Consider the following 72,089-nt stretch of genomic DNA (forward strand, 5'->3'; position numbering starts at 1 on the left):
GTTCCACATGCATTTAGCAAGTGGGGACTCCAATTCATGCACAGGCCATCAGCTGATCATGAGCATTACCTACAAAAGTCAAGCTGCTGCCTATGCAAAAGAGATGTATTTTCCACATCTACCAGAGAGGAGAGAGAGAGAGAGAGAGAGAGAGAGAGAGAGAGACAGAGACAGAGACAGAGAGAAAGTAAGAAAGGAAGCGAGAAAGAGCCAAGCGCTTTTGTGTATGATCTGTGGGTGGAGTGTGGTCTCTGGGAATTATAATGGTTGGCTATATTGTTTACTAATCCATACTGACACACAGTAATTGCACATGGCAGTAGGCATTTATGGCTGTGGATTGTCTACAACAGCCTCTACAGTGTTTGACAACTGTTGGCTTTGTAATGTAGACATTGGAGCATGTAGGTCCTCAATATAATAATGTAGCAAAACACACACCGCAATGGATCCTGTCATTACACAATCACCCCAACACCCATACAAGATACTGATAACACACACACGCACACACTTACCAGTACTGAGTTTCAAACCCCTACCTGGCTATGTATTGTTATTACAGTGTTACACAGTTATTGCATGTGCCACGTAGCTTATATGTTTGAGAGCTGTCCAAAGGTATCTTTGAAGGTGAGTGACATCAGCAGCAGTGATAAAGGATGGGTAAGGGAAGTGTAGTAAGTGTGAATGTCCACAAAATCAGGTGTTAACAAAGACACACACACACTCTCTGACAGAAACACACACATTATCATGGTTGCCAGGACCAGTATTAGAATTCCTACTTTACTAGTTTGCTACTAGTTTGCTACACAGTTATTGGAAGTGCCACAGAGCTTATAGGGCTGAAACATGGCCAAAAGGTTATTTCAAGGGGAATGACATCAGCAGACATGCTAAAGTATGGCAGTGGGAGGTGTAGTGAGTGTGAACGGCCTCAAAATCATTCATCCCCACAAACACACACATACACACACACATACACACACACACACACACACACACACACACACACACACACACACACACACACACACACACACACACACACACACTTGCCAGTACTGAGATCCATAGGTTCATTGCTTCACAGTTGTGTAGTAGGTGAATGGGCCTAAAGGCTCTCCAACTCTAGGCCAAGGGAATACCTTGGCGTCAGGACACATGACAGTAGTCCCCAGTGTGGCTCAGGGGTGTAGTCCCTGGAGTGGTCCCCAGGGGTGGGTATTGCATTCACCATCCACTTATCTTGGTTTCTTTTGTGGGTGGCCAATGATGTGCACTGCTTCTCATGTTGTGATCTATATTCCATAACATGGACAGTGTCTGGGCTGTGCACATGTCCCACACGCATGCTCTTTGACGTGTGGAAGTGTACTTGAGGTCTGTGGGGCATGTTGCGTGGACAGATTATTATCATCTGATGTAGCATTCCTAACCTCATTTGGTGAGACCTGCCTATGTAACTGAGGTTGTGATTGCATCTACATTGACAGTATGATACGGGTATTCAGTGGAGTTAGTGGTGTCTGTCCATACAGGGCATGTGTATAAGGCATGGTATTCCCTTTGTGGGCTACGTTTACAGACTCTACAATTGTTGCAGGCATCCAGTGGGGAACATGGCAAAAGGGCCACTGTACACATTTATTTGGCTACTGAGGGGATGGAACAGGGTGCCATGTCCTTTTACTTGCTGGATAACACACACTCAGGTAGGAGATGTAACACATCAAAGTACTTTCTGATGTCAGTGGCACTGTTGTGGTCAACAGGCATGTAGTCCACTGCTATCACACCGTGGTTACTATCGCGGAGGCAATATGCAGGGAACTACCAATATAGTGGTTGTTACCTAACCAAGTGTGTTTGTCTATGATACATGGGTGGAGAGTGTTCTCTGAGTAATAGAAGGGTTGCCTATATTGTTCACCAATCCATACTGTCACTTTTAGGGCTGTGGATTGTCTACACCAACCTCTCTGGTGTTTGACATCTGTTGGCCTTGTAATGTGGACATTGTGACAAATACTAGGTCCTCAACATAATAATTTAGCAAAACCCGCCCCACAATGGATCCTGTTATTACACAATCACAGCAACCCCCACAGAGGATACTGACAGACACACACACACACACACACACACACACACACACACACACACACACACACACACACACACACACACACACACACACACACACACACACACACACACACACACACACTTGCCAGTACTGAGATTCAACCCCCTACCTAGCTATGTATTGTTACTAGAGTATACCACATTTATCGCATGCATTGTGGAGCTTATAGGATGGAAGTTGTCCGAAGGTACTTCTAAGGTGTGGAACATCACCAGCCCTTGTAAATACTGGCTTTGGGTGATGTGGTGGGTGAGAGATCCCAAAAAATAATTTTACCTTACACACACTTTTATATTTGCCAGGGGTGAGGTTCAAACCTCTAGCTAACAATCTTTTCGGACTATTATATTAGGCATTTACCACATGCACCATTATCTTTACATGGTTTAGGGTTGGCAACAGGTACTTCTTAGGTGGATGATATCTGCAGGACTGCTAAAGTCAGGGACTGAGATTTGCACTGGGTGTAAATGGGGCCAAAATCATTGAGGTACGGACATACATATGTACACAAACATTTGCCATGGATAGGATTCAACCACATACCTATGTAGTTATTGCTACTACATTGTTCTGCATTTATGGCACATGACATGGAGCTTACATGTTGGAGAGCTGTACCAAGGTATCTTTGAAGGTGAGTAACATCAGTAGCAGTGATAAAGGATGGGGTAAGGGAAGAGTAGTAAGTGTGAATGTCCATAAAATGAAGTATCATCAGAAACACACAGACTCTCTCACACAAACACAGTTTCCATGTCTGGGATTAGAACTCCTACTTAACTAGTATGCTACACTATAGTATTACCCAGTTATCACAAGTGTCACAGAGCTTATATGTTGGAGAGCTGTCCAAAGGTATCTTTGAAGGTGACTAACATCAGCAGCAGTGCTAATGGAGGGGTAAGGGGAGAGTAGTAAGTGTGAATGTCCATAAAATCAGGTATCATCAAAGACACACACACACTCTCTTACACAAATACACACAGTTTCATAGTTGCCATGTCTGGGACTAGAACTCCTACCTAACTAGGTATGCGACATTATAGTATTACACAGTTATCACAAGTGCCACAGAGCTTACATGCTCAACAAGGTCACAGGAAATTAACTTTCTTGAGTGGCGTAAGCCAGGGAACCTTGTTGGCTAGACCTACTTAGGCCCTTGGTCTGATAGCATAGTACCTACCTATAAACCTATGAAAAGCTGTCCAAAGGTATCTTTGAAGGTGAGTAACATCAGCAGCAGCGCTAAAGGAGGGGTATGGGGAGAGTAGTAAGTGTGAATGTCCATAAAATCGGGTATCATTAAAGACATACATACTTTCTCACACTATTTCATAGTTGCCATGTCTGGGATTAGAACTCCTACTTAACTAATATGCTACACTATAGTATTTATGCAGTTATTGCAAGTGCCAAGGAGCTTATAGGGCTTGCACTTGGCCAAAGGGTTATTTCAAGGTGACTGATATCAGCAGACATGCTAAAGTAGGGCAGTGGGAGGCATAGTGAGTGTGAATGGCCTCAAAATCACTCATCTCCACACAGACACAGACACACACACACACACACACACACACACACACACACACACACACACACACACACACACACACACACACACATACACACATACACACACACACACAGAGTTTCACAGTTGCCATGGCTGGGATTAGAACTCCTATTTAACTAGTTTTATAAACTACAGTATTACACACATATTGCAAGTGCTACATAGCTTATAGGACTGAGTCTTGGCCAAAGGGTTATTTCAAGGTTACTGACATCAGCAGGAGTGCTAACATGGGCAATGGGAAGTGCAGTGTGTGTGAAAGGGCCATAAATCATTCCTCTAAAAACACACACACACAGTCACACACAACTTTACATTTGACAGGACTGGGTATACAAATGCTAGATGAATACTGATTTGTACTATCATGTTACACAGTTATCACAAGCACCACAGACACTATAGGGCTGAGGGCAACCAAAAGGAATGTCTACAGTGATTGACAGCAGGACATCATGTGATATTGGCCAATTAGATGGTTGGTGGATGGGACAGGCCTCATAATGGAAATCTCTCTGTCACTGTCTGTCTCTCTCTTCCCCACATCTCTGTGTGTGTATGTTTGACATATTATAGTGTGTTGGCCTTGAATATGTGTGAGTATTCCTATCCAATGTGTGTGCAAAACATGAATGGTGTACAATGTGGCGTGCGTGCACAGACATCTGCGAATGACAAATATGTACAGTCCACTGTGTTGTCAGACATGGGCTTCATTTCTCTAAGTGTAGAAGCATGCTCAGAATGACCTTCTGCATTGAGTGTGTGAATCCATTCCAGGTAGGGTTTTACTCCAGTCCAGGGTTTGGTGTTCTTCACCTACAACTAGCAACCTCTTTCTGCAGGATATCTGTAGATAGGTTGACAATATGGAGTCACAATGGACGACAGATAGTGGGATACTGTAACTATTGCTGTGTGTGCTGCTTGTGTTACATGGCTGGTGTTAGCAGAGATATTCAGACATATGTACTGTTTTACACTGTGATGTATTATGTCATCAACTACTGACAGATATACTTATTTGCTGACAGTTATTTCCTGAGAAATACAAGATGAATGAAGCTGTGTCCAGTATTGTGATCCACAGCCTAAATATTCTTGAACACTCATGCCATTCTGAAGGGGTAGCTGCAAACACTTGCTGATCGGTCTGTGTAAATGGTCCAGCACCTTAGTACTATGGTGGCTGAGAATCCCTTTCTTGCACATATACCTGTTCGGCATATACTTCCTGGAGGTACAGGCAAGCACAGTAGGACTATGGCTGACCAAGTTTGCAGACAACTGCAAACTAGGGGCTATAACTGACTCTCCGGCTGACACAGATATCCTCCAAAAGGGTCTCACTGCAACAGATACCTGGTATCAAAACCATGGCCTCAAGCTAAATGTCAAAAAGTGCATAGTCATCCGCTTTGGAAAAAACAAAGTACCCACAAACTACCACATAGGTGGTAGCCCCCTAAATATGGAAGATACAATAAGGGATCTGGGGACCCAAGTAGATAGTAACCTCTCCTTTGATAATCACATTGCCAAAGTGGTTAGAAAATCCTTCTATGTGGCCCACCTAATCATAAAAGGGTTTGCATCCAGATTGAAAGAGGTCATTGGGCCCCTCTATGCATCCCTCAGACCCATCATAGAGTACAATGCCCCATTTGGGATGTACCTTACAAGACACCTGCAATAACTGGAAAGACCACAGAAGTATCTCACCAAGAGGATCACTGGCCTCAAGCAGATGCCCTATGCAGATTGACTGAAGAAACTCCAGCTGTACTTGGTTGCATACCACCTACTCAGAGGTGATCTCTGCCTGACATACAAGGCCATGTCCAACCCAGAATTGATGGACATGCTCCACCTAAAGAAAACCATATCCCCTCGAGCCACATGCTCCAGGGATCTAAACCTCACCACAACAATAAATAGGACGTGCTGGAGGGATAGATTCCTGTCCCAGAGACTTCCCATGCTCTGGAACAAGATTCCAATCTACATTAGGCAGAGCTCCTTGCTAACCCTCTTCAAGAGAAACCTTGACGAGTGGATGGGAAACAGAAAGTTTACCCCAGGGATCACTTCAATGGCTCTGCTGGACAGAGGCACAGGGAACTAATCTAAGGGGGTGGCGAAAGCCAACACATTCTGGCTAGGCTTATAAATGCCTTTGGGCAGATAGCCTAGTACCTACCTATGAACCTATGAACCTAAGAATGGCCATATCCTGCTGTGGCCATACCTCTCAGCTGTACAGATTCACCCAGGTTACCCAGAGTCAGGGCTCATATATCTGGTCAGTTCCCCTCCACATTGTGGTTTACAAGCAGGTTTGCAGCCAACCATTACTGGGTTTGCAGGCAGGGGTAGTATGGGCACACACCAGAGTTTCAGACTTCACACACTCCATGACGTCCATGCTTTTACACCCCACACTCTGTTATTCTATCCTCTTCCTAACATTATGTGAGTGATATCTGAGAAGTATCCCTATAGTTGGACTTCATCCCAACAGTATTTAGAGGTTGGTCCACAGTTCATGCAGTAGGACATGGTGGGCATGCTACTGGGATTTGTCAACATGGCCTTGCATTTGTGTTCTGTTAACTGTGTTATGTTGCTAGTTAGGACCCCATGAGATACCATACATTGGCACTAAGGGTGAGGCACAGGCCTTTGACAGAGGACTGTAGGCCATTTGGTAGTGATGCATGCCATATGTAGCAGGCCAGTGCATTCTGTCCCTCCTACATTTTCAGGCTGCAAGCCAGTCATTTCCCCTGGGGTGACAGGGTAAGTGAGCGAGGTGTTAATGGCAATAGTTCTTGTCCATATTAATCCATTGGTCTGGATGCAGGCAGGGTGCTGCTTACAGCTAGGGACATACCTGCATGGGACACCTCTTCAGCTTGCTGCATTCTGTGCGTATTCCCATACAGAAGTGGGGTCATACTGTACTCATTCCCAACAGCAAGGATATGACCTGTGATAAACCTGTGGCTGATGGTGGGGTGAGCTGAGTGCATGTGTGATATGGAAGCTACTTGCAGCTAACTCACAGATCTACATGGGACATTCTCCTTATGCTGCCTTGTGTGGGGACATAGGCAGTCTCTCATTACTTCATAACTGTGCCTTTTGTGGTCTGCCAGTGATTGGCCAGACTACATCAGTATACCATACTACATGGACAACTAATGTCCTGCTAACCTGTATGTACAATTCCAAAGGTGTGTGCAGTTGACAGTTACATTTTATGTACTCTGTCTAGGGTACTTCCTCCTGTGTACTGTGTGTATGTATGGGTCCACATTCATGGCATGTCCATCTTTCAGACGGTGACAGATATTGACATCTGGACAGTGAGTATGGACAACTGCTGACATGGGTATTGCTGAGAAGCATTGTGATTGGCACTGCAGTTGTTGGAACATGGCCCTGTCATTCTCAGTATTGCCCATAGGCCACTGACACACAACCCTTCATGCCTACATGCTGACCACTTCCAGACAATATCAAACACACAACAACCTAACACACAAACCCCTGCATATTGTACACATGCAACAATCTATCCTGTAGATTGGGCCAGCTCAGGTAATCTGTGTTCCACTGTTATTACACCTCACATTTACATGTTACTGCATTTCTACATAGGATTGTGGGGGGGGGGGGGCACACCTGACAACTTTAAGCATTTTATACACAGCTGCAACAAGAGAGTTCAATAATCCACTGGCTGGGTGATATAACGAAATGTACTAAATACTGAATAGAACCAAATTTATTAAAAACATAAAACGTTTTTTAAAAACATATATCGGTTAAGCGCTTTCATCTATAACCATTTAGACTTCATCAGAACTATACAAAAATAAATCCACACTCTTAAATAAGAGTACCTAACAATTGAAAAGTTAATTCCACCAATCCCATTATATTGTCTCCTCCACCAATGTAAAAGTCCTGTAAGTATTGTCAAAATACAAGTTTTTCCACTAGAAATCACATGAATGTTCCTCACTGCTATAATAAATAAAACATATCATGTCTTATAAATAAACACATAAATATCTTACAATATTTTTTGATATATTATCATATTAACTATAAATAATACTACAACTAAAACTAAAATTCATACTTTAGCTTGCAATATAGGTTTAATAGAGATGTATTCATTAATGCCAGGTGGAGACGTCGCGTTCAACATTATCGGCCACCTAGCTTCTTTCTCCCCCAAAATGTATTTGGTACAGCCACCTCTCTGACTTACATGTACCAACTCCAATATAGCAAACTTAAAAGTTCTGCACCCAATACTGTCCCTTACATGCCTATGCAATGCATTGTTGTCATCCTTCCTTTTTATAGCATATAAATGCTCATATATTCTATCTTCTAATCGTCTCCCTGTTTGTCCCACATAAAAACATGTGCATGTGCCCCCATATATGCCAACATGGTTCTATTGGATTGGGAGCATGAAGTTATTTTTAATAGTAGATTCATGCAGCGGATTAAACGATATGTCCATTTTTTGGATGATGTCTTTATAATATGGGATGGGGACATCAATGATATCCCACAGTTTATTCAGTATCTGAATACTTCTACTTCTTATTTGAGATTTACATATCAATACAGCTTGGAGGGTATAGCATATTTAGATACTTACATTATCTTGACCTCGACTGGATTTAAATCTAACATTTTTAGAAAGAAGACCTTTAGTAATGCCTATTTGGAATATAACAGTTGTCACCCAGTTAGATTAAAGAACAATATTGTGAAGGGTCAATGTATCCGTGCAGCTCGGATGACATTGGAGCATAGTGAAATGTTACAGGAATTGAATATTATAGGCACTATGTTTAGGGAAAGGGGATACCCTGAGTATGTTATAAAAGATGCAATAGATTATGTGAGTAAACATTGGGGCACTAGATATAAACCATTATTAGGTATGCCGTCCAATAATAATGACAGTAAAATTTTAAATAATGAGGAATGTGAATACAACAGGGCATGTGTCCTACCATACAGTAGATACACAGAAGATATAAAAAATATTATTAAAAATAATTGGAATATCTTAAGGAGTGATGATACATTATTCTCTATTGTAGGGAAGGAACCAAGGTTTGTTAACAGTGTAGGGACTAATCTGAAGAGAACATTTGAAAGGAACAGCTTGAGTACCAAGGTACGTCCAAGTGGTACAAGGAAATGTGGTCATTGTAACCAATGTGAGGCAATACTAGAGGATGCTCACATACAGGTAGATAATATTAGTAAAAGTGTAGTGCACTTTTGTAAAGGTAACTGTTATAGCCAAAATCTCATATATTTCGCCCTCTGTACATCATGTCCCAGTTTTTATGTGGGACAAACAGGGAGACGATTAAAAGATAGAATATATGAGCATTTATATGCTATAAAAAGGAAGGATGACAACAATGCATTGCATAGGCATGTAAGGGACAGTATTGGGTGAAGAACTTTTAAGTTTGCTATATTGGAGTTGGTACATGTAAGTCAGAGAGGTGGCTGTACCAAATACATTTTGGGGGAGAAAGAAGCTAGGTGGCAGATAATGTTGAATGCGACTTCTCCACCTGGCATTAATGAATACATCTCTATTAAACCTATATTGCAAGCTAAAGTATGAATTTTAGTTTTAGTTGTAGTATTATTTATAGTTAATATGATAATATATCAAAAAATATTGTAAGATATTTATGTGTTTATTTATAAGACATGATATGTTTTATTTATTATAGCAGTGAGGAACATTCATGTGATTTCTAGTGGAAAAACTTGTATTTTGACAATACTTACAGGACTTTTACATTGGTGGAGGAGACAATATAATGGGATTGGTGGAATTAACTTTTCAATTGTTAGGTACTCTTATTTAAGAGTGTGGATTTATTTTTGTATGGTTCTGATGAAGTCTAAATGGTAATAGATGAAAGCACTTAACCGATATATGTTTTTAAAAAACGTTTTATGTTTTTAATAAATTTGGTTCTATTCAGTATTTAGTACGTTTAGTTATATCACCCAGCCAGTGGATTATTGAACTCTCTTGTTGCAGCTGTGCATATTGATGGACTGAGTTCGGACTTTTTTTGTGTTCATAACTTTAAGCATTTGCTATGACTGTACTGGTATTTCAGGTAGTCTGTTGGCTTCCATTTCATTTTGTATTCTGACCTATCATGCAGACTGAAGGCATATCAGTAGTGTACAGATCTTAGGTTTTATTGACCTAAATTTCAGTTTCAGACTTCTTACCCTTCAGAACTAACATACAAGTGCCAGACCTGTTGTAGTCTGTCTGTGTATATCTGGAGGGGGGCTGTTCTCCATTGCCATCAATTGGAGGACTTAGCCCGGCCTTTCTTTATGGTCATCTACACCTGCTGGCTGAAGCTGATGTTGGGTATGTGTGCCTCACTGACATGCATGTGTGTGTCCTATGGGCACACATTTGGGCCACCACATGTACTGCAGTGGGATTTGCCACCTTGTCTAGTACTGCCTAGTATGTTGACACCAGTATTTGTTATGGATTTCATGCTGCCCATATAGGTGCCCACTATCTGCTGTCATCCTATTCAGCCACCCGATTCCCTTGCATGCTTGAGCCCATACCATAGATACAACTATTAGAACATATTACTCCATTCAGCAATTAATAGGAAGAGTGACTTACCTTGTGGCTGTGCCAGTAATGAGGACAGAGCAGGAGGGCTGACTATGTCGGATGCACATAGTACACTCCCTATACATGGTAAAGCACAGGTAGTGTCATGTTTGGCATCCCTTTTACTATATGTGGGAGTCAGAGAGAGGTGTCATTCCCTGGGTCTCTACCCTGTCAGTGTATGTGCTATGCATTGCCTCTTTGCCAAGGCCTGGGCATAGTGGGCATGCCTCTTTCTGCCTACATGGGCAGGCTCAGGTAGTTCCTCCTACCAGCACCTCTGTGCATGTGATGGCCTTGGCAATGGTGGCAGGCTGTGTGGCCTTGCCCTGTGCTGCTCCTGCTGCAGCTGTTTCTACAGGATCATATTGTGTAGCGTGGCCCATACTATGAACATTTGTGTACATGTGGTTGGAGAGTACTGCAAGGCTCCACCTGATATGTCCAGGCAGCGGAACTGTGATTTGAGCATCCCAAACACATGCTCTATTATGATTCTGGTTTGTGCATGGGCCTCATTATGGAATTCTTGTTCAGATGTGTGCATTTCTGATAGGTGTCATCAGCCACGGCTCCAGTGCATAGCAAGCATCCCCCACATATGCTAGATGTGGGAGTCGTGATAGCTTCCAGGGCTGCCAGCACACACATTCAAGATAATGCCCTGGGCATCGCACATGACCTAGCAGTTGATGGAGGGGAAGCCCTTGCGGTTTATGTATACCCTACCCCGCTCACCGGGTGGTGCTTTGATGTGTATGTGCATGCAGTCTATAGCACCCACTACCTCAGGTTACTCTGCTATTTGGTGGAAGAGACATATATTGCTGGTTAATGCCTCACAGGTGTTGAGGAAATATATGTGCTCACCAGCATGTGCTGACATGGCATCCAGGAACTGTTGGAGTACCCTGGATGTTGATGTCTGTGAGATCCCCATGATATCCCCAGTTGCCCTTTGGAAGGTATCTGTGGCTAGTATTCTTAAGCCTACACATACCTTGGTAACCACTGGGATGGATTCCCCTCTGTTGGTTCTGTGTGTGAGGCATAGCCGGCACAGCTCAACAATTTGCGGTACAATGTCACTGTCCACCTGATAGCGCTCCACTATCTCAAGCTCATGTAGTGTCACTGTCCACCCGATAGCGCTCCACTATCTCAAGCTCATGTAGCTCCTGGTAGGTTACCCTGGGTCTGTACACTCTTCTCCTCACTGTGGGTTGGTCATCAGCATTCACATCCTCACCACCCTCAGCCTCTTGCACATATTGATGTATGAGAGCGACAGCAGCCCCTAACATTTTGTTAGTTTTGTCAAGTAAAACTTCCCTGTCTGTGTACACTGGTGGTGTAGAGTTTGTGGGAAACAACAGACTGGTAGGTGTTTGCATAGTTTATAGTAGTGTGCTAGGCTGTTCCATGTGTAATTGTCTGATTCTGATACACTTTACCTGCCAGCTATGCTAGTTCTCCTTGGTTGCCTTCCTATGCTGTTTTTCCTTCCCATTGCCTTCCCGTTTAAGCCCCAAGGTGTGGTGCTCATACCCAGTGCTCAGATGTGAACAGAGCTGCTATTTCCTGTTTTTTTTTGTTTGTTTAAAACCCGGTGCACAGCGCTCACACCAAAATAGGCAGCCTCAGACACACACCCTTCATTAGCTGTGCTTAGCTAAGGGTAAACATGGGCCACAGAGCTCCAATAAGTTTACAGCATGCATGACACTCCCCCTTATGAGGTCATCCACCTCTTAGACTTATACAATGGTGTTGCTGCACCTACATGGTTGGGTGCAAGCTAACACTAAGAAGAAATCTGTGATTCACTATCAATCCCCTCATTTGCATAAACCAGAATGCTAATTCATAGTTACCACACTCACACTGAGCCTTCCCCCTTAGCAACCACTATTCCCTGATATTGTTGTCTTATGCATGCCATTGACTATTATGGCAAAATGCTGATTTGGGCTTAAAAGCTTATTTCCAACATTTTTCTTATTTTTGGGCTGATCCCGTTTGCGCACCGCTGCCCTATGCTTAAACAGCCGAGATTGGCCAAAAAAAAAAAAACTTGTTTTTTATAAAATTGTAACTATTTTTCATGCCAATGGCCATATATTTGGCCATTGGCATGCCTGCTACATTGAATACATGCTTTCTTTCGAGCTGTCATGCCTCTGTTTTGTAATTTGCAGAAATGTATTCAGTTAGTAACCGAATACATTTCTGCAGGTTACACTATTCCTACACAGATGCCTGTCTGCTTCCTGAATCACTAATTCAACTCATTTGCATGGTTTCACTAGCAAATGAGGTAATTAGCATATAACAGTGGTGTCCGTGCAGGAATAGTGTAGGAGTGCTTGTGCATATCCCTGGAGCTCGTTCCTGGATTGCTTGTTGGCCATATTGCTTGCAGCAGCTCTTGCACTATTCCTACACTCCGTGCAGAGCTTGCTGAATTCAGGGGATAATGTATAGTATTGGTGTTATCATCGAACATGTAACAATCACAAGTATCATAACTATCTTAAATCCCAGTAAAAATATTTATACCTGAACAGAACTGGTTTCCAGTCGTTGTTTAACCATGTTTCACAAACAACAACATCAATCTTGTGGAAATGTGGCAAAACATTTATTGACTGGCAAAGTCCAACTAGGACAGAGTCTATTTTCAGTGGAGGCTCAGGGACAAACTCTCCAGACACATATCTTTGGAATGTTTGGAAAATTATTATTAATGCTTCTAGCATTAACAACCATCAGAGATGCATCAAATGTTGTTATCTACAAACTTAAATTTTTGACCTTGCAAAAATCCTGTCTAGTGTTTGTCAAATATTGCCAACTATCTGCTGCAAAAATTCTCTTCCCTGATCTTCCGTTTTGATTTCTTCCTTTTCACCTGCCCGTTGCCTCTTTTTTCTACCTTCTGTTTTGGAAAAATGCTTTTTTTTTCTGTAGACAAAAGGTTTTCTGATAGAAAATGTTATAATTCTCTGTAATCTGTGTGTTACGTAAGAAAGATGTGTCCTTTGTAGGATGTATTCTCTTTGCTTTACAGACATTTATCAGTTTATTTTTCTTCCTTGTTATTTGTTGTGAACTTCTTCCTTTCTTTCTTTTTTGTTTCCTTCTAAACGCTATGAATCCTCAGATTGCTGAATACTTGAATCCAAAATTCCAAAGTTGTCAGGGGCATTGTCTTGTTTCACATCATTTGAATGATCTTTACAGGCAATAGACACAAAATTCCTAAATGTGTTCTATTTACTTTTTGCCTAACATTGTTTATCTCATCAGTCTAGTCATTAATGTATGTAACAACAGTTCTCCAAGCTGTGTCAGTTGCACAAGTACAATCTTCATCAGTAAGTCTAGATTTGCTTCTAATAATGTTAAGCAAATCATCCATCTTTTTACATGAAGAACATGGATTGCCAGTGTTACGTTTAAATATTTATTTATTTATTTATTTAAATAGCTTTTGTTTACCAGGAAAGCCTGACTTGGAACAAAGCCAATTTTCAGTGGAGGCCCTGGGAGAAACTCTGAAGATGCATGTCTTCATAACATGGGAGGAACCAGAGCACCCAGAAGAAACCCACACAAATGCAGGGAGGACATGCAGACTCCACACAGAAGGCACCCCAGCCAGCAGAGAATCAAACCGGAGAACCTCTTACTATGAGGCGACAGTCCAATTCCTGCACCACATGTGTTGTCCAAATGCATAGCATTTATTACACTGTACAATATATTTGTGCTTTAGCAAATCATAAATGTCCTACTCATTTAAGGAATCCATATTCAACTTCAAATGAATAAAAAAATTATAAAAGAATAGAATAATCAAAATCAGTAACCACAGAATTCAAAGAAAACTTAAATTCTATGAGCAAAATCACACAAGCAATATACAATGAAATACTAAATTACAGTAAAGTTGTTGTTCTGACCATATAGGTTTTGAAAGTCAGACAAAAGCTGTAATTCCTTTACATCTCACCATTGCTCACAGTCACACTTCTTTTTAACAGTAAAGATCAATAAATCACAAATCAAGAACAGGATTTTTTTTAGATAAGCTCTGGATTGTCATCTCTATAGTCTGTGTAAATTTATAGCTGAGTAGGCCACTTGGGATGGCTAGAGCTTGCCTGTCTAAAACATATCCATTTCTAACAACCAACAGTCAAAATTAAAGGTAAAGCAACAAAATATAAAATCAATGTAAATCTTCTTGTCTACAAGCTATCTCTTCCTTCCTACAAACAGAGGATGGCAGTGGTAAAAAATAAAATATAAATTCAAATAATTCTCTTACCAGTCAACTCCACGGTAAATCACAGACCAAGATAAGATTGTTTAGATAAGCTCTGGAACCTTGGTAAGATACTTGCTTTAACTTGCAGGTGTTCCCCTGTACATGCCTATGTGTCAATATCGTCACTAGATTTCTGAAAAAAATTAGGCTGCAGCAATTTGCATATTATTACTTCTCTATTATTATTTATTCTGTATAGTAAGCCATTTTGTAACTCAAGGTTATGAGCAATAGGAACATCTTGTTCAGTTTTTTAACTACATCTCTAGCTATATTTTCTTATTCTACTTGAGGTGTCATCTTTCCAGTGTGCATTTTTAGCATTTAACCTGCGTACATGGAGATCAGCCAACTCTGGAGTCTCTTCAAAGTCATTTATGAGGTAGAAGATACTGTTGCCTCTTGTGCCAACACTGGCACTGAGGTCTCAGTGCCTAACTCTTTTATACCAGTATTTTATACCAGTATTCTTTACTATAAGTTCCTATATCTGATTTATTTAATATGTTTTATCCCCTTCTTTATGAGCCTGATGGTTAGGGCACTTTTCTTTTTGCTTAGAGTGCCTCCATGTTTACTTAACTGAACTATCAGGATGGTTCTCACGGTTATATTGCCTCTTACTGTACACTACCTTATTTTTCTCTTCTTTAATTTGCTTTCTCTCTGTTTTAGTGACAGTACTACACATGAACATTAACCTTTCAACTTTTGTATTCTTTAGGTTACTTTCTCATTGAAAAAAGGAACTTTAGTACACATTTTATTGTCACTTTTACTTGTTCTTACTTAAAGATAGTAAATGCCTAAAATCTTCCCTTACTTGATTTTTATGTCTTGCTCTGACAGAAGTGGGTTTAGAATCCTGCCCAGTTAATATTTTTACTACTTTCAGTATACTGGCAACACATTTCTTTTTTGGCATTTTTCTACTTCAACAGTCACCCACTGCTTTTCTACCTCAACAGTCACCCACTGCTTAGAATTCTGCACCTCTGGAGCTTTCTGATTCAGCTTGGCAGAAAGTTCAGAATTTTGATCAGATTTTCCTTATCACATTCTCTCAGAATATATCATTTCATTGAGTGATTCCCTCTCATCAGTTCTGATAGTCACTTCTGTGCTTTACTTTGTAATATTTTTAGGCTGCAATGACATATCTGCTCCTTGCATTACAACACTTTTAAATTTTAATATTTTATTGTATTAGTCCCTTCCTTATATTTGTACTACTCGTGCATGCAGCTGTGTCATAGCTGTATACTGGTATAGCTCTTTAAATGCTATAGGTTCTTCTTTCATCTATATACTTAGCCAAATGTGTGTACTCTTGAGGCTTTCTAACACTATGTGCTGAGTTTTGGGTGGTTCATAATAGTAATGAATGTATTGGGTAGCTATCCTTTTTACCCGAATAAGGCAGAAGCATATCTGTAGGACTATTCACTTGCTGGTTCCACTTTCCACTATGATAAGAAAGCTTATCAAAAGGACTAAATGTTTCCTTTTGCTTCTAAAAAGCATTAAATTTGGTAGATCTTTCCCTATTATCATGTCATGTGTTTAAAATGGGTACTACATCAACAGGATGATCTACCTTTCCAATCACAGTTTTTGTTCCTAATTGAGTAAAGGGATGGTGTTTTTTTATTTGCACAAATGCATTCTACTTTAACTGCTTTGGTAATAACGGTTTTCTTTTTATATACATACAACCCCATTATCATAGGTTCATAGGTTCATAGGTTCATAGGTTGGTACTAGGCTATCAGCCCTAGGGCCTATACAAGCCTAGCCATAACAATTCCCTGGCTATTTCTTCCCACATTATTTACTTTCCTGGACCCCTGTCTAGCAGGGTGACTGACGTGATCCCTGGGGTGAATTTCCTTTCTCCCATCCAATTGTCAAGGTTCCTGACTATGCTATCTGAATCAAGCAATATTTGCAGGGTCCCTGCCATCAATTAGGACATTCAATTTAATTAAGTAAAAGAAAGTAGACCGACCTATTTTAACAGTTAATTTATGACATTCCCAAAGCATAACATCATTATTATTAGTGGCATGGTTTTCAGAAGTAATATTATTCACAGGCATAACACTGTTACTAATATTGGTACAAAATCAAAATACATGACCATTTTTTTCTCTGCATTTAAAACATAGTATATTTCTAACTGTACTTTTTGTTTACTATTAAAATTGCACAGGTTTTACTACAGATCTCCACTGTTCAATTCAATGTGTTGTTTTATGGCATGGCAATCTTTTTATAATACAATGACATTTTCCATGTTCTTTGGGTTAGTTTGACAGACTCACCTTTCTAAAGCAGTAAGTTAAGATTTATTAAATTGATCAAAGCTATTAACAAAGTACTAATGGTAATGCACAGCAAAACCTCATCTTTACAATAAAATAATTCAAAGTTTTTACATCAGCATTATATGTAATATAATTCAAAAACATTCACAGTTACACTTTGTATAAATTTTGTAAACAGTTTTACGTATGAAAACTGTACACGCCAGATGCATAACATCAGCAGTACTTTTGTTTAGGACTTGACCTTTCATATAGATAAAAATAATTTTACTGATTTTTTGAGATATATACATAAATATGAACATTACAGTGTGGCAAGAGTGGTGCAGGAATTACCATTGCTGTCTCATAGCTGTTGTTTCTCTAGTTATGTTCCCAACCATAACTGCGAGTATTTGAAAATCGCATGTCCTTTTTCATTGAAGTTTTGACTGGGTGTTCTAGTCTCCTCCAACATCCCAAAGATATGCAATTAAGTGAACTGAAAATCCTCAAAAATATCCATAGATTTGCATTTAGTACATGAGTGAGTATGTGTAACTTGCAATGGACTGGCATCCTATACAGAATTAGTTCTCTGCTTTGTACCAACTTCCTTCCAGTGTAGGCTCTGGCTCCACATGAGCCTGGAAAAGATAAAGCAGGTATTACAGAAGGAGGGAATGAATCAGCATTCTACCTAGTAGTATAATTAACAACATACTCAATAGTTCTCAAACTATGCCTCTTACAAGTAGTGCTGACAGTTTTCTCTAGCATCATCTAAAGTTTTACTTGATATCATGATACCCATGCCCTGGCCCAGCAATCAAGAAGCCTCAATCCTCACCACTAACACCAGACAGGGCATCTCATATGAGAGGAAAGGATAACAATTACACACACTAAAGTGCAATTTCTATTAAGAGCACACAGAGATCACAGTCAGTCTAGGGCTGGTAGCTCCCTTGCTCCCCAGGTCCGCAAAAAGACTCCCCACAGGCACTGCTATAGGATCCAGATCTCAGCCTAGTAGGCAAGCTAAAATCTCCAGCACCCTCTCTGTCCAACTAGTGCTTCGTTTCCCTGCCCAAGTAGCAGACACACACACATTTTGAGATGAGTTTACACAACCACACATACCCTTCTGGGGAAAGCTGGCACAGGTTCTCCAGCTGTACCTCTTTTTACCCAGACTATATGGTAGTATCAGCTGCCACCACCCGCTAATAATTATCAGCTGCTCAAAGGCCCTTAAAGGGGCGTTCAATTATTACTGTGCAATATTATTATCCAATTGGTAAGTGTGACTAAACAGTCTTATGGCTTATTAGAGTGACCTGGTACAGGATTCTTATACATATGCAATGCACTCTTAGAGCTTAACTTATCTCTACACAAACCAGCCACAGTTAAAAGGTTTTAAAATATTTAATAATAAATAATTAAAACCACACAAGACAATACTTTCTACTACACAGTGCTAGTCAAAAGAGTTCAAAGATCACACAGAAATACTTAAAATAAATCACTAGTACAGTTCTGACATCACAGAAAAACATTTAGTCTAATATTTATAATTCCTGGCTACTTCTAGAAGAAAACACAGTTCTAACATAATACTTACATAAAGAGAGCATAAGGCAGTGCTGAGTTGGTTAGTCAGACAAAAATGCTTAATAGTCTCTGGTTCTCACTGTTAAAATTGAAACTCCAGTTCTGTTAAACATTACATCATCTTTTACACATTCCTGGTGTTCCCAGGCTGACAGAAACTGTATTTACATTCTTTTACACTTAGAGCAATAAAGGACATTCTACATGTAAATTCTGGTCATTAACTTTAGCCTTAAAACAATCGACAGGAAGCCTTCATCTAGCCGGACTGGAGCCGACTTGTAAAACATCAAAGGCAGTGATGAAATAATTTTAATTTCAAATGACCAACAAGAAATGCTTGATGAGGGGGGTGTGGCCAAGGATGAACACAGGATAGCAGCAGATTTCTTCAGCTCCACCAATTTCATTACATTGACAGAAATTAATTACTTAAAAAATTAATTTTTGAAGTAATTTTCTTTCTAATATGGTTGCTTTATATAGTTCTTGAACTATATCTAAAAAAGAAAGGAAATCTTAACAATATTCCTGTCAGAAATCACTTTGGAAATTTTCCTGTCAGTTTATCAGTCTGAAATGAGTTCCAGTAAGACAAATTCTCAAGACTCCAGCATCAAGAAAGAACTTCAGTCTCTGATAATTATAATCCAGCAACTTACTGCTAAGATGGATAAAATGGATGCTAAAATAGACACCTTCATAGAAAAAAACTACAAAACAAATAGACTTGTTACATATAGACCTGCAACAACAGAAGATCCAGATGACAGGCATAGAAGAAGCTGTGAATGACATGGAGAATAGAATACAAGAAGAGGAAATCAACAATGAGTTTCTGATGAAACAAAATACACATTTACAAACAAAGCTGGATGACCTGGAAAATAGATCGAGGCGCAATAACATTAGGATTTTTGGACTGCCAGAAAATATTGAAGGTAACAATATTACTTCTTTTTTAACAACATGGCTCCCTAAAACTTTAGACTTACCAGAAGCATTCTCTTTTGGTATCGAAAGAGCACATAGATCTATAGCTAATACTAACTCTAACAAAAACTATCCTAGATCAGTTATAGTTAGATTTCTATCATCTTTTGATAAAGAGATGGTTCTTAAATCTGCTTGGGCTAAAGCTCCTGTTAAGATTAATGAGACAACTGTGCATTTTGACAATGACTATTCTTCCATGGTAATAGCTAAAAGAAAAGTTTTTCTGCCACTAATAAGGGAGCTTAAAAAGCACAGTTTAAAACATACCTTCTGTTTCCTGCCAAGCTTAAAAAGTTCCTTCCTAATCGTCCTAAAAATTTCCTTGACTTAGACTCTGCCTTACTGTTTATCAAAAAAAATAAGATTTTGGATAAAATAGAAGAAATGGAATGGGCTAGTCCTTCATTGAAGAGACTGGCAACTGAAACTTCGTGGAAGACTTCAGAGAAGAAGAAGAGACTAAAAAACAAATGATCTTTTCTATGTTTTTTTTTTCTCTCATCATTTTATTTCATTATTAATCTTTTTAAATATAGTTCCTGCATTTCCAAGAAGCAACAAATATTTTGAAAAAGATTTAATCAAAGTTATTCTCGGTGTGCAAAGAAATGTTTTGTTTCATAACTAGTCAAAATATCTGGAGATTTAATGGCAAGTTGTGATTCAACTTGTTTCTCTTTCTGAAAAGGAGAAGTAAGGTCAGTAATTTGATACATTTTTTCTTTATCTTTTTTTTCTTCTCCTTTTCTTCTTTTCTTTGTTTAAACAATGACATTCTATTTAGATTATGTAGTGGGTAAAGGGTGGGCGAGGGCAGGGAGAGAAGAGTAATGAAAATATGATTAATAGAATAATAACATATTTATTCCTTGTAAAAAGTTTATATGTTCTTCAAATGCTATTCCTAATTATACTTTCTTGATTACACTGCTTATGCTTGTTTGTAAATAATCTGTCATGCTTTAACTAATAATAATTAGAACTAAATAATAGTAAATAATATGTTTTATTTTTAACTCTATTAATATAAACAGTAAGTAATATTCCATTGTATATACTTCTTATAGCTTTCTCTTACATTTTTTTTATTTCTGTCTTACACCCTTTTACTTTCTACTCTCTTTTTCTTTTTCTTTTCTTTATTAATATATAGAAATGCTTTTGATCATATAGACACAGTAAATAATAAGATTTGCATAAAATTGAGTTGGGACAAAAATATTGAGTTTTATTACTTATTAATAATTTTGGGCATAATTTCACTTACATAGAGGCTGTAATAACATGTAAAATACATTGTGAAGGTTTTGTCATGTTTAGATGCATTTACACTGCTAAATGAATGTTTGTCACTAGTTTTTAATAAGTTTCCCGCCAAAATGTTAAGAGAGACAATCTGGGATGTGGGCTGTCTCATGCACAGTGTCCATGAGCTACTTCAAAAGCTTCAACTCTCAGAATTCTCACAGAGAAGCTGAAAGCAGCTAGTCTCACCTTTGACCTAGATATCACACTGACACATCACAGATTCAGAAGTGACACTCTACCAGGAAATAGAAATGATACAAATGCGACTATGTGAAGGAAAATGAACTCTTTAACATCTAAATGTGAGTTATTTTATATAATTACTTAAATATCTATGTTATAATTCATAAAATATGTCAGTTATAATGAGTTTAAATGATACAGTTTCTTGTAGTAAGTAAATGTCTTATTTTAGAAGGCATAGAAAAGGAAACATTTACTCAAGTGTTTTTGAAAATCTACTTAACAGCAGCTTAATAATCTGTGTTAAAAACTTATGTTCCAAACATATACATTACTATAACTCATTTAATTCATCTGATTGACAAGCATAAATAATTTTATAACTCTATACTGGAAGAAATTGTCATGTGATATATTTTAAAGCAGTAGTATAGCATGGTTGTAAAATCTGGTTACTAAAATGTGTTTGCTGTGCATTATTTTGTATAAAGCAGACAGATTTATTGTAGGGACAGCAAGTAAGATGGTGCTCAGTAAGGACACAACTCAGTGAGATCAGATATATATATATGTGTGTGTGTGTGTGTGTGTGTGTGTGTGTGTGTGTGTGTGTGTGTGTGTGTGTGTGTGTGTGTGTGTGTGTGTGTGTGTGTGTGTATGTGTGTGTGTGTGTGTGTGTGTGTGTGTGTGTGTATGTGTGTGTGTGTGTGTGTGTGTGTGTATGCATATGTATATATATATATATATATATATATATATATATATATATATATGTATATGTGTGTGTGTGTGTGTGTGTGTGTATATATATATATATATATATATATATATATATATATATATATATATGTGTGTGTGTGTGTGTGTGTGTATATATATATATATATATATATGTGTGTATGTGTGTGTGTGTGTGTGTGTGTGTGTGTGTGTGTGTGTGTGTGTGTGTGTATATATATATATATATATATATATATATATATATATATATATGTGTGTGTGTGTGTGTGTGTGTGTGAGAATGTATATATGTATATAAGTGTTTCTGAGAATCTGCATAACTATGCAGTATGATTTATAACAATTTCTATGAATACAATATTTTATTCTATTGACAATAATGAGTTTGAGTAAATGCTCATATACAAGCAATTCAAGTTTTTTTTGGAAGCTGTTAATTGCATTTACATGACAGAAAATAGATGCATCTTAATATATGTAATGTCTGAATCATATTAGCCAAAGTTTTTGATTTAAATGAATGTTAGAACTTATTTTTCTCTCCTCTTGATTTCTTACATCAAGATTATTTGAATACAAGTGTTTTATATTACATGGATGTATATAGTAGTATGAACAGTTTTTAAAAAAAAAGGTTTATTTTAGTTTATATGATGCTGTTTTTCCAAATGTGTAGTCTTGTCTTGCTAGATAATTGAATTGAAAACTGTTAACCTCAGTTAAATATAACTAGTTTTAAATTGATAAGGTGGTAGCTGAGGTACTGCTGCTTAGGGTAGGGGGTTAACTTGAGTGGTAAATACTACTCTAAGTTGGAGTTTATAACTCCAGGCTGGATGCAAGGTTTAATCCTTACATTATTTTCACTTGTTCATTATTATTTGTATATAGTTTTGACATCCACAATATATTTTGTACATTCATTGTCACTACAAACAAAATTGAATCCTATATGAAATCCCATAAGAGATTCAATAAATACAGCTATATTTAAAGGTACACCTAAAGGAGGAGGTGTAACATTACTTATCTTGTTATTTGTTATTTTGATCATAAGATTCTTAAGTTTTAAAAATGCCAAATGACATCTTTAAAAGGAATTTCTTTAAACATTAATGGATTGAATAATCCATGTAAAAGGGCAAGCCTAATAAGATACATTAATTTACATAAGGCCAACTTAGTCTTCCTGCAAGAAACCCATCTCTTGAAAAAAGATATTGATAAACTAGCCACAAACAAATATACAGTATTGGTTAGTTCAGAGCACACTCAGAAAAAAGAGGAGTGGCTATTTTATGGAATAAAAGTATGCCCATTCCTAAAACCATTAAGTCTTATCAGGATGACAAAGGAATGTTTTGTATGGTTACAATACAAATTAATGGGAAGACTTACACTTTAATTAATGTATATTGGATACCTAGAATTGGTATTAATACAGTGAAACATCATCTTGATAAGATCATATCATTCTCTATAGGAGATATTATTTTAGCTGGTGACTTTAATTGTATACTACATGAAAGTGATACTACCACTATAGGGAAAAGAAAAATTACATCTAATGCAAAACATTTAAATGATTTTGCTAATTCTTATCATTTGAATGATATTAATAATCTAACAGATACAAAACTTATTCAAAAATAGATAGGGTCTTTATTTCTAACCAGATGGTAACAGATTTAATTAATTCCAAAATCATTTCATGTCCTATATCTGATCATAATTCAATTGTTTTTGAATTCATGATAAAAAATACTCATAATGTTCAGATCAAAAGGATACCAGCATACTTAACTCAACTAAAAGACTATAAAGAATATATACTTTCAGAAGTAAAACATTTTTTAGACATAAATAATACTCCTGAAGTCTCCATTGTTTATGTTTGGGATGCCTTAAAATCATATCTATATGGACAAAGTATCAGATGGTATAATAATAAAAGGAAATCTTGGGATAAGGAATTGTTAGATATTCAAAGTAAATTAGACTCTTATAAACATAATAATAAAGAAAATATTATGGACAAGAAAGTTATTGAAGAAATAAACAAACTAAATGAGAAATACAAAGAAATTTTAACTCATAAAGTTAAAATAACTTTAGAGAATACAAGTTTTGTCTTATTCAATAAGCTCCAAATACTTACATAGACTTAAAAATAAAACAAAAGGTTGAATAAACAAAACCATATCAAAGAAATCTTTTCTCTAAGGTAAAAGAAGAATGTTTCTAGTATACCAGAAATACTAGATGAATTTAGAAATCACTTTCACAAAATTAACCATAATAACATTAACATGGAACCTAAAGATAAAATAAAGGAGTTTATAACCACAAACATGAATAAAAAGCTTAATAAACAACAGATTAAACTATTGGACAAAAGTATTTCATATACAGAGGTTATTACACAAATAAATAAGCTTAAATCAAACAAAGCACCGGGTAATGATGGTATTATACCAGAGATATATAAAATCCTTTCTAAAAGTACATATTCATTAATACATAAGGTTCTTATTTTGGCCCAAACTGAGTTAATAACCCCCCCATCTTGGCAATATACATTTATTTCGCCAATTTTAAAACCTAATAAAGATCCAACTAGATGTTCTTCATATCGCCCATCTCATTACTTAATGTTGATTATAAAATGTTTATGAGTATCTTTGCTGATAGATTGAAGACAATCATTCCGGCATTATAGATATAGATCAGACAGGCTTCATTGTAAATAGAAATACTTTTGATAATATAAGAAGAACTTTAACATTAATAGATTTTGCAAATAGGAAAAAGAAAGATTTAACACTTATTAGTCTTGATATAAGTTCAGCATTTGATTCAGTAAGTTGGGACTATCTGTTTACCTTAATGAAGTGCACAAACTTCTCAGATGCATTTGTAAATCTAATTGAGCATTTATACAAAGGAACGTTGGCTTATATTAAGGTAGGAACATATGTTTCACAAAAAATACCCATTCTTAAAGGTACAAAACAAGGATGTCCACTTTCTCCACTATTATTCACTTTAGTAATGGAGCCTTGGGCTAATTTGATCAGAAACAGTACTGACATAGAGGATTTTGAAATAGATGAAAATACAACATCCAAAATTCAACTTTTTGCAGATGATGTTCTAATTACATCAGCAGGATCTAATTCTTTTATGCAGTCTCTATTTGATAACATGATGAATTTTAAAAGTATTTCTGGTTTTATATTCAATGAAGAAAAAAACTAAAATACTACCTATATATACACGAAAAAATATTCTCATTAGTGATTTTACTAAATATGTACCCAATTCAGGTCAGATAACTTATTTAGGTATAATACTATCTAAAGATATTAAATCTATTATATATAATAATTATAATACCTGTTTTCTTAATATACAAAATCTTTTTAATACCTGGAATAATATGTTTTTTACTATGGAGGAGAGACTTACAATTATTAAAATGATAATATTCCCCAAGATTTTAAACTTAATACAATCAATAATACTTCCACCTACAAAAATAATTATCAAGAAACTGAATACACTAATGTTAAATTTCCTATGGGCACCTAATAGACCTAGGATTGCATTAAAGAAGCATACTAATAGCTGGTCTCAAGGGGGTAATTCTTTTCCAGACTTTAATTTATATACTATCTCTTCTATTGTAAAAGTTATTACTTTATTAATAGATCAGTCATATGTCGCAAAATGGAAAGATTATTGGGAGCTAATTAGTATTCACTTCATGAAAATCTCCTTAACACATAAAAATATGATTGTAAATAACTCCATGTTATGGTTACTAAAGGAATTTTGTACTTCACCTATTACACCTAAACATATGGTTTGTTACCCATTAAATATTATTATTAGTTATCGTAACTTTATATTCATGCACCCTAAGTATAGGGAATGGAATTTTATTGTATTCCCTATAATGTTTACTCAGGGTATGCTTTTGTCATCTACTTCTGAAGGAACTCATTTAGCTATAGATAATGATCTAAAGTACTGGTATCAGTTGATATCTGATAATAAAGTTAAAAATCTAGATTTCTTAAAACAAGAATTTGATCTAAGAGAAACTTGCTGGTTAGAGGTTCAGACCTTTAGACAACATATCATTAATAAAATAGATCTAATGTCTATAACAGTTAAAGAATCTATTCCAACACTGATTGATTACTTGATATTAAATTTACAACATAAAGTTTCTGATAAAGGTAAACTTTCATACATACATAAAATTATCAGACAAGAAACTTTTTACAGTGTAGATTCATACTGGAATTATTTCACTTCTATTAATGGGGACCCACCAAATCAACAAGATAAACAATATATATTGGAATCTGCTTATAGAACTACGTCTTCCATTGTCTGGAGACTTTATACATGGAAATTTTTACATAGATCTTTTATACACCTTTGATGATGAATAAAATAAATAATAAAGATAATTTATGTAAGAGATGTAATGTAGAAATTAATGCTGACTGGGCTCATATGTTTTATGACTGTATAAAATTGAAAGAATACTGGAAGTCAATTAATGAATTTTTGCAGGCTCTTTTTACAGATAATTTCATTATTTCTAAATCTCTTATATTATTCAACACACTTGTACCTCAAAATGTTAAAAAGGTTAAGCTTCCCTTGTTATGGTCTATTCTAGCAGTGGCTAGGAAAATAATAACTAGAAATTGGATTTCAGATACACCTCCTTCGTTCAATGAATTTAAAAATGTTATGAATATAGTGTGCCATATGGAAATAAACACAATTAGGACAAGAACAAATAGAAAAACATCTTATTATATTGTATGGGATAATTTACAAAATTTGTTAAAAAAATTTTAATTTCAATAGCATGGTATTTTAGTTTAATTAATTGATCTGATTGTAGTGGATGTTTTTGTAAATACTTTAGTTGTTTTGTTGAATATTATAATAATACCTATTTTTAATTACTTGTATAAAATTGTTATGATATTTCTCTTATATGTTAAAACAATAAACCTGTTTTGAAAAAAAGAAATGCTTGATGACTTAGCTTTCTTTACAGCAGATGGCAATGTTGCCACATTGTTTTAAGTTCAACATTATTTACAAATGATAGAATTATGTATCAAATTCTATTTGACTAGGCTGGCAGCCTTCACCCATCTCTACCAGTCTTCCTCTATCTTCACATCCCCCCCACCTCAGAGAACTCAAGCTAGTTTTTCAAGTGACCCTTGAGAAATGCCACTTGAGAGGGTTAGGTCTATCTGAGTATACCTACCCCATTCCCTGTCTTGAGAGCTCATTTGCATTGGCATTGCTAATCCCACTGTGGTGCTGCACAGACATATCATATGCTTGCAACCCCAGGCTCCATCTTAGCAACTTGGCATTTTGCTGGCTAGCTCTGTTTAACCATGTTAGGGGGTTGTGATCTGTCATTACAGTGAATTTTCTTCCATACAGATAAGGCTGAAGTTTCTGCATTGCTCACACTATGTCTAGACATCCCTTTTCTACAGTTGCATAGCATTCCTCCCTGGGGTGGAGCCTACGACTGAGATAAACTACTGGGTGCTCTTCCCCTTCTGAAGAAATCTGGCTAAGTACAGCTCCCACCCCACGGTTTGAAACATCCACCTGCACAATAAATTATTTGCTGTAATCTGGACTGGCTAACACAGCGGGTCCTCCCAAAGCTTCTATTTAAGCTTATGGAATGCCTGCTCACATGCTGGGGTCCACACTACCTTTATCTGGCCTGTTCTTCCTTGTCAGGTCTGTGAGGGGAGTAGCTATGGTACTATAACTGGGGACGAACATTCTGTAGTACCCTGCTGTCCCTAAAAATGCCCTCACCTGCTTTTTAGTATCAGGTGCAGGCCATGGCTGAATGGCTTCCATTTTGACAGGTTCTGACCTTATCTTACCACTCCACACTCTATGTTCTAGGTAGGAGACCTCCACCATACCCACCTGACATTTGCTCAGCTTAATGGTCAACCCTGCCCTCTGTAGTCTGCCCAGCACCTCCCTGACATGTTGAAGGTGCTCTTTCCAGGAATAGCTGCAGATGGCAATATCATCTAGGTAAGCAAGGGCAAACCCTCCTGCTCTTGCTAGGATATGATCTACCAGCCTCTGGAAAGTCGCTGGGGCATTCTTCATCCCAAAGGGCATCTTTGTGAACTCATACAGGCCAAAAAGAGTCACCAAGGCTGACTTCTCTCTAGCACTGGGAGTCAAGGGCACCTGCCAGTAACTCTTGGTAAGATCAATGGTTGTAAGATACTTAGCCCCATCCAGCTGCTCTAGGGCCTCATCTGTCCTAGGCATGGGGTAGGCATCTGACTCTGTGTGACTATTTAATTTCCTGTAGTCCACACAGAACCTGGTGCTGCCATCCTTCTTTGGCACCAGCACCACTGGGGAGGCCCAGAGACTGTTGGACTCTTGAATCACCCCTAGTTCCAACATCTCCTGTACCTCCTCCCTCAGAGTCTGTTTGACTCTCTCAGGCACCCTATAAGGGGCCTGCCTAATAGGCCTTTAGGGTCCTGTATCCACCTGGTGCTGCACTAGGTGGGTGCACCCTGGTTTCCCGGTGAACATGTCCCAAACTTCCTGCAACACTGCTCAGATTTCTCGAACCTGGGTAGGAGATAGCTGCTGGGACATTGCTACCCTTTCCACTGAGGTGCCAGCCTGAGCCTCACTGAAGAGATCACTCCCCAGATCTCCCTCAGACTCCTCCTGCAATCCACTGCAAATGCTCAGCACAAGGGCATCCCTATCATGGTAAGGTTTAATCATGTTAACGTTGTACAGTTTGTGCCCCTGCCATCTGCCTACAGTTCCACCATATAGTTAACATCACTTACCTTTCATAAAACCTTGTAGGGTCCCTCCTAACCCGCTTGCAGCTTGTTGTGTCTGACAGAAATGAGAACCATTACCTGCTGCTCCACAGCATACTCTCTAGCTCGAGCATTCCTGTCATACCACACCTTTTTCTGTTGTTGGGCTTCTGTCAGGTTCTCCTGGGCCAAGCCCATGAGCTCCCTGAGCCTTGTCCTGAGGTTTAGGATGTATGCCACAACAGACTCCTTCTAAGACTCACACTGACCTTCCCACTCATCTTGAATTAAATCTAGAGGTCCCCTCACCCTATGCTCATACAGCAACTCAAAGGGTGAAAAACCTGTGGATTCCTGGGGAACCTCTCTGTAAGCAAACAACAGATGGGGGAAATATTTGTCCCACTCCCTCTTAAACTGATCTGCAAATGCCTGTAGCATGGACTTAATTGTAGAGTTTAACCTTTCAACAAGACCATTAGTCTGGGGATAGTAGGGGGTGGTCTTCATGTACTTCACCCCACAGGACTTCCACAGCCAAACCAGCAGGTCTGACATGAAATTGGCACCTCTGTCAGACAGTATTTATTTTGGAAAGTCTACCCTGCTGAAAATCTCTAACAAAGCATTTGCACTTTCTTTGCCTCAATGGAGGACAAAGCCACTACCTCAGGGTACGTTTTTCCCTGTGAAACTTGGGGTACTCAGCGGACCCACAATATCCATAGCTACCCTCTGAAATGGCTCCTCAATCACAGGCAAAGGCATCAAAGGAGCTCTCACCTTGTCTCCTGCCTTGCCTACTTTTGGCACTGCTCACAGGTCCTGTAGTACCCTGTTTCATCTCTGGAAATTCCAGGCCAATAGAAGTTTTGCATAATATGCCTCTTTGTATGTTTCATGCCCATATGACCTACAAAGGGAATATCATGGGCTATGGCTAGAAGCACCAGATGGTAGGCACTAGGCACTACCAACTGCTGTATTCTCTCAACTTCTAGCCCTCCTTCAGGGGTCCACTCTCTGTATAGTAACCCTTTGTCCCAGTTTACAGATTTCCTCTTTCCTTGAGAATCAGGTGCCTCCCTAGCTACCTGCCTCAGGCCTTGCAATGTAGGGTCTGAGACCTGAGCCTGTCTCAACTCTCTCCTTGTAACCCTTCCCAGCTCCCCTTCCACAGGAAGTCTGGCATCCTCTGACAGTGGTGCCTCAGTGTCAGCCTGGGTACTACTACTCACCACTACCTTTGCAGTCACTCTGCCCAAGGGACCATCAGTATCCACAAACAGCTGTGGCTCACCTTCAGACTCACTGCTACAAAGTAGCTCAATCCATGAAGTAACCACCTCACCAGTCCAGGCTGCAAGCATGCAGTCTGTCTGGGTCTCCATCAGGCTACCAGACTTGCCTGCTTGTCTCCAAGCCTGACTGTGTGTAACTGCACAAGCACATGGTACCGCCTCATCCAAGTCCTTCCCTCTCAGGACATCTGCAGGATGGTAGTTCAGTACCCATGTTGTCTCAAGACAACCTACTATTGGCATTTTGTCTTTCCACTTACTGGCTCTCTCAATTTTGTTCCCACCTTGCCTCCATGGACACCTGTATGCCACATGGTCCCACTGTTTGCATTCAAAACATTTAACCCTAGCTCCTGAATATGTACCTGGACTAGTGGCTTCCCCTGCTACTGGCAGATTCTGTTGTGGCAATCTGTGCTACCCACCATGGGTTCTTTTAGACCCATGAGCAGTACTGGGGGTCCCCTTCCTGTGCAGGACTGCCCTGCTTGCCAGGTATAGGTCTTCCTTCTTCCCCAACTCATCTAAAGTAGCACATTGTCCACCAGCTCACCAGATCCTCATGTCCTCAGGCAAAGTGCTAAGGGCTTGTTCCCTTACCAAAAGGTCTGCCAATCCTTCAAAAGTGGTGACCTGACATCCACTCACCCAGCTATGAAAATAAGTGCTCAGTTCAGCAACATATTCATACACACTTTCATCCGCCTTGCATCTATGCTCACAAATCTTTTTCCTATACATTTCAGGTGTTAGCTTAAACAGATCTAAAAGACATTTCTTTACAGCAGTATAATCAAAACATGCAATATCAGACATTTTAGCTAATGTAGTTACAGCTTTACCATGGAGTAAGGGGGTCAGGAACCATACCCCTTGCCCTTGGTCAACTTCATACTGTTTACATACCCTCTTAAGCATATAAATGAAACTATCAAAATTATCCCCCTCTTTAAACTGTGGAAGAAATTTACTGACCTTTTGTGTTACTGGGGTCCAGTTACTCCCTTGCCTATTACCTCCATGACTCTGGCAAAGAGTCAGCATCTTCTTATGCTGCATCTGCCTTTCCTTTTCTTCAGCTTCCAGACATAACAGTTTCTCGTTCTCCTCAGCCTGTAGACTTCTCAGTCTCTCAGTTGCTGCTACTTCCAAATGCCTGACCTCCAACTCAAGTCTCTTTAGCTCCTGCTGGATTTTTAAGTCCACTGCAGAAAGGTTGAACTGTCCATTCTCTGAGGGAATTATATTTCCACTGCCAGTCTGCTTGTCCTCCTGGTTGCTGTTTTCTGATGCAGCTGTAACCAAGGCTGCAGCAATCAGGTCTGCCTTAGTCAGGTTTCCATGCACCAGTCCCCTAGCCTGGCACATCTCCACCAGCTGGCTCCTTGTCAGCTTCCCATACTCCTCTGCTGACATACTGCCTGCTCACCCTGACTAACTAAGCTAACAAAAGAAATAAAACAATTGTGATCTGAACTCTGAGTATTCACTGCATGGCTGATTTAGAGTACAAAACACATTCAATGCTCACTGTACACAAGCTACAGGATTCACTCTACCCACACCACTACAAGCCAGTTAGTATTTGCCAACTAATTAATATGTGATGTGGATATCCCACCACTGCCAAACACATGTGAGGATATCCCAACCACTGCCACCAATTAATATGTGTGGATATCCCATCCACTGCTTCCAATTAATATGTGATGCCCATGCCCTGGCCCAGCAATCAAGGAGCCTCAATCCTCACCACTAACACCAGAGTCTCATATGAGATGAAAGGATAACAAATACACACAGTAAAGTGTAATTTCCCTTAAGAGCACACAGAGATCACAGTCAGTCCGGGGCTGGTTACGCCCTTGTTCCCCAGGTCCCCAGTAAGACTCCCCACTGGCACAGCTATAGGGTCCAGATCTCAGCCTAGTGTGCAAGCTAAAATCTCCAGCACCATCTCTGTCCAACCAGTGCTTTGAATCCCTGCCCAAGTAGCTGACACACACAAACTTTGAGATAAGAGTTTACACAACCACACAGACCCTTCTGGGGAAACCTGGCACAGGTTCTCCAGCTGTGCCCCTTTTTACCCAGACTATACGGTAATACCTGCTGCCACCACCCACTAAGAATTATCAGCTACTCAAAGGCCCTTAAAAGAGTGTCCAATTATTACTCTGCAATATTATTATCCAATTGATGTGTGACTAAACAGTCTTAAGGCTTATTAGAGTGAACTGGTACAGGATCCTTATATACATGCAATGTACTCTTATAGCTTAACTTATCTCTACACAAACCTGTCACAGTTAAAAGGTTTTTAAAAAAATATTTAATGATAAATAATTAAAACCACAAGACAATATTTTCTACTACACAGTGCTAGTCAAAAGAGTTCAGTGATCACACAGAAATACTTAAAATAAATAAGTAGTACAGTTCTGACATCACAGAAAAACACTTAGTCTAATATTTATAATTCCTGGCTACTTCTAGGAGAAAACACAGTTCTAACATGCTACGTACATAAAGAGAGCATAAGGCAGTGCTAAGTTGGATAGTCAGACAAAAATGCTGTGAAATTCCAGTTCTGCTAAACATTACATCATCTTTTACACCTTCCTGGTGTTCCCAGGCTGACAGAAATTGCATTTACATTCTTTTACACTTAGAGCAATAAAGGACATTCCACATGTAAATTCTGGTCATTTACTTTAGCCTTAAAACAATAGTCAGGAAGCCTTCATCTAGTCGAACTGGAGCTGACTTGTAAAACATCAAAGGCAGTGATGAAATACTTTTAATTTCAAAGGACCAACAAGAAATGCGTGACTTAGCTTTCTCTACAGCAGATGGCAATGTTGCCACATTGTTTTAAGTTCAACATTCATATTTACAAATGATAGAATTATGTATCAAATTCTATTTGACTAGGCTGGCAGCTTTCACCCATCTCTACCCGTCTTCCCTTATCTTCACATAGTAGTTTGTAAGTTTCTTGGTTCTGACAATATCAATATAAATATGGAAATAATGTGGGTCTTCATAATGACAAATAGCTAGCAAATCCTCCTGTGGATTTTATCTGACATGGCCAGGGCATGATTTTTGTCTTTCATTATGAAATTTTATAAAATGTCCCTCAATGAACTACAATTCATTTATCAAAATATGAAAAACGTGTGAGAAACAATAGCTATTGTCTATATCACAATGCATTCTAAGCAAACAATCTTAGCATAATTGGCTTCTTAAGTCCTGCTCTTTCAGATGGTGACTGATATTAATTGATATGTCACTTAATTAAGAAATGAAGATCCAAATAATGTCATGATACCATAAGGAGATGCGGACATCAAATGGAAATATAGCAAAAAGATTTAATAGGCGATAATGATTTAATTGAACTAACAAATATGGTTGTATATTCTAGCTTCTGTTGGACATACTGAAATCTCCACAGGTTTCCATTGTCTGTAAATCCCTGCAAAGTTCATTATTATACTGATGTTATTACTAACAAAGTAGGTAATACATAAATAAAGGCTAGAATGGACTCATTTCTCTTTTTCAGTTAAGGCTACTAAGATATTTGATTTTATTTTTATGTGAAGTTCTCCATCCTATTTATTTCAATATTTGAATGTTGGTGTAACATATCTCCTCCTTTCTGTCTGTCTTTTCAGACCAGTATACTTTCCTATGACCATTCCCCATTGTGTATCATATAAGCAAACTCCTGTTAGGAACTTAATGCCAGCCTTTGAGTTTAGCATTCCATACACCCTAAATGTAAATTCATTTCACATAATGGCAATTTTAAAACAACCATAAGATATATGTACATGTACAATGTAAATAATATATTGTGTATTGCAATAGATCTGCTTAACTGTTCTTAATGTTTAAGGTATTTTATTTTTTTTTCTTTTGGTTTAATAGATAAGACTGCCTACAAACTTCTGTAACATGCACATTTTGTATTCTAACCACTAAGTGATAGTTGTCTGTACACCTCTTTTCTATGTAACCTTTTGTAAATTTAATGTATGCACTTTGTGCAGAGATATTCTCCCTGGGCCTCTGCTGAAAAAGGGCCTTGTGCCCAGTCAGACTAGCTCAGCAAACAAATGCCATTTTCCGCTTGTGTTTAACCCTTGCATGATTCTTGGATGAGTTATTCTAAGCTGCTCATGGCTTTGTGACGATTCCAGAGAATTTGAAAAATTTGCTTGAATCTGATGCCAAAAATTAAATTAAGTATCATTGTGCACTTGTATTGCATGTTTTCATTTCATTCTGAAATATTCCAGTGTTATTTACTGTTTTTTTCTGGACTTGCTTCAAGTTTTAAGTTGCATTTTTCCACTGATGTAAGGACTGCTGTCCTGTAATTGTAGTACTCTAAATGCATAGTATCTGCTATTCTCAATGCTTTTAGACATCTATTTTTGTGGTTCCCTAACACTTGGGCTCCAAACCAGTCATTTTACATTAAAGTGGACAAAGTCTGCACTCTTGTGGCAGGAGAGGGCTGATATCACCTATATGAGCTGAGGATTGCTGGTGGAATGCCTATTGTCACCTTTCCTGACTGTCCTTTGGGCATACCTACTTTAAAACTCACTTTTTTTGCTTGTATATAAGACTTTTGTTTGCCAAATTCTGCTCCTTATGCAGTGGTGGTTAATGGTGGCCTGTACAAATGCAATCACTAGAAGTTGTACTTTTCTCTATAAAAACTACCTCTGATATTTTCCACATCCCTTGCTACTTAAATAGTTTGAACACTGAGCAGCATTGCCACATTTAGTTAGCTCTAGGTTACATTATGACTGCACTCAGAATTATCATTGCTCATTGAGCACCCGGTTTGTACACTAGGCTGCATCACTCCACAGGATAGCTGTAGATTACACTGGGTCTATGGTTAATCCTTGAACAGCACATTCATAGAATGGCTGTTTGTCGAATACTAATTGTCAAAACTTCCTTTAATTAAATAGCCATATCATCATAACGATTTTCATCGAATGTTGATGGTTGGCCAACATAAAAGAAGCATAAACAAATACTTACCGGTAACTGAGCTATAAGGAAACCTGCCATTTCCCCACTATAGTGCGAACTCAGAGTTAGTATATATAATTAGTGGGGGTGGGGGGCATGGGGGGCAATCCCCCACATAACGAGTATCCAGTGTTCACGTAATATTCCTCTTGTGGGAGGGCTGTTCGATGATTAACCATATACCCAATTTCACTATGTAAGCGCTCATCCCTCATCCCGCTGCAAACACCCCTTATTCTAGTCCCTTGTAAATCGCATATTAAAGACTTGCAACCATGGATAGGCACTTTCCTGTTATCTCTACATATAGCCTAGTGGAATTGGGTCTCCAGAACAATGCAGCAATTGCCTCATGTTCACTGACAACCACTTAATTCTGAAACAAATTAATACAGTATGTGACAGATGTAGTTACATAGTGTTACTGGAGGCAAGATTCTCACATACAGACACAAAAAACTCCAAACAGGTTGTCAGTGACACACACACACACACACACACACACACACACACACACACACACACACACACACACACACACACACACAAAATACTCACTGAACTTACTAAGGACCAGACACAAAGACCCACATATGTGGTGGTGCTCACATGTAACTTACTCAAATGTCCAAGGCCTCCAAGATGCAGTCCCTCAGACACTTCTCATGCTCACAAACAAGAAAATTCCCACCAGAACACATAAAACTACATCTCACCATGTCTCATCTACCAAGTCCATATGGTTTTAACACTACACAACTCAACATTTTGGTCATAGGAGACTCCATTGTGAGTCAATGTGATGCTCCTGCCACTAGGCTGGATAAGGAGAATGTTACAGTTCAAGGGACAGGATTTGCCAGATTATGAAAGTACTCAGGTCTCTAAACCCCAAATACCAGTTAAGACTCAGTCATAAGTCCATGTGGGTGTAAATGACCTGAGACTTATCTCCCTGGACTAAATGAAGAGAGACATGACTGAGCTCTCAGATATTTGTCACAGGCAGGTATGAACCTAGCACTGAACAGCATTATACTGTCTTCAAGGATGATGCCACAATACCAATAGAAAATTAATGATTTTAATAATTGGCTTAGCTACTGGTGTCATTGCTAAGGTGTCCAATATTTGCAGCCTGGGAGAACATGATTGACAGGCCATGCTGCTTTGTCAGGGATGTTCTTCACCTGTTGACACTAGGCTTTTGGATACTGGCCACTTAGGATTAGCTAAAAGTATTACAGCTCAGTGCTTGGAGTCTCAACAAAAAACTTCACTCCCTGGAAACATTCCTCACCCTGAAGAATGCTGACAATTGTGCAGTTACTGAGACATGGTTCAAAGCCACAGAAAGCACCCTAGCAGTGCAAGGCTATAATGTCTTTCACATGTTTCAACCATTCACTGTGCATGAAAGGACAAAAGGTGGAGGTGTATCCATCTACTTAAAGAATAAGCACACCTTAAGACTGATCAAACAATATGACATGATTGAGCTACTCCATGTCCAACTAACCAGCTGAAAAATCCCTTACCATATCCATGCTAGCTACAGGTCCCCCAACATGAACAAGGAAAAGAATCTTCATACCTGAATGTACTAGAGTCACTTACCTTTCAGTCTGATATCATAGTCATAAGTGATTTCAACTACACCTGTATTAACTGGGAAGCCTACATAACCACTAACATTCAAGCTCAAAGATTTCCAGATTTTGTCAGTTCAAATTGACTGGAGCAGCTAGTTTGCACTCCCATTAGAGATACAGATATCCTTGATCTGGTACTCACAAATATGGGAGAGAGCTGCAACCCTCAAAGTATAATGTCCTCACTTGTTAGATCTGATCACAAAGTGGTCTCCCTTGAAATAAATATAAAACTAGAACCCCCACCTAACCCCAAAACCTTTAAGAACTTTTTTAAGGCAAACTACCTCCTATTAAGTGATGGCATATTTCCAATTTCCCCCAAACCCAGGAAACACAGAAGCCTATGTGGAAGTGTACACCAAAGCCTTGGATGACCATATAAACAACTGCACAGTAACAGCAAAACCAGACTGAAATAAGTTTAGGACAAACTGTAAAAACAAACCACCCTGGTAGATCCATGGTATATATAGCTTCTACAACAAAAGAAAGAAAATCATATCTAGAAGTAAGAGAAAATGTGCACAACTCCCTTGTTAGCCTAAACAAGCAAATCAGGGGAATATTCAAGTGTCTTCAAAAGCAAATTTGGAGGCAAAAATGGCCTCCCAGGCAAAGTAGAACCAATAATACATTTTTCAGTGATGTCTACAATCTTAAGGGCAACTCCTAACAATGTGTGGAGTTGGTTGTAGATGATATCACCTATACCCAGCCAAAAGATATAGCAAATTTGCTGACTGATAAATTCAGTTCAAATTTTGCCTCCCTATCACCTCTAGTTACCCCCCAAGAAATACCCCTCCTCCATTCTTCTGCCAGTCATCACAAAAGAACAGGTCGCCACTGCTCTCTGTAAAGTAAAAATATGGCTTTCATGGGTTATGGTAATATCCAGGATGTCTCTTAAATAACATGAAACAGGCCCTATAAGACCCACTAGGATATCTTTTTAACCACAGCAACAGTCATCCCTTTGCATAAAGGGGGCCATCAACAGAGCCAGGAAATTAAAGACCCATAAGTGTGACATGTCTTAGATGTGAGGCCATGGAAAGAATAATCATGGACCTAATAAATAATGGGATAGGCAAACTCCAAACATTGGACACAACCGAGTTTGGGTTTGTCAAGGGCAGGTCATGCCTGCTTAATCTAGTTGACTTCTTTGAGAAAGTCACTTGGACCATGGATGAGGGTAAAACAGTGCATACTCTCTGCCTTGAACTGGCTTAGGAATTTGACATAATTTCCTACTTTGATATTATAGATAAATTCACAAAACTGAGTATAAATCCCTATGTCACCAGATGGATAACCAAATAGCTCATGGACAGGACATATGTTGTCAGAGTGGGAGAATCCAGATCCAGTAAGAAGCGAGTTACTAGTGGTGTACCAGGGCTCAGTGCTTGGACCTCTCCTGTTTGGAATATACTTCATTAAAGTCAAAGCTAATGTAGAAGGTCTTTGAGTGACTATGTCTGCTAATGATTGCAAGTTGGGGGCAATCACTGAATCCCCCAGCAATGTAGATATCCTTCAGAAGAGTCTTACTCAGACAACTGATTCATTCCAGAGAAATGGCCTAAAACTAAATGCAAAAAATGCATAATCATACCCATTGGGAAGTGAAATACCCTTGCAAATTACAACATTAATAACACACCCCAAAGAGTGGACTCAGAGGTGAGAGATCTAGGTACACAGACAGACAGTTGCCTGAACTTTGACTGCCATGTGTCCACTGTAGTGAGGAAGTCCTATGTGGCACAGCTTCATAAAGACATGGCATCCAGATCCAAGGAAGATATAGTCCCACTATACTCAGCAATCATTAACCAATAATCGAGTACAATGCACCTTTTGGCATGCACTTGACCAGGCACTTGCAACAGCTGGAGTAGCCTCAGAGGTTACTAATAAAAAAAAAAAAAAAACAGGGTGTAAACAACATGTCCTGTGCAGATCGCCTAAAAGCCCTATCCCTTTACTCTGTCTCTTACATACTATTAAGGGGTGATCTATGTCTAGCCTACAAGGCACTCTCAGATCCAGCCCCGATGGAACAGTTACACATTCACAAAACGAACTGCACAAGGGCAACCCAATCTAAAGATCTAAACCTGGTCTGTGACATGAACAAAACATTCTGAAGAGACAGATACATGTCTCAGAGATTGCCCCAACGTGACATGAACAAAACATTCTGAAGAGACAGATACATGTCTCAGAGATTGCCCCAACGTGACATGAACAAAACATTCTGAAGAGACAGATACATGTCTCAGAGATTGCCCCAACGTGACATGAACAAAACATTCTGAAGAGACAGATACATGTCTCAGAGATTGCCCCAACGTGACATGAACAAAACATTCTGAAGAGACAGATACATGTCTCAGAGATTACCCCAACAGGCTTCCTAGTCCCATAAAGAAGAGCTCTTTCCTGACCCTCTTCAAATGCAGTTTGGATCAATGGATGGGGAATCATAAATTTACTCCTGGGGTGGCACTCATATCCCTTATGAACAGGAGCAGTCGATAAAACACTCAAAGGCAAGGCACAAACCTAAGCCATCCTCTAGACTTTAGGGATTGAAAATTGGGTAAAATTTGGGTAAGAGTGGTTAGGCTTATAAGGGCTCTTGAGCCATTAGACTAGTAATCTCCTATGAACCTATCAAATAGTAAATAATAAATAAATACTTGCAAATGCCTCGGTACTTCTGTAAGTCACATCCTAACGAAAGTAACACATCTGTAGGTGCACAAATTGTTTCCTTATTAACAGGCTGATAATGTAGTATATATGCTTTAACTTCAACATTCGTAGTCAAGTATCCCAAGAGAAAAACATAAGACTGCAAATAATAGACATAAATCACTTTTCAAACTGTAGACCAAGAATTACTTAACTAATCATATTCTCTTATAAGAGTTATAAATATAAACTGTGTCTCAATAATTAATTTAATAAACAGTATCTAGCACTCTTCTTGACCTTAATATGAAGTTAGAAGCAATGTTACTAAGAGTATGCTTGATAAATAGTTTCATGAAAAAATCTGGGTTAAAATATCTTACAAAAAGGATATTGCTGAGGTGGTGGAAACCATTAGAAATTTATTGCATATAATGTCCTTACTAAAATTTGATACAGGAGATTTTTAAGTTAAATGATGTGAATGAATTAGTTTAGATGTTCATTTTAATATCAGACTATATATAAAATGGTTTTATTTAATGTCAGGAGCACAAACAAGCAGCAGCACAACTTGGTAGGTGAACACACTTTATTCCACATGAAGTTTAATAACATGACATGCAATTGAGGGATGTACAGTGCAATGTCTACAGCATATATGCCCATGAAGGGACAGATGATAATCCACAATCCCTCTTCCCACACTTGGAAAAAGTACAGCTGATATGTTACTACACCATTATCAGGAAAAACACATAGCACTGAAAAGGGCTCACACAGAGTATTGTCTACTAGACAAAAATAACTGTCCTTTGTAGGACAACACAGCAGATTAGGGCAGCATATCTGAGTTACACTGAATCAAGCTTACATATCAACAGTGAAAGAGCTGCACACAGTCCTCAGACTAAAACAGGGCCTATGTCTCCCATGTAGGACAACACACATTAAGCCATACTGTTTTGCAGTTAAACCACTCTGCAGCATCCCATGCAAGTGTAATGCCATGGCATAGACCCTTACCTCTGTTCATATTGCCTCAGACAGTATGCACCTGGTGACAGCTACATCCAGTAGCTCAATCCCCTACCCTGACACACTTTGTGCTAGTTCAGTAAGCAATGCACAAGCACAAATATATATAGAAAGCAGAAAAATAATATCACTCCCCATCATTTGACTCACTAACTTCTGCCTCCGCAATGTTTTTGTCATGTCAAAGGCTGCTCAATAAGAAACTTCTGTAGGACAATGAGAGCTTTAATGGCTATAGATAATTTTATAGTGTAGTTTCAGGGCTGTTAGTGTGAACATTATGCTACTGAGTCTGTTTAGAGAGAATGTTCATGAATCCCTTGCTATCTCTTCAGGAGACCATACCATTATGCACTTGAATAACTACTTGTGAAGTGTACTACACATGTGTGGGTGAGTCAGTGATTCTGGTGGGGAGGTGTGGAAAACTATTGTAATATTATGGGGTACAGAGGTATCAACTGGCAGAAATAGAAATAAAACATATGTAGGTGCTGTTGCACTCTTAACAAGTCATAGTTCAAGGCCTAACACCATCCTGCCATATCATCTATATGAACACTAATCTGTAGTGGAATTGTAACTTGCCACAGTAACGAGGTGTCCAAAGATGTGATTCACATGCCCATGCAGCAATGGCCATAAATGAAAGAGGGTTACCTTTCTTCTCTGGAGTATGACCACTGCTATATGGCTATGGCTTCTGAAGGCACCGAGTGTGACAGGGGTTCCAGGTGGTACTCTAATGAGTGTTAAAATATGTTTGTACCTGATGTACAGAGATCACAATAATGGTGCTTGCTGGAGAACTCTTTTGAATGTCTCCAGTTGAAAGTAGATTAGTAGCATAGCCTTGCCAGGGCAGTGATGGCATTAGCCGCTCTGGTGTGTAGTACAGTCACCACTATAGTGACCTGAAGAGGTGCCATCTCAGCCTTCTATGTCAATGGGAAGAAGAGGTCAGAAAGCATGGGTATGCAGGGCAGTTCTCTGACATGTTATTTCAGATATAGTTAAAAAGGCCCTTGAGGGCAACTTAATTCATGATACTGCTACATTTTGTTAATGATTGTCAGCTCTGGAGCAGTGCCAGTAGTGCAACACTCAGCACACTCACCTTTGGTGCAGAAGACTGTGGGTTCTATTCCCACACCAGAAAGACTGATTGTTGACACTGCAGAGAAGCATGGGGGGGGGGGGCTGCACCTCTGAGTGTGTTGGCCTTCAGATGAGATGTTAAACTGATGCCCTATCTGCTTGAGTTGGTAGCAGCTCTGGTAGATGCAAAAGATCCCATGACACCTATCAAAAAGATTAAAAAATGTTCCCCAGTATCCTGGAGAGATTTCCCCTAGAGGTATAAATACCACATTAGATCATCTCTAAAAAGAGGCTACTAGCCTAATGGGACTAGCATGGTCATCAAAGGATACATAAATTGCAGAGAAGAATGGACAGTTTCTTCAGAAACAATGGTGGGTGTCATGTTATATGCAAGTTTTCTATATCATAGCAACAACTGTATTACTGATTGCTATAATTCTGCAGCAGTAACTGGAACACTCATATATAACAATACTATATGCTGCCTGATACAACTTGTGTATATATGTTTGCATGCTAACCCACATGCACAAAATGCATGTTCAGGGGATCCATATATTACACATTTGTAAACAGATGCCGAGCTCTGCATGCCTGTACAGCATGCGTATTGTCACACAGTACCTGACATGCAGGGCTGTTGGCACAGACCTGCATTGTTGAAACTGCCACAGAGCAGCACGGGGTAGGGTAAGCAGGGTACCCATCAAATCATATTAGCCATGCATTGGCCCATCATATTGCAGGTGCCATTTCCACACAGCATACCAAAGAATTTCCTACATTACAACAGCTCTATTCCATAGTAAGTAACAGCCTGCATTATAGTGGTTGCCTAACATATCACCACTTTCTTGTGTGGTTTAGATACATTTCACAGGCACCATATGCCTGTTGGAACAAATTTATTTCTCTAGCGCCTCGGCCACCAGTTGCCATCCAAAACATACTATGGAATCGTTGCCTTTTGGTGAATTTTTGAGAATCTCTAGGCTCTGTAATGAAGAACAGGTGTTTATGGAAGAATTGGAACAAACAAGGAGGATGTTTAAGAATAGAAAATTTGATGTTAAATTAATTGATAAAGATATTCAAAAAGTATTAAACATTAGATATAATATCAGTCAAAAAGTAAATACTTTTAAAAGTAAAATTAACAATGATATAAATGTAGATAGTTTATTTGTAGTTTCCATATATAATGTTCTTAGTGACAGTATTAAACAACATATACACTACACTTTTGGGAATTTCTTAAGAGTTTTGCTGAACTTGGTGGTTTAGTAAATAGAAGATTAATATTCTCATATAAGAGGGGGAGAAATATTTAAGATATGATAGTACACACTAGATTTCAGAGACTTGAGATTAGATCAAACCAACAAATTTATGTTAAAGGAACAAAACCCTGCGGCAGATGTAGTGGATGTTCTTATATAGTAAATTCTTTCTTATATATTAATAACATTCGTTTTATAGATAATGGAGCCTATGATTGTAGGACAGAGGGGGTTATTTATGCTATTAAATGTAATTGTAATATGTTCTACATCGGACAAACTAAAAGAATGTTCAAAATAAGATTGTTAGAACACCTGAGGGACATTAGGATAAACAAGATGAAAAGCCCTTTGGCTCAGCATTTTAATGAATGTCATTGTGGAAATTCTGTGGGTTTAAAAGCTACTATTTTGGAACAAATTAAAATGTAAAATTATGAGAAAGAAAGATATAAGCTTATGCTTTTAAGGAAGGAAACTGTTTTTATTTTAAAATATGGCACATTAATGCCTAAGGGTTTGAATACAGAATGTTGTTGGAAAAGTATCATATGAAGTGATGTGTGTTACTTTAAGAATTTTTTTTACTAATTTTATGATTGTTTAATTGTTTAATTGTTAATTGAATTGGAGCTGGGGTTATATATACTGTTTTTTAAATTTGATAAGTTACTCCTTGAAGGCTGATTGTGGCCGAGGTGCTAGAGAAATAAACTTGTTCCAGTGGCTGTTGTGGTTTTCGTTTTGTGGTGAAGCAACTGTGTGTCTATCTGTTCCTGTGTTGCAACCATATGCCTGTTGGCCTGCATACCCAATAATACTATCCAAGTTGACATGGCCTGTCTTTGTCCCTGTACTATACAATATACCCACTGGTGCACACCGGAATCTGCTTAAAATATAGCACAAGTTTAATCAACAGTATATCATGTTCAAAATGATGCAATCTATGAATGTTTTATTATACTGTTTAGGTCAGTCGATATTGATTTATTGCTAATGTCAGTGATTTGGGCCATATTTAGGGAAATCTGTATACCAGGATATGTACAATTTGTGACAAACTGAGAAAAAATAAAATAAAAAAAAGAGATACACAGGATGGTAAACCCGCAGTCCAACTTTATTCACTGGTAACGAACATGACTAAGCACTTTCACTATAACATTAACATGGCTTCATCAGAGACATGAAAAACTTGGCCAAGATACTCAATTTATATAACATAATAATTAATCAATTAATCAATCCATCAAGCATCAGCCTACCATAAATGCCTTAACTATTAACCTATCACAAATACCTAAAAAAGATAAATGTATATGTAAATTTTGTATATATATATATATATATATATATATATATATATAATCTATATATATATATATATATATATATATATATATATATATATATATATATATATATACACACACATATATATACAAACATATATATCAAAACTTAATATACACATTAAGTATATGTGATAAATCCTTAAATGAAAAAAAATACTTGTGTATAGGTGTATAAACTATTTGTTTGCCTACTAATAAATATATAAGTAATCAATTCAAATTTACTATAAAATTCCTAGGAAAACCTTGTTAAAAAATCTACATATATACAGTGGATATAAAAAGTTTACACACTCCTATTAAAATGCCAGGTTTTTGTGATATAAAAAATGAGACCACAATAAATAATTTCTAAACTTTTCCCACCTTTAATGTGACCTATAACAAGTACAATTCAATTGAAAAACAAACAAATCTGATAGGGGAAAATATAAAAAATAAAAAACATACAAGATGCTGGCTGTATAAGTGTGCACACACTTAAACTAATACTTTGTTGAAGCACCTTTTGATTTAATTACAGCATTCAGTCTTCTTGTGTACGCATCTGCCATCAATTAAAGAGACTCTGATTAACTCCAAATGAAGTTCAGCTGTCCTAGTAGTATTTTCCTGACATTTACTCAGTTGCCTACTATAACAAAAGCCATGGTTCGCAGAGACCTTACAAAGCACCAAAGGGATATCATTGTTGAAAGGTATAAGTCAGGAGAAGGGTACAAAAGCATTTCTACAGCATTGGATATACCATGGAACACAGCGAAGACAGTCATCAAAAAGTGGAGAAAATATGTGACAACAGTGATGTTGCAAAGAACTGGACGCCCCTCCAAAATTGATGAAAAGTCAAGATGAAAACAGGTCAAGGAGGCTGCCAAGAGACCTACAGCAACACTGAAGGAGCTGCAGGAATTTCTGGCAAGTACTGGTTGTGTACTGCATGTAACAACAATCTCCCATATTCTCCATATGTCTGGACTATGGGGTAGGGTTGCAAGATGGAAGCCTTTTCTTACACAGAAAAACATCCAGGCCAGGCTAAAATTTGCAAACAATACATCGCCTACTAATACCTCACAAAACTTCCAAACAAGCAAATAAATTAGCCGTAAAAAAACAAAATAATAAAAAAACAAATGGCTAAAAACACCAATTGACTTTGTTACACAAAAACCCAACTGGTAAGCGCTTTCATTCCCTTCATGGAACTTCTTAAGACCAAGTTGTATAATGAGCACACTTATTTAAATACTTATTAAATATAACATGTGACCCAAAGCACTTAATGCCTTAACCCTTTCCTTCTAAGAAAAACTTTCCAAATATGTGGAATACATGGCTCTGTGTGAATTATGTACAGCATTCTATATAGGAAGAACCATTAGAGAATTCTACATGCGAGTGAATGAACATATAAGAGCACTAGACAAGATTGATATAAACAATGCCTTGGCAAATATGTTAAGTAAAAACATTTGTTAGAAAAAATAAGGCACGCTTCACACTTAAATTTGTAATAATTGATGAAGTTAATGGTTTTGATCATAGGTTTGATGCAGAAGATGAACTGGACTGGAGAGAATATTGCTAACAAATCAGGCTGAATGCATGTGTATACCCTGGTTTAAATGATAGGGAAAACTTTAAAGTTGTACTTAGAAGGAAAGTGTTAAGGCATTAAGTGCTTTGGGTCACATGTTATTGTTATTAAGTATTTAAATAGGTGTGTTCATTATACAACTTGGTCTGAAGAAGTTCCATGAAGGGAATGAAAGCACTTACCAGTTGGATTTTTGTGTAATAAAGTCAATTTGTGTTTTTAGCCATTCATTTTTTATTAATTTGCCTTTTTACAGCTATTTTATTTGTTTGTTTGGAAGTTTCGTGAGGTATTATTGGATTTTATGGCTTTTACAAACAAAGATTTGTCTCCCCAACCTGAATTAAATTTGAGTTTTTTGTTGGTACCATCAGGATTTACTCTACATGACACACCTAAGGATTCACTGTTGGACAACGGCAGAGGTTTGTTGGAAAAAGTGTCTTCCCAGTCTGAAAGGGTGAATCCTGTTAATAGCAGTGTGGGTGCTCCTGGACATTCGAATTTGGGTGCTATTCTAAAATGATTTAATAGCACAACAGCTGCGTCTGAGCCCACAGGCAACTTGTTCTTTGATTGTCTCAAAGGACAGACAATCGATTTTTATTGGAACCTAATTTGCTGAACAACACAGATGCTAATGAATTGTCAGCAGGTGATGAATTCAACACATTAGAAAAAATGTGTTGAAATATAAGAGACTACAGTGGGACACTTTATTTTTTGAAGCCTGTTTATCAGCAAATAGAGTACCTAGGGGCTTAAGAGTAAACTGTGCACCTGCAGGAGACAATTTTTCTAAAGAGCTCTTAGATGCTTGGCAAGCCCTGAATGAAAGTATAGGGCTTCACTATGTGAGGCTATTGTTGGAAGAAACAAAAACTATGAATACATTGAATAATATTATTATTTTGAGGTAAAATAGACTCAAAAATACTATTTCAGCAAGCAACTTTGAAGCTAAATGGTCTAGGGTTCTGGAGTTGCAGCTGAAAATGAGAATCAAAAGAAACGCAAAATGAAAAGAATTGCAGGAGACAGAAAAAAATGAAGAAGGGGGTGAACTGTTTCTTTAAAAATAGCAATGAGTGTCCTGAATCTGCTTCCATTCAAATTAATGAAGAGAATGAAGTGGGTGTAGCTGTAGAAAGTGACAACAATGTTGCTAGGCAGAGTAGCACAGCAAAATGCAGGAGAATGAGCTCTGAAGTGGAGTCAGTGGATTATGTGACTGAAAACAGAGGAAAACAATTCACAAAAGAAAGTCAGGGAAATAATTATTATAGAAATACTAGCACCAAGTCCAACAAAGGAAATTTTCAAAAGGTATATGTATATCTAGATGGAGGGACAGGTTTGAAATCATGGGCTCAAGTAGCAGACCAGAAATCACAGCAACAAGGGGAAATCAATCAACAAAAGGATGTTTCTTCTGGAAAAAAAAGATGGCAAGAGGGATTTCGGGGCAAAAAGAATTACAAAGGAAAGAGGTGGAACGACAGTTACAACCATTGAACCAAGGTACTGTGACTGACTCATTTAAAACTATTTATTTGTCTAATGTGGTGTTAAACAAACCCCATATTATGGTATTAAGCAGGGGACTGACTTTTGTGCCTTCTGCTAGGGCTGACTTGATAAATACTATAAATGTACTTAGTGAGTTTTTTAGAAAATGTCATTTAAAATGCTTATTTAAAGACTGTTCAGAAAACCTAGCATGTTTAATCCAATTCTTAGGCCAGAATTGGAAGCTTTTTTGGTAATGTAAGAATGATGTGAGAAAAGTATTGTATGACAAAAGTGAACCTGTATTTTATAATTTAAACAAAGAAGAAACAAATGCATTGTCTGAGTTAAAAAAATTACACTAAGCTGTATATTATGAAAGCAGATAAAGGCAATGCAGTTGTGCTTAATATGACATTTTATGTAGAACAAAAATGACCTTAATGCCAAATGATGCAAGTTTTACCAAATAACAACATGGGCATCTGTTAAAAAAGCATATAGAGTTATTGATGCTTGCATAGAAGAATGTTTTTTAGATAACTTGATTGAGAAAGAAAGGGTGGAATTTTTTAGAGTAGAAAAACCCAAACTGGGAAGGTTTTTTGGACTTCCTTAAATCCATAAAAACCTGAATTGCCCTGATTTAAACCAATAGTAGCCAGTCAAGGCAGTAAGATGGAACCTCTAGCCATCTTCTTAGATAAATATCTACATAAGTTAATCATACAAAGTGAATCTTAAAGATTCCTTTGAATTTAAAATTTTAGTGAGGAATGTGAAAATAGATGATTCCATGTGGTTGGTTACAGCAGATATTGTTTTGTTATATACAGTCATACCAAATGTAGAAGGGTTGGAAATGGTGAATAGGGAGCTTTGTACTTCAGGATTATTTAACACTAGACAAGTGAGATTCTTCACAGAAATGTTGGATGTTATTTTATCTTATATTTCTTTTTGTATAATGATGAAATATACAGACAGAAAAATAGTGTAGCTATGGGGGCTGCTATGGCCCCCAGCTATGCAAATATAGTCCTGATGAACTGGGTTATTTTAGAATCAGTTTTTGCAAAACATATTATCATGTACAGACATTTTATTATTGATTTGTTTTTTATTTGGGAGGGTTCCGAAAAAGAACTCTTAGATTTTATTTAAACGTGGATGAATGCATGAGTTACCTTCAGCTGACATTTAATTATAGGAAGGACACATTAATTATTTGGACCTGAATGTGTATAGATCTAGCAATGCTTTAAAAGGTAAGATTTATAAAAAGGAAGTGCAAAGTAACAGCTATCTCCACTACAATAGTATGCACACATTTAGCCTGAAAAAAACATAGTGAAGGGGCAATTCACTAGAATAAGCAGGTTAACAGATGAGGCAGTATTTTTTTAAAAAGAATGTGTAGAATTTAAAAGGAAATTTCAAGAAAGAGAGTTCCCCAAGGACATTATTAACAATTTTTGGATGGAAGTAAAAATGTAAGGGAAAATAAGGTAACAAATGTAAATAGCAAGTCAACAGAAAATGAAAAGGATTTTTCCCTAGTATGTGTCTTAGACAATTCAGTAGATTAAAGTAAAATCAAAAGAATAAGCAAGAATAATTGGAGATTCTTAATGAATTTTCAAGAAATTAAAAATGTTATAGGGGAGACCCTGTCTTTGTCTGTAAAAGAGGAAAGAGTTTAAAAGACTTTTTTAAGAAAAAGGAATTTATGCTCAAGTATGCCTGATGTGTTGGAAGTGGGGATGAAAAGATGTAGCAGTTGTAAGTTATGTCAATATATGAAAGAAGTTAAGAATTTTGTAGTGACAGCAAGACGCTTTGAAATTAGGTTGAATAATTTGTATAATTGCAGGTCCAAATATATGGTATTCATGGCTTTGTGTGAATTATGTCCAGCATTCTATATAGGAAGAACCATTAGAGAATTCTACATACGAGTGAATGAACATATAAGAGCAGGGTCCCTATTATTAAAAAGCGAACGGTGATTGATCGACCCTATGTAAGTGAAAGCTTACAATTTCGAACTGTCAGAACAGCGATTTTTTTTCCTAGGGAAAAAAAATCACTGTTCCAACAAAAAAAAAAAAAAAAAAATACTTTAAACATTCAATTAAGTGGGGGGCTTCTCCCCCCACCCCCCCTATTTAAATATACCAACTCTGAGACCGCACTACAGTGCCTGAAATGGCAAAATATCGAAGCGTTTTTTAAGCAAATTCTTTCCCTGGGAAAGAATTTGCTTGGCCGCTTCATTACTTTGTCATTTTTGGCACTGTAGTGCGGTCTTGGAGTTGGCATATTTAAGTAGGGGGGTGTGGGGGGCAAAGCCCCCCACCTAATGTAACGTTTAAAGTATTTTTTTTTTGTTGTTGGAGCAGCGATTTCTTTTCCCTAGGAAAAAAATCGCTGTTCTGACAGTTCGAAATTGTAAGCTTTCACTTACATAGGGTCGATCAATCACCGTACGCTTTTTTAAGTATTAGGTGATCTAATATAGACCCAAGAGCAGTAGACAAGATTGATGTAAACAATGCCTTGGCAAAACATGTTAAGCAAAACATTTGCTAAAAAAATAAGGCATGCTTCAAATTTGTAATAATTGATGAAGTTAATGGTTTTGATCATAGGTTTGATGCAGAAGATGAACTGGACTGGGGAGAATATTGCTGGCAAATCAGGCTGAATGCATGTGTATACTCTGGTTTAAATGATAGGGAAAACTTTAAAGTTGTTCTTAGAAGAAAAGGGTTAAGGCATTAAGTGCTTTGGGTCACATGTTATTGTTATTAAGTATTTAAATAGATGTGTTCATTATACAACTTGGTCTGAAGAAGTTCCATGAAGGGAATGAAAGCACTTACCATTTGGATTTTTGTGTAATAAAGTCAATTTGTGTTTTTAGCTGTTCGTTTTTTATTAATACATCAAATCTCTCAAAAGCATGTGGGAAAATGTTTCATGGTCTGATGAGACCAAGGCTGACCTTTTTGACCACAATTCCAAAAAGTACGTTTGGTGCAAAAACAACACTTTGCATCACCAAAAGAACACCATCCCAATGGTAAAGCATGGTGGTGGCAGTAACATGCTTTGGGGTTGTTTTTCTTTGCCTGGAACTGGGGCTTTAGTCAAGGTGGAGGGAATTACGAACAGTTCCAACTACCAATCACTTTTGGCCCAAAACCTTCAGCTGTCTGCTAGAAAGCTGAAGATGAAGAGGAATTTCACCTTTCAACATGACAATGATGCCAAGTATACATCCAACTCAACAAAAGAATGGCTTCACCAGAAGAAGTTTGGAATGGCCAAGCCAGAGCCCAGACCTAAATTCAATAGAAAATCTGTGGGGGAGACCCTGTGTTTGTCTGTAATAGTTTAAAAGACTTTTTTAAGAAAAGGAATTTATGCTCAAGTATGCCTGATGTGCTGGAAGTGGGGATGAAAAGATGCAGCAGTTGTAAGTTATGTTAATACAGCAATAAGTTTTGAAATCAGGTTGAATAATTTGTATAATTGCAGGTCCAAATATGTGGTATATATGGCTCTGTGTGAATTATGTCCACCATTTTATATAGGAAGAACCATTAGAGAATTCTACATGTGAGTGAATGAACATATAAGAGCATCAGACAAGACTGATGTAAGCAGTGCCTTGACAAAACATGTTAAGTAAAAACATTTGTTAGAAAAAATAAGGCATGCTTCAAATTTGTAATTGATGAAGTTAATGGTGTTGATCACAGGTTTGATGCAGAAGATGAACTGGACTGGAGATAATATTGCTAACAAATCAGAGTGAATGCACGTGTATACCCTGGTTTAAATGATAGGGAAAACTTTAAAGTTGTTCTTAGAAGGAAAGGGTTAAGGCATTAAGTGCTTTGGGTCACATTTTATTGTTATTAAGTATTTAAATAAGTGTGTTCATTATACAACATGGTCTGAAGAAGTTCCATGAAGGGAATGAAAGCGCTTACCAGTTGAACTTTTGTGTAATAAAGTCAATTTGTGTTTTTAGCCATTCATTTTTTATTAATACATCAAATCTCTCAAAAGCATGTGGGAAAATGTTTCATGGTCTGATGAGACCAAGGTTGAACTTTTTACCCACAATTCCAAAAAGTAAATTTGGTGCAAAAACAACACTTTGCATCACCAAAAGAACACCATCCCCATTGTGAAGCATGGTGGTGGTAATAACATGCTTTGGAGTTGCTTTTTTCACCTGGAACTGGGGCTTCAGTCAAGGTGGAGGGAATTATGAACAGTTCCAACTACCAGTCACTTTTGGCCCAAAACCTTCAGGCATCTGCTAGAAAGCTGAAGATGAAGAGGAATTTCACCTTTCAATATGAGAATGACCCCAAGCATACATCCAAATCATCAAAAGAATGGCTTCACCAGAAGTTTTGGAATGGCCCAGCAAGAGCCCAGACCTAATTCCAATAGAAAATCTGTGGAGTGACCTTAAGAGAACTGTGCACAAGAGATGCCCTTGCAATCTAACAGATTCGGAGTGCTTTTGCAAGAAAGGGTTGGCAAATATTGCCAAGTCAAGATGTGCCATGCTGATAGACTCCTACCCTAGAAGACTGAATGCTTTAATTAAATCAAAAGGTGCTTCAACAAAGTATTAGTTTAAGGGTGTGCACCCTTATGCAACCAGTGTATTGTATGTTTTTTATTTGTTATATTTTTCCAGCTAACAGATTTGTTTGTTTTTCAATTTAATTGTACAGGTCACATTAAAGGTGAGAAATGTTTTGAAATGATTTATTGTGATCTCATTTTTTTATATCACAAAAACCTAGCCTTTTAACAGGGGTGTGTAAACTTTTTATATCCACTGTACATATATGTGTATCATTGTTAAAAATGATAATAATAATTTTTAATTAGTAATAATAACAATAACAATAATAACAGTGATGGCACTCCATTAAATCACACTTGCCCTTTGTTTAAGCATAGGGGCTATGGATATAAAGTCATTTAGCCCAGGTTGCAAACTGCATTGTGTCTTAATTGCCATTTAACCTCTCTTACTTTAATTCCAACTTGTTGTTACCACATCTCTCACTTCTATATACCCTGTCAATTATGAAAAAATGAATCTTTTATAATTAGGGCATTCTATACTGTGCAAATACAAGTCATAGTGGATATTTTTGTTAGTGATATCCCTAAGATGTTCATTAACATGGTTATGAAGTTTCTGTGTAGTTTTTCCTACATAGCAACATGCTTATCATGTCCACGTTTTTAAGTATACCACCATGCTTGTATTGCAATTGCACTTACCCAGACATCCAATAGTGTGGTCATATCCACTGATCATGACACAAGTCCCATCACTGATATTCTTACATATTTTACAAGCCCCACATTTATACATGAGTGAATTGTGAATTTGGTTAGACTTAAATCCACTCTCTAAGATATTCTTAATATCCCCCCCTCCCAGTATATACCACTCGAGGTTTTAAACCCAATTTCTCCTTCATTTCCTCATCAAAATGCAAATTCCAAAATCTATTGACACAAGTCACCAAATTTGATGTTTTCTGATTGTATTGCAATATTAATGCTCGACGATGTGATTTGCAACCATTTCCTATTGAGATGGTGTTGGAAGTTTTTAAAACTGGATTAAATGTTGTGGCTCTTTTTGTTATAATTTCTTTCCTAACATTGAAAAGTAACTTCATCGGGTACCCACTGCTCTTGAACATACCAATTAAGGTGTACATCTCTTTGAAAAATAGTTCATCGTCACTTATAAGATGAGAAAATCTAACATTTTGCCCCTTGATAATACTTTTCTTCTGATGTGCCGGATGGCAACTACGGTAATGAAGTAACATGTTGGAATATGTTTCTTTTCTGTGGATAGTCCTTACTAAATTCCCATTAATTTAATCTTTTATCAAATGAATATCAAGGAAGTAGATCTCATTACTATGCCAATTGTGCATGAATTTAAGGAAGGTGGTTGCACCATTAAGGTAGTTGATAAAGCTAGAAACCTCATTTTCCTCACCTCGCCATAAAATTACAATGTCTTCCAAAAATTTGACATATAATAAAATTTTGGCAATAAAGGCAGAGGAAAATACATGTCTTTTCTCCCATTCTAGGAGTACCAAGTTGGTAAACACGGGGGCAGATTTGACTTCCATGGCCACGTCCGCCACTTGAGGGAATATCTCACCTTCAAACATCATGAAGTTATTTTTCAAAACCACCTCCATAAATTCAATTAATAAATTTATTTTGGTGTTGACAATTGACATAGTACTCATCAAACTTTCATGGAGAGATCTAATCTCTCTCCATGTGGTATCACCAAGAACAAGTTGACCACATCCACAGTCAAGAAAGAATATCCCTTGTCACCGCCACAAACCTGTCTTAATAATTCAAGGCAGTGCCATGAGTCTCTCAAAATATGGTTAGTTTAGTTTCAATCACTACTTTGCCAGACTATTTATCTATATATGCAGCTAATGGGTCTGTTTTTGACCCTTTTGCTGCAACTATGGATCTAAAAGGGGGGATTGTATACATTTTTATGTGTCTTGGGTATCCCAAATAGGACTGGAATAATGAGTGTCTCAACCATTAAAAATTTTAACTGATTTGTGTCAATGCTGCTTTGAAACAAGGCATCCAATAAATAGTTGTCAATTCCAGCATATGCTCTGTTCATCTCATTTTTCAACACCCTACAGTAAGTTGAAGAATCAATCAAAATGTCATACATTCTTGAGGCATAATCTATGTGTGCCATTATAACAATCCCCCCGGCCTTGTCGGGTTTCATAACCCTATAATTTTTGTTTCCAGACAGTTCTTTCAAGATTCTTATCTCTTCTTGTGTTAAATTATTAAATTTAGATTTAGTGTCCCTTAAAATTGTTCTAAATTCTTTTTCACACATTCTCTCAAAAGAAACAATGGCTGGATTACTGGGAGGGATGAATAAACTCTTGCTTTGCAAATCATTATCTCTGTTACCTTGGTTAATCTCATCCTTAAAAAATAAACTCAAGTTCAATTGTCTTGTGTATAACTTCAAATTCACATCATATATTTTAGATCACTGAAATTATAGATAAAAAAGCCTTCACTTTCAACAATATTACATAACACGTTGTCACTTTGTTCAAACACATCAGTGTATACATATTGAATAAAACTTTTGTCAACGTCAAATGCATTTGATTCAGTCATTAATAACCTCTCCTGTGCCCCCTATTTGTCTTCTGTTGTAAAAATTGTTGTTCTTGTTGTTGTTCTGCCTGCTCCTCTGTGAGACACCCCCTTGGTTTCTCAGTCTTTCCAATCTCCTCACTTGTTGTTCATGATATAAAAAAAACACCATTATGTATACCATCATTGTCATCACTTCCCTCGTGTAATACTTGATTAGTTTGAATGTTCTCTTTATCCAAAATACCATTATCAATGTTAAACCTTTCATTTTGATTAGATTGTAATTATTCTGATACTCATGTCTGTCTCTATTGAGTTTACATTGTTTTCTTTTCATGTTTTCACACACAAATTTTTTTATGTCACTTAAAATCTTTTTGTAATGTGTTATATTGTTCAAAAAGCAAATCAGTTACTATGCTTTGATTGAGTACAGTTATTTTATTTTGTAGGGAAAGTAACTTACTTTGATTATTTTTGATGATAATTTCCATCATTTCAAATCCGGTTCTGTCAGGCCCAAAAGTTCACAGTACACCAAATACCCAGCATCAACTCCCATCGGCTGTTGGCCCATGTTGACATGGCCTGTCTTTGTCCCTGTACTATACAATATACCCACTGGTACATACTTGCATCTGCTTAAAATAGAGCACAAGTTTAATCAACAGTATATCATGTTCAAAAGGATGCAATCTATGAATGTTTTATTATACTGTCTAGGTCAGTTGATATTGGCTTACTGTTAATGTCAGTGATTTGGGCCATATTTAGGGAAAACTGTATATCAGGATATGTACAATTTGTGACAATGCCAAACAGCAACTGATCCAAAAGTGTCAAAGATAAGAGCTTCTGATGAGAGGAAAAACATTTTTTTTCATTAAAATACAGACCTTATCTAATAGGAAGTTATCTGATTGCTTCTATAATGTATGCAAGATCTATACTTGGGTCCACCAACTAAACAACAACCATCTGCCACCAGTAAAGTAAGCAGACTGGGGGCACCTGGGAGCAGGACACCAGAATGCAGAAATCTCCCCCTGTTCCAAAAAAAAGGCCGTCTTGGCAAATAAATGGGGTAAAATTGAATATATCTCCTGATGCTTAATATGTAACTGTTGGGAAAGAGTCTGTTGGTAGACATCTGGGGTTTAGGGTCAATGTTTAGCAGCTGACATTTTTAGTGAATTCCTTGGGGAAATGATACTACCAAATATTTCCCTAATATATCAACATATCACCACATCACAACCCTTTTTTAAGTCTAAAAGAAGGGCAACATGTCATTTATTTTCCAGTTTTATATTCCCTTGAGTGTCAAACTAGATTGAGGTCTGACTCACCAAACCTATACTTAATAAAGTAGAAAAGAATATAACGAACTGACCACGGCTGACAGCAAAAATAGTAAAAAGGTAAAAGTTTAATTGAGTAAGCACTTTCGCGATGAATAACACATTGCTTCCTCAGACTCTAACTAACACATAAAATCTCTCTACATTTAAACCATACAATATCCAATCATATGGCTTTGCATCCATGACATCATAAAATTCAGTACAAAATTTCTTTCAAAAAACAACAGTTTAAAACTATGCTTAAATAGCAGCAACATAAAAACTTCCTAAAATACACTCAAACATATTATTTTTGCTGTCAGCTGTGGTCAGTTCGTTATATTCTTTTCTACTTTATGCTTTGAGGTGAATACAGATTGTTTATCCAGTCAAAGAACCATTTTTTGCAACTAGCCTTGATGATTTATGGTATGAGGTGTTGGATTTTTTTTTTCAGATTATAAGCTAAAACCTCAGCAAAAAATCTTTCTTAGCCTTTTCAACAATTAAACAGCACAGTGGTTTACAGGTAAGGGATTGTCCTTCCCAAGTTTTGAAAATGTCCACACTTTAGACAATATGGAATTGGATGGAGAGGTTTGTGTAGGTTCAGCTTATCTAGCATGATGTAACAATGGCCTAACTAAATAGCCTTTAAATGCTTTGTAAAAGTCTAACACAAGGCTCTCTTGTCCTGGTATTTGGAGTGCTGATAAATTGTTAATAGCCATACTACACTCCTCTAATTAGTCTGTTGACACAAACAATTGCATCTTTCTTTGTGATTCTGAGAAGGGTTAAGCTTTCAACAAAAACTGAATGCATTTGAGTTTTTCCTGAAGAAAGTTGAATGCCCTTGACTCATGATATGACTAATCTCCTTCATGCTAGGGTTCAGTTTACTTTGGTCATCAGTTAGTGTTAGTGATTTCCATTTACCAGGTCTGTGCAAGGTTATACACATCTCGGAAGACAACGTTTAAACATGTAGAAATTTCTATTGTAGCACTTTGCAATTGTGTTTAATGTGTTCCAGTTTATTAAGAACATTGTCTTTATATCTCTCCCCTTTATATCTGACTTCTAAGTTCTGTATACTGGAGTCACATTCCTGCAGAATAAGCTGAAACCTTATGCTGTGTATTTTTTGAAAGCGTATAATGATTTAAAGCCTAGTTCTGAAATGGCTACAGATGCTTAAAGCTGGATATTAGGGTGAGGGTCATCTGCCAATAATTCCAGAAAGAATATTGTCATGACCTTTACTAAGCCCAGGAATGAACATATATAGATTATCTAACCATAATAGCATTTGGCATGGCTATAGCTGAAACTGTTTATATGACAGCATATCAACACCTCCCTCATAGCAGTATTAAAAGGAAAGGCATCCCTAGCAAGGAGATAAGCAGTCTTACAACTTACTAAATGCAAGTTCTTGAGTTATTATAATCAAATCATTAACCTTCAAATTATTTTTGACAATACAGTGAATGACAATATATCATAAGAGTGGTTCACAGTGACAGAACTAAGAAGAAGCCACAGAACACTTAGGATACCCTTAGAGGTAAAGTAAAGTAATGGATCCTCTTGTGAACAAGTAATGACTTTGAATATAACACTTAGGATACCCTTAGAGGTAAAGTAAAGTAATGGATCCTCTTGTGAATAAGTAATGACTTTGTATATAACACTTAGGATACCCTTAGAGGTAAAGTAAAGTAATGGATCCTCTTGTGAACAAGTAATGATTTTGAATATAACACTTAGGATACCTTTAGAGGTAAAGTAAAGTAATGGATCCTCTTGTGAACAAGTAATGACTTTGAATATAACACTTAGGATACCCTTAGAGGTAAAGTAAAGTAATGGATCCTCTTGTGAACAAGTAATGACTTTGAATATAACACTTAGGATACCCTTAGAGGTAAAGTAAAGTAATAGATCCTCTTGTGAACAAGTAATGACTTTGAATATAACACTTAGGATACCCTTAGAGGTAAAGTAAAGTAATGGATCCTCTTGTGAACAAGTAATGTCTTTGAAGAGAACACTTAGGATACCCTTAGAGGTAAAGTAAAGTAATGGATCCTCTTGTGAACAAGTAATGACTTTGAATATAACACTTAGGATACCCTCAGAGGTAAAGTAAAGTAATGGATCCTCTTGTGAACAAGTAATGTCTTTGAAGAGAACACTTAGGATACCCTTAGAGGTAAAGTAAAGTAATGGATCCTCTTGTGAACAAGTAATGTCTTTGAAGAGAACACTCAGGATACCCTTAGAGGTAAAGTAAAGTAATGGATCCTCTTGTGAACAAGTAATGTCTTTGAATAGAACACTCAGGATACTCTTAGAGGTAAAGTAAAGTAATGGATCCTCTTGTGAACAAGTAACGTCTTTAAATGAAATGCATGCATTCTAAAATGCTGGAAGAGACAGATAAGATTCTTGGTCATCAATGCAGGAATAAATAATCATGCAGAGATGATGCTTATTGTATGCTCAGCTCGCTGTAGGACACAACAAGAAAACTGAAAATGTCAGGAAGTGAAACAATGAAAGTGAAGAAAGAAGAAACAAAATATTAATGTGTATTTGTAATGTAAGTCCATTGTTTTACCATTGAATCCACTTGGTCTGTCAAACAGCTACTATATGCAGGTAAGTAATCATGAATGTATTTAGGAGGACAATTGTTTATATCAGTTCTTATTATACATTTGCTTATTATACAGATCCTAAAACATTAATAGGCTATGTGCTTTGTATGTACATTAGAGGAGCGTTAAGGATTACAGAGGATAAATAAGGGAGGGAATTAGGTTAGGAGTGAAAAAGAAATAGTGAAGGAGAGTGAAACGGAGATATGAGAAGCTAGAAAGTAGGTATGGGAGAGGTGCTGAGGGAAGGGAAGACGGTCAGTTACTAAGAGTGATGGGGTGGAGGGAGGGTGGATGAAGGAAGAGGAAGGAAGGAATGAGAGATATGCAATTTATATCATCAAGTAGTGACAACTGTCAAAAAATGGCAGTTATAGGCAAAGGTTATCCTTTGCTTTTTTTTGTTTACTACATAGATTATGAAATGACTTCCTCTTCAAAGAAGACCCCTGCAACCCAGATGTTATTCATCCAGGGATATTCAGTTTCTTTAATTTTCTAAACTATAAACTCTGACATTAAAAAGTCAGTGTCCCCATGAGCTGCACCATCACAGTTTGCAACAGTACCAAGGCATCAACATTTTTGAGCATCACGGGGAATGACTGAAAAAAAGATATTGTTTTGTGCCATGATAATTTACCAATTTAATATCTGGTTTGGCTAGTGCAACTGCTGTCTTAACCATCCCATGAGCTGGAGATCTGGAGGATGAAGTTAAAATAGGCTTTCACATCTCATATCACCACCTCCTTACGCAGAATGTAACTGCACTGCTTCTGCAAATTATTTCCTTCGGAAAGCCTTCTGGTCATGTAAATGCATGTCAATTGGGATGGTAAGGAGAATGAAAAAAAGGAGCCTTTGGTGAGTGAAACGTTTGCAGTGAATCTTAGTTGTACCACAAAGCCACTTCTTTTCTTAAGTAATGAAGCACTGTGATTGGGAACACCCTTTACTTTGTATTATATATCAATGCCTCTGGTGTAATTTTGTCTACAGTTGTGTTTCTATGGGTTGAGACTGATATTGGTCTGTTATAATCTGTGCCTATAATATGTGCCCTACTCTATTTATCAAATTCAGATAAATAAATAAAATAGAATAAAATGAAATAAGTAAATAAATAAATGAACACACATCTAAATAAATTAATAGAAATAATTCTGGGTAACATTATTTTTCAAGTTATTAATTTGCACTCAAACATTCTGATAATTATCTGTTTCACTGTAATCCAGACACCTAAAATCAAGTAGATAGGAAAATGACTGCTTTGTGATTTCAAGAATACTCTGTGTACTCTCTGTAATACAGGAGCGTCTGATGATAACAGTAACACACATACATTTTTCAAGAATTTAATTAGCTCATTTCCTTCAAAATTCCCAGCCAAGCCAATAATTCTCAAGTTGGTAATGAGTGTGATTAAACTTTCGTTTCTAATTTTGTGTGACTGAAAGCAAGTCATTAATGCTCCTTGTGATCATGTCTTCAGATTTTGATTGCAAGATGAATTTACAGACATCTATAGTTTGAGAATGCATAAACTGTTTATAATCAGACATCTGGTCATAATCGTCTACAGCATTACATTGCCAAGGTTATTTCTATTGTGCAGTCATTTACCGCAGACCACGAGGTTCCTCAGCCAAAATACATGATCTCTCTCTCTTTCTCCCACTTTCTCTCATACTCTGTCTCTCTCTCTCTCTCTCTCTTTCTCTCTCATATTGTCTTTCTCTATTTCCCAGTCTTTCTAATAGTCCCCCCGCCAAAAACATAGTCTTACTGTCTCTCTGTCTTTGTGTTTGTTTTTCAGAACTATTTCCATTTATGCTTGTATAGGGAAACACTAAAGCAGAAGCTGCTCTCAATTATAAGCTGTGGCTTGTATTAGAGAATGCCTTTTATTTCAATTATCTGTTTTTTTGCAGCTCTTTTAAGAGGGTGGGTTAATAATTGAAAATATATAATCTTACTCTATTAGAATTTACAGATTCATAGGAAAGAATGACTCTGGACTGAACCATTCGCTTGTTCCTTATTTCTAGAAGGTCCTGCCTTTTTGGTCTCGTATATAAAATAAGTTGTCAGCTTCCAGTTCCATGTCACATATATTTTTCTATTTATTGCGTTTTACACACACACACACACACACATATATATATATATATATATATATATATATATATATATATAAATATATATATCCATATTCCTAATTCCTAAATATTTCATTTTATTATGCCTCCATAAATATGAGCATTGCTGAACCAATTCATGTGTGGTATGTAGTTTATAGCCTTTGTTTTATCTTCATTAATTTTACATCCCAAAAAGACTTGAAACTGGCTCAAAATGTTCCACAGCACTGAGAAGTACTTTTCTAGTATAATCAGATACAAAATAATATCGTCCACAATTAAAGCCAACTTTTCTTGATTGCCATGACAATTATATCCTTGAATTTCTGAGTCCTTTATTTTCTTTGCCAGTGGTTAGAAATATAGCACACGTTACAAGGGGGAACCCTGCTACTTTGCTTTTTGCCTCCGATCCTTCATATGTCGTCCTAATTAACCTTATTATTGTATTAAGGAATACAAATGCTTCCACTGCTGTACTCATAAAATCCCAGCTTACTCTGTCAAATGATTTCTCTGCATCAAGACCCACCAACAGTGGTATTTTCTTACTGTTTCCCTAGTGCCTCCCTCTGGATCATTTTTGTTCTATTAATGTTGTCAAATGTTTGCCTCCCCTACACAGAACCACATTGATCCATATCTATCAATTTTGGCAATAGCTTTGCTATTCTTCTAGGTATTATGGACATGAACACTTTATAATTGTAGTTTAAAATTGAAATGGGCTTATATCAAGCTGAGTCTGATGGGTCTTTACTGTCTTTAGGTATTAAAGTCACCACATCTTCCTTCCAGGATGTTGGTACTTCATCTCCTTTTAAAATGCTGTTAAAAAAAGCAAATTATGTCTAATACCGCTACAGGATCTCTGGTCACCATAAGTTTGCTACCTTCTATTGTATAAGTCATTATATGTAATAAGCATTTCTGTGCTTTGGAGTTATCAAAAAAATTGTTGCTTAACAGCAGTCTTTCTAAATTCATGCATATTATCCAGATACAGATCCTGATATCCCCTATTTTCTCTTTAGGACTCTGCAGTTGTGCCTCTTCTTGTTCATAGGTTCATAGGTTCATAGGTAGGTACTAGGCTATCTGCCCAAAGGAATTTATAAGCCTAGCCGGAATGTGTTGGCTTTCGCCGCCCCCTTAGATTAGTTCCCTGCACCTCTGTCCAGCAGAGCCATTGAAGTGATCCCCGGGGTAAACTTTTTGTTTCCCATCCACTCCTCAAGGTTTCTCTTGAAGAGGGTTAGCGAGGAGCTCTGCCTAATGTAGATTGGAATCTTGTTCCAGAGCATGGGAAGTCTCTGGGGCAGGAATCTATCCCTCCAGCACATCCTATTTATTGTTGTGGTAAGGTTTAGATCCCTGGAGCGTGTGGCTTGAGGGGATATGGTTTTCTTTAGGTGGAGCATGCCCATCAATTCAGGGCTGGACATGGCCTTGTATGTCAGGCAGAGATCACCTATCAGTAGGCGGTATGCAACTGAGTACAGCTCGAGTTTCTTTAGCTGAGCTGCATAGAGCATCTGCTTGAGGTCAGTGATCCTCTTGGTGAGGTACTTCTGTGGTCTTTCCAGTTGTTGCAGGTGTCTTGTAAGGTACATCCCAAATGGGGCATTGTACTCTATGATGGGTCTGATGAGTGATGCATAGAGGGGCCCAATGACCTCTTTCGATCTGTATACAAACTCTTTTGTGATTAGGTGGGCCACATAGAAGGATTTTCTAACCACTTTGGCAATGGGATTATCAAAGGATAGGTTACTATCTACTTGGGTCCCCAGATCTCTTATTACGTCTTCCATATTTAGGGGGCTGCCACCTATGTGGTAGTTTGTGGGTACTTTGTTTTTTCCAAAGGCTATGACTATGAACTTTTTGGCATTTAGCTTGAGGCCATGGTTTTGATACCAGGTATCTGTCTCAGTAAGACCCTTTTGGAGGATGTCTGTGTCAGTCGGAGAGTCGATTATAGCCCCTAGTTTGCAGTTGTCTGTGAACTTGGTCAGCCATAGTCCTCTTGTGCTTGCCTTTACCTCTGAGAAGTATATGCCAAACAGGAGGGGTCCTAGGACTGAGCCCTGGGGAATGACACTTGTAACCGGTTTAGAGTCAGACCTAGCTCCCACAACTCTTACCATGTGGGTTCTGTCCGTGAGCCAGTTGGCAACCCATCTCGTGACATAGGGGTTTATGTTCAGGCTAGTGAGCTTGTCTATAATACCTGAGTGGGGAATGATGTCAAAGGCCTTTGCAAGGTCTAGGTAGGCTGTGTGGACCACCTTTCCCTCATCTATAGCCTTGGTAACTGTCTCAAAGAAGTCCACCAGGTTTAGGAGGCATGATCTGCCCTTAACAAAGCCGAACTGGGTAGGGTCCAGTGTTTGGAGGTTTCCAATGTCTCTGTTAATAAGATCTGTGATGATGCACTCCATAGCTTTGCAGACCAAGCTAGTCAGGCTTATAGGGTGATAGTTCCAGGGGTCTGTTGTGGCTCCACCTTTGTGGAGTGGAATAACCATTGCTGTGCGCCACTCTGTGGGCATGTAGCCTGTGGAGAGGCTGGGTTTAAACAGTGTGCTTAGGTGAGGGGTTAGTTCATCTTTTTGCTCATGTAGGACGCCGCCTGGGACACTGTCCAGTCCCATTGATGCTGTGTTTTTGGCTTTGGAGAGGACTGTTTTAACCTGAGTGTCTGTGATTTCAGGGGCACTTCATTCTTCTGGTATAGTTATGGGCCCTTTTTGGGGTGAGAGGGGGATGAAGTTTGCACTGAACCTGTCTGCCAGGATGTTGGCTATATTGGTTGGTTCAGTGAATTTTGTGCCATTCTGCACTAACTGCGAGCCGATCTGAGAATTGCCATTAAGATTCTTGACATAGCTAAAGAATGCCTTGTGGTTATCTTTGGAGTCCATGGCAATTTTTCTTTCGAAGCTAGCTGTCAAAGGAAAAAACTTCAAAGACCAATTCACGTAAGGTTCAAGTATGGCACCCTTTATTACTTGCAGCAAGGAGACAAAGTATGCAGATACAGGATTTGTCTAAATTACTAGTGAGCAGTATGCTACTTTTATACAGTTCTATGAAATGTTACTATTCTATTGTTGATGTAGTTAGACACAGCTTTCTGTATTACTCTACAGAAAATGTTAGATTTCCTGCTGACATGTTCAGATTTAAAACTCACTATGTGTTACATAGAAAATGTTACTTAGATTTCCTGCTGACATGACTGGATTATTGTTGATTTACAAAAACATTTGAGAAAAACAACCTGGCCTTGGGGCTTATTTTTAGCCCACCACAATCTTTCAATTCTTCAGTTGTGCAGTTCTAATATATATGTGTTACATTTTGCCTAGATTCAAGGTACATTTCTAGCTTAGGTACAAGTAATGCTGACTACGGTTTATACTTTCAAGCAGCCTTTGTTTTCATTATCAATAGCTTCAGCAGCTGTGTACTTTCTCATGGCATAAGCAGAAAATCAATAACTCTTTGTTAAGTCTCATGACACTAGTGGAAATGAAACACTTATTATTTAGCAGAAATCAAATGCTTCTTGTTAATTTCCATGGCATAAGCAGATCATAGCTGCGCATATTTTCATGACATAAACAGGATTGGAATGTCTCTAGTAGCTGTGCAGATTCATGCAGTGTGAACAGAAGAAATGTATTAACCCTTTTAAACCTCAAATGCACTAAGCATGCATATTACTAATACATATTTTTCTAACATTTCCCCCCTTTTAATACTTTTATTCTACTTTCAAAACAAGCATAAACAGTTTTTTCTTCTTCCTCTAACCTCTTCCTACTCAGGATTTGCAGTTAAGAGAGTCATTCAGTCTAAACTTATGAAAGCATTTTCAATTTTTTAACAATTCTTCAAGTTCAGCACTTTGGTATAAGGTTTCTGAAACTGACATGTCTATAAAATCTTTAATCAGTCTTTTCATTAAGGGGATGCAGCAGCAAACACATACCACCAGTAGGATCATTCCTACACAGATGGCAATCAGGATGTTCATCAGGATACTGCCCCACCCCCTAAACAGTCTCTGGAAAAAGTCCGTCAATGGATTTGGTCCTGGCTTGGTCACTTGCTGAATTACCTCAAGGTGATTGTCTATCTCATGTTTGTGGTCAGGAATATATGAACAGCACTCAAGTACCTCCTCTCACCACTAGGGTGAAGTCAAGAGCCATTCGGTTTTGAAGCACTACAGTTCTCATGGCAGTCAGTTCATCAGTCACCAATTCTAGAGCGGAAAAGGTTGCATTGCTCATTATTTTGAGAAGTTTAGACAGTTTTCTCAGTTCCCAGATTGATTTTGTTGATCCATATGCTGGCAGTACACCTGCCCACGAGATAATGGTATCATCCAAGTCCATATGCAACAGTCCATTTTTCCCTAAGCCCACAGCATGATGGTTTTTCCAGCCCGCATTGATCTGCCCCACTGGATTGACAGGCTTCTTCATTTCTCATCGAACATTCCGAATTTTCTCCTGAGGTAAAACTGCTGTGTGTCTTATGGCCGGAACCAGGTACCCCAAATAACAACTGCCGGACCAATTCTCAGGTAACCACTTGCATGCTTTCCTACCACATACAAAATAACAGTCTTCTACTTTGGTAGTAACTTTACTATGTCATGGCTCTGGATGAAACATTTTTTTGTCAACTATAATCAGTTGTTTATAGAGGTCAGCATTATGTCTTACTTCATCAGTTGTCCTATGCATCAGTTCAAAAAATGAATCATAGCTTGTGTTACAATAGGAACCTGTGTTATCAGTTTTATTGTAACATCTATAGGGAACAGTCACATTGCAATTGCTCCAACCCACCTGAACTGTATCATTTTTGTAAAAAACACACAGTCCCCTTCTGTCAAACAGACAAATGCAATGCTACTTTATCTTGTGATGTAACATCTGATATATCATAGACTAAATTTTCCCAGGTCTTGTTGGCTCTTAGGGGTACTGAAGTTAACAATACCCCCCCCCATATGCTGTTGGCAAAGCTGTGCAAATCCAGCAATTCGAAACATTGAAGGTCTCAGCATACACATATTTGATTGCCTGGTAAGTGTTGAAGTTTGGGTGCCACTCTACGTGCAACTCTCCACGCTTATTCAGTTCAGTCTGTGTGGCTGGGAAAAGGAATGGCCACAACAAAAAGATTATTGTCACTAGTACAGTCAACAGGATGATTATGCAATACTTCTGAGGAAACTGTTGTTCTGCATTCCTGTTTTCTCCGACTCTTCTGAATAGGTACATCTGGATCTTACTGGATCCTGTCATCTTTATTTCAGACATGCATTCTTACTCTCTGCCCTAATAGGACTTTCAGCACCGATGGTTTCTTCACTGGGGTTGAGACGGATCTGTCCTATTGATCTGACCCCCCTTTGTAGCCAGACTTTGTGCTGGGGGGCCCCGATGGAGAGGTAAGATTTTTGTCCAGTTCAAAGTTCTTAACTAGTTTGCAGTGCGTCAGGTGATCCACAAAACTCACTCTGCTATTTTGACTGCAGTGGGTGTCGAAAGAAGCACCTGGTATGGGCCTTCCCACCTTGGTGACGACCAATTTTTCTTCTTTATATTCTTCACCCACACCCACTCCCCGGGGATCACTGCCACTTCCGATGTTTCGGTTTGTTCTTTATCTGAAACAGAATTTGACTGCAACAGATGTTTTGAATTCAACAAATTTCTCATATATTCAGCTAGTGTAAAATCTGCTTCCTGGTCTGAGGACATGAGACGTTTCCACTGGGGTGTATAATAAGCCCTTCCAAATAGTTTTTCAAAAGGAGTCAATCCTTTTGCAGTTGGAACAGTTCTCATGCTCAACAGTGCCAGGGGCAAACAATATATCCAGTTCTTCCCTGTCTCAGCTATTAACTTTCTTAATTTGTTCTTTAATATACCATTGTGTCTCTCAACTAGCCCTGCAGATTGCGGATGGTATGCACAATGATTTTTTAAAGAAATACCAAAATGCTTACTTAACTGCTGTATGGTTTGGTTTACAAAGTGTGTACCATTGTCACTGTAGATCCTTTCCGGAATGCCGAATCTAGGGATGATTTCTTTGGCAAGTACTTTTGCCACCATAGCTGCATCTGGATTTTTGGTTGGAAAGGCTTCCACCCATCTGGAAAAATATCTACAATGACAAGACAATACTTCTTATTTTCACATTTGTTCAATTCTATGAAATCCATACAAATAGTGTGAAACGGATATGGTGGTGTAGGGAAACTCCCTTGCTTGGGTTTTAATGCCCCTTGTGCATGATGTTTGTTACAAATTTGGCACATCAAACAAAATTTTTTAGAGTAGTTTGTAAATTCGTATGTTGTGAACACCTGGATCACCAGCTGTACCATCCCCTCTGTTGAGACATGGCACTGCCCATGGCTCAACAAAGCTGCATATCTAAACAAATTAGATGGTAGTATTGGTTTCCCTTCTTTAGAGATGTACAGCCCCTTTTCGAGAATTGCTCCTTGTTTTACTTATCTTTGTTTTTCAGCTTGCGTAGTGAGTGTCTGCATTGTTTTTAAAATTTCTAAGTCTAAAATCTCAGATGGTTGTAGTTCCTCATTTAAAACAAATACTTCTGAAGCTCCTTGTTTTGCAGCTGTATCAGCTCTTGCATTACCTTTTGAAATCCTATCTTGTTGCTTGGCGTGAGCTGTGCATTTACAAATGGCTACTTTCTGAGGTAACTGAATAGATTCTAAAAGATCTAAAATAAACTGTGCATGATTGATAGGTTTGCCAGTAGATGTTATCATTCCTCGGTTTTTCCACTGTTGCGCAAAAACATGTACAGTAGAAAAAGCGTACTGGCTGTCAGTAAAAATGTTTACACATTTACCCTTTGCTAAGATACATGCCCGTGTCAAGGCAATCAATTCTGCTGCCTGTGCAGATAAGTTGTGTGGTAAAGGTTTTGCTTCTATAATCTCAGTGTCAGAAACTACTGCATATCCTACCAGTTTTTGTCCTGCAGGACCCCTTTTGCATGAACCATCCATGTAGTATGTCACCTCGGTATCATCCAAGGGGACATCCGTGAGATCTTTTCTAGGTAGTGTCTTTTGCTCAATTACCTGCAGGCAGCAGTGTGGTGTGCCATCTGCAGGGGTTGGGAGCAAGGTAGAAGGGTTCAAAGTCATGCATTGTTCAATTGTCATGTGAGGTTGGCTCAACAATATGGTCATACAGGAAAGATGCCTAGCAGGGGAAAGATATGCTACCTTCTCTTGCAGTAAAATAACCGCGACTGCATGAGGCACTCTCAAAGTGAGAGGGTGGAATAAAAGTACTGAGGCCGAAGCCTGCACTGCCATTGCAGCTGCAACTACTGCTTGTACACAGTGGGGTAAGGACCGTGCCACTGGGTCTAGTTGTGATGAATAGTAGGCAATGGGGCGTTGCTTGTCCCCATGATGTTGTGTTAACACTGATGTCATATAACCTTGCTTACAATCTACAGTTTGGAAAAAAACGTTTATGGTAGTTTGGTAATCCTAGAACTAATGAGGACGCTATTAACTGTTTCAGTCTGCAGAAAGCAGATTCTGCCTCTGGTGTCCATTGTAACAAATCCTGTGCTGCCATAGGCTTTTTATATATCAGGTCAGTCATAGGTGCAGATTCCAAGGCATAGTTTGGAATCCAGCTCCGGCAAAAATTAGTTGTACCCAGGAAGGACATAATTTCCTTCTTGGTAGTGGGTTTTGGTGCTTGCAAAATTGCTACTTTTCTATCCTCATCTAATGTTCTACCTTCCTTGGATATCACATATCCTAGGTATTTAACTTGTTTTTTCCAAAGTTGCAGTTTATTTTTGTTTACCTTATGTCCTTCAGTGGCTAGAAATCGTAATAGCGCTATGGTATCTTCTCTACAATCTTGCTGGGTGGGGGCCACCAGCAAGATGTCATCAACATAAAGTAAAATCTGACTGCCTCTTGGTGGGGTAAATCCCGCCAAGTTGCTTGCCATTTCTTGTGAGAATATTGTTGGACTTTCACAATATCCCTGTGGTAGTCACGTATATTTATACCTTTTCTCCTGAAATGTGAACGCAAACCAATACTGGCTGTCAGGGTGTATCGGTATCGAAAAGAACGCATTGCTAATGTCTACCACAGAAAAATACTTCTGTTGAGGTTTTAAATCATTCAACAGGGTGTGTGGGTCTGGCACCGTAGGTGCCCTTGGTATTACTGCATCATTTACAGCTTGTAAATCTTGGACCATACGCCATTCTCCATTTGCTTTTTTTAACAGGAAATAAAGGTGTGTTACATGGTGAATCGGGAGATTCTACTAGTATCCTTCCTTTAAGTAAGGCTGCTATAATAGGCTTTATCCCTGCCTCTGCATCTTTTCTTAAGGGATACTGTCTTTTCTGTGGTCTAAATGCTGACTTTGGCGTGATAGTTACTGGTCCCGCTGTACGAATAAGTCCTACATCTGATTTTCCTGTTGACCAGAGAGTCTCTGGTATATTTTGTAAGGCATTCTCTTCCTCCTTTAATAGGAGTGCTAATCAGCTGTCCTTGCTAGACTGCAAGTGTACAGCTGGGTGGGTCTGAGTTATCCAATTCAACTTCTGTATTTGTATTCCCTGTTCTAACAGTTCTAATTCTGTCTGTTTCTCCCATCTCGTGACTTTTTCTCCTAGGTCTGCCCATTCTATGTTTTTGTTCTTGGTTAAGCTAACATGTGGTAATCGATTAGATTTATAAAGTGTAAAGAACTCCTGGGGCAATGAACAGCTGGCTACACTGTTTCCTTCTGTGTCCCAGTACAGATTACGTAATATCAATCTGTTTGCATGATTTTTAAGCAATTTTTGCTCATATTCCTTATCAGGTCCTGGTGTGTTACAATAATACAGGGTACAGTGCAGCAAGTGTTGCTTATCAATGTCAAGGGAGGGGAACTTGCTGATGGCTACATTCATTAATTCTTCAGTCACAGTCTCTGGACCAGTCATAACCAAGTCCTGGTTGTACCAATAAAACATTTCACCCTCCGATTGCACTGCAAAGGTATCAATTTGTCACTGTGCTTCCATACCCTACATGATTGGGACTACTGCTATACCAAATAGCTGCATGAGGTCTCTGCCCAAGAGGTTTACTGGGCATTTTGCAGAAACAACAATTTTGCTTTTCTGAGTCAATCCTGAAACAGGATCAGTTATTGCAATGTTACGGGAGAGGGGCTCCTGACACAGCTGTCCATTAGCTGCTTTTACCAGTATGTAATCAGGTGACTCTGTGTTTTCTGGCAGTTTGGAGGGATGTATCAGGGTTCGTGATGCCCCTGAATCACACAAGAATTTGACTTCCCTCCCTTCTACCAAGAGTGTAACTTCTGGTTTCGTGTCTGCTAAATAGAGCTCCAAGCTCAATAAAGCTAGGTCTAATATTTCATTTTCTTCACTGTCATTAACTTCTTGCACTTCCTCTATTTCTTCTGTCACATCCTCTACTCCCTCTATCACATTCTTATTTGTCCTTTCTCCGCTATCCCCTTCTAGTGATTCCTGACTACCATATAGTCAGTCCTCACCCTCCTTGTCTTCCGTGGTTGCCTTCTTATTTTTCCTGCAATCCCTTGCCAAATGTCCCTTTTTACCGCATTTGAAACATTCACCCCTTTTCTTTCGCCCTTCAAAGTCCTCTGATCGCTGATCAGATTGTTTGTTTCCCTGTGCATTTTTCTTGCCCTTTTTCACGGACTCAGTGGTGGCTGGTGACTTCAAATCAAAGGGGGGCTGCAGGAGGCAGCTGAATGGGTGGGGTCAATGGGAAGGGGTGCGGCCAACTAGAAAGGGGAGGAGCTATGCTCAAAACCACAAAAACTAACTTTAATTAAAAACGCTGCCCTGGGTGCCAAACCGTCATTGTGAGAGTCCGATCAAGACAAAATGAAGTGCAGAAGAATAAAAATATTTCAATGCATTGGCTGCATGACAGCTTATCTAATATCTAGATGGAAACAGAAAGGTTGTGATGCATGAAAAATAAATTACTTTTTAAATACATTACAGGAATGCCAGTCAAAATAAAGCATAAGAAAAACAAGCAGCACTCAACTCAAACCACTTCTCCTTGCACTGCAGTTCTAATTATAATTTATATTCAGCTTTATTAAATGACCAAGTAACATGCTGAAAGTAGCAATCTCTGTGATACCCCCAATTGTAAAAATGTTTCTTATCCAAAAAAGACCTGCTGCCTGACAACTATCTACTTGTTTCATGGGGAAAACATGATCAAAGTAAAAAATGAAAAGCAAACAAGAAACAAGCTCAAGATACATTGCTTAAAGGATTACTGTACAGGTTATGGACCACACATGATTGGCATTCTGTTTAGTTGACGGGTAAAGCCTGCAGAGATGATTGGAAGTCTCCAACAGGTGTAATGAGCTTCTTAAAATAATGTAATCCTGTCCTTTACTACACATACTGTCATATGCATTTCAATACCCAAGGCTTATACATTATCTAGTTAAGTATTCTCTGCATGGCAGCAACAGAAAGGCTTTCAATGCTGGCAATTCTTTAACAGTATGCTTATTAAAGCTTACTTGCATCTTACGGTCTCAGACAAGCTTACCTGATGGTCATTAAAGCATTGCTACTTAAACACAGAGCAACAGGCACTTTGAGTAATAAGCATAAACCAACAGTACATAAATATGACACACCAGACCATTCTGCAAAATCAAGGACAGATGAAAAGCCACTGTAGTACTTGTGTCTACCTTGGATGGGGGGATACTCTGCACATTTACACTGCTTAACTACACCTTGCCTTGCTTGGACACATCCAGAGTCACTACATGGGGGAGTGGGGTGCAACAAGTATGTCGCAATTTGAAATGTCTCCGGATGACTGTGATGGCCCTGACACATTTGTCATTCCTCTCAACCTCAGAACAAGAAATCTGGACAAAGCCATACATAGAAGTGGGACAAAGGCCTAAAAATAAGGACAATTTTTAAATATTGCTTTTATAAACTTAGAAAGATAATAGAATAGGTCTTGCATTAGTATGAATTTTCTGAAGGGTATGAAATCTGAAACTCAAATGTCTGTCATTATTTTCTAACTTCAGTCTTTAATGATTTGCCACTAATTTGCCAGGAAGCCACAATTTTATGAAAAATGGACCAAATATATAAGGCAAAATC

The sequence above is a fragment of the Protopterus annectens genome, chromosome 1.part2 (assembly GCF_019279795.1).
Source record: "Protopterus annectens isolate FY-2018-M chromosome 1.part2, PAN1.0, whole genome shotgun sequence".
Lineage (NCBI taxonomy): Eukaryota > Metazoa > Chordata > Ceratodontiformes > Protopteridae > Protopterus > Protopterus annectens.